Source organism: Pseudophryne corroboree, chromosome 3 (genome assembly GCF_028390025.1).
Source record: "Pseudophryne corroboree isolate aPseCor3 chromosome 3, aPseCor3.hap2, whole genome shotgun sequence".
In the NCBI taxonomy this organism is placed as follows: Eukaryota; Metazoa; Chordata; class Amphibia; order Anura; family Myobatrachidae; genus Pseudophryne; species Pseudophryne corroboree.
Window position 1 is genome coordinate 569,630,398 of NC_086446.1, and position 72,089 is coordinate 569,702,486.

General features: G+C 46.5%; 1 protein-coding gene across 1 annotated transcript; it reads left to right on the plus strand.

Annotated features, from left to right (window-relative positions):
• Window positions 1-25,435: 25,435 nt before the first annotated feature.
• On the plus strand, window positions 25,436-26,846 carry LOC135058027 (uncharacterized). The gene is made up of 2 exons (XM_063963680.1): window positions 25,436-25,843; window positions 25,923-26,846. Exons 1-2 carry the CDS (start codon window positions 25,436-25,438, stop codon window positions 26,499-26,501), a joined length of 987 nt encoding a protein of 328 aa, XP_063819750.1. The 3' UTR covers window positions 26,502-26,846.
• Window positions 26,847-72,089: the final 45,243 nt, after the last annotated feature.

The following is a 72,089-nucleotide window of genomic DNA, read 5'->3' on the forward strand; positions in this document are numbered from 1 at the left end:
AGACTCATATGCCCCTACTAGAGCTTGAACATTGGATACCCCTCCTAGGGCTGTAGACACAGACGCCCCTCCTTGGGCTGTAGACACAGACGCCCCTCCTTGGGCTGAGTAAAGAGCATCATCATTCCAGGAAAGTTTGGACGCTAGGATCTGGTACTGTACCAGATATTTACCGACTGTTCGTGTCCCCTGACGTAGCCGGAGGATATCAGAGGAGGCAGAGGTCACACGACCTGGTTCATCAAAGATGCGCCTGAAGGTTGCCACAAAATCTGCATATGAAGAGAGCAGGGCATCAGACTTCTCCCATAGAGGTGATACCCAATCGAGGGCGGAGCCACTGAGGAGGGAGATGATGTAAGCAACCCTGGTGCGGTCAGTTGGGAAACTGCCAGGCTGTAACTTAAAATATATCTCACACTGATTTAGGAAACCCCGACAGGCTTTTGGGGAACCATCAAACTTGGCAGGTGTCGGTAAATGGAGACAAGGAGCAGAAACGGGAATGGTGGGTGGGGATACCACCAAAGGTACTGCAGTCGGCACACTGGACGCCCCTGAACCACGGAGGGTTACTTGTATTCCATCCAGCCGAGAGGAGAGGTCCTGGAGACAGCGGATCACATGGCCCTGTGCAGTCTCCTGACGTTCAAGGCAGGCTGCAAGTTCTTGCATCGGCCTGGTCGCTTGGACCTGGTCTCCGGCCGGATCCATTAGGTCAGTGCTTACTGTCACAACTGAGGGCTGGTGCTGACCAGGGGGAAGCCTCAGTTGTAGGGGCAGAGGTATATGTGTACCTGGGAGGCAGTACAGGGTTCTTGGACATGCAGGGAACCTTTAGAACAAATGCCCGAAGGCGTGACCACGACAACAAGGGAAAGTTCAAAGGTTTTATTAAACACAGTTCAGAGGAATACTGATGACTTGGTACTGGTAATAGGAAACACAGTTCAGAGAAATACTTGGGATCGATGACGGAACACCGATGGTGACTTGGAATCGATGACGGAACACCGATGGTTACTTTGGGATCGTTGGTAAGCTTTGAGTGAAGCTGGGGTTCGCAGATAGAAATGCACTATTGTACTTAGAAGCACAGGTGAAGCATGAAGTGATGCTGGAGATCGCTGGAGAATGGCTGCTGGGAAGCCGGAGTTCAGACACAGGTGAATCAGGGTAGACTGTAGAGGGTTAATCACTGGAGTGTCGGGTTACACTGCAGAGTATAATCACCAGGGAGTCAGACTGTACTGCAGAGAAAGTCCATGGGAGAACTGCACACTGGAATCACTGAAGACAATTGAAGCACTGACCTCTTTCCACCCCAGGAACAGGATATTTATACCTGCTGGGAAGCAGGGATTGGCTGGCTGATTAACCAGAGACCAGAGTGCAGCTGCTGTGTAATCAGGCTGAGAGCAGAGTGCAGCTGATAGGCTGAAAGGTAACATGTGATTAGGAAAACATGGCTGAGCCCATGGTAGCTTTTGGAGGGAAAGATTGTTTGTAACTTGAATGTGAGCTTTAACCATGAAGCTGCCAGAATCACAGTAAAGAGATTTGAGACAATGAGATGCAGCGTGCTGCACACAGACAGTGCAGATGGAATCCAGGCTTGGAACACTGGGACAGTCTCAGGAGGCATTTGGAAGGTAAATACTGATAAGGAATTACCTAGATCGTGACATTGGGGTGCTACTGTTCAAATAACATTACACTGGCCCTGTATGTTGTAAACATTCAGGGGTGCAGTTGTTAAAAATTAAAAGCAAACTGCTGTATGCTGTAAAATACAGGGGTGCTGCTGGCCCTGTATGTTGTAAAAATTCAGAGGTGCATTTGTAAAAAATTTAAAGCACACTGCTCCTGTATGATGTGAAATATAGGGGTGCTGATGTCTTAATAACATTACACTGGCCCTGCCTGCAATAAAAGTTAGGGTGCAGTTAAAAATTAAAAACACAATGCTCCTGTATGCTGTAAAATATTGGGGTGCTACTGTTCAAATAACATTACACTGGCCCTGTATGTTGTATAAATTCAGGGGTGCAGTTGTTAAAAATTAAAAGCACACTGCTGTATAATGTAAAATACAGGGGTGCTGCTGGCCATGTATGTTGTAAAAATTCAGAGGTGCAGTTGTTAAAAATTAAAAGCACACTGCTCTTGTTTGCTGTAAAATATAGTGGTGTTGCTTTTCAAATAACATTATACTGGCCCTGTACAGATGGGTCCTCAGTTACCTTGGCTGTTTCTGCGCCTAGATGGAGGTTTAGTCACGCCTAGGTGATAGCTTAGGTTGCTGAGTTTAATCACGGACAGGCGCGTTGAGGCATGACTAGAAACTCAGCATGCAATACACATCTCCACCACTGGGTGCCTAATGCTCCACTAATCCAGTACTTTAGCTTGAATAGTGGCGGATTGATCTATAGTACAAGCTCTGGCAAATGATCAGTGACGACTGTGATGTTAATATACAGTCCTGTACTGCATACTGTACACACAGATGGTGACCAATGGCCAGACGGAGAGCGTTAAAAAAAATAGTTTATACAGACGCAAACATGTTAAAACACTTGTGTATGCAGACGCAACTAATGTGTGAAAGGAATAATGTAGCTCATTGACTTTAAAGTATGTACAGTGCACTAAATGAGCGTCCGAGTCCCCTAACGGCATAAACGAACACCAATGGGAAGGAATCACTGCTTGCATTACTTTTACACATGAACTTGTGTATCTTCCATGCAGTGACGTGGGCTAGTGGTGAAGGCTCCCGCCACCCACGCTGAGAGTCCCGGGTTTGATTCCCAAAGTGTCTATCTATATTTTTTCCCCCCTGACATTCACTTTATGAATTTTTTTTTCCAGTGTAATCCATTGTAATACATTCAATGGAAGGGTGCACACAGGTTTCACATAAATCAGGGTACATCTGCATGAGTGTCTGATTCCGCTATCTAAAATACACATCGGTAATGAGCACCCGTAGGCATACCAATAAATATAAATGAGTGTATCCTGACGCAATTAACTGCTCAAACAACACAGTACTGTAGCTCATCGGCGATAGAGAATCTGTGTTGTACTTTATGAGAAGAGATCACTGCTACTGTACCATTTGCACATCTATCAAAGCAACTGCAGTTCTCTGATTATCATAAATTATACAGTATTGTGTTGTACATTTATTGTAACCTGATCTCCCTCCCTGTCTACTGTATGAACTGTGCAGGCTCCATGGGGGGAATGAGGAAGTGGGATGGGGGTAGGGGGAGGTGGTGGCTTAGTACCATGTTCTGCAATATGAGAATTCAAGTCCCTTAACGGCATAAAGGGGAGGGGGAACAGTGAGGGGGGAGGTGGGGATTAACCAGCGGAGTTCAGAGTCGCTGACGTAAATATTAATTGACTGTTGAGACCCCAAAAAAGAAACCAATAAATCAATAAATAAAAATAATGTGTGCAAAGCAATGGTCCATTGACGTTTGGTTTATGTGAGCTATGAATTTAATTTAATTAAAATTGGCTTAAAGCTTAATATATCCGGTTCTGAAGGTCCAATTGGCTCATAATTGGATTGGTATGGAAGGAGAGACTATAAATCCAAACTGCGCTTACAAATTACGGTGACAGCCTGTGTAACACAAAAAAGCCTTCACCAAGACTCTTAGTATACCACATAAAACAAAATGCGTGAAAACACTAGTGATGAGCGGGTTCGGATCCTCGGGATCCGAACCCGCCCGAACTTAACCTTTTTTTTCACGGGTCCGAGCAACTCGGATCCTCCCGCCTTGCTCGGTTAACCAGAGAGCGCCCGAACGTCATCATCCCGCGGTCGGATTCTCACGAGATTCGTATTCTATATAAGGAGCCGCGCGTCGTCGCCATTTTTCACTCCTGCATTGGAGATGATCGTGAGAGGACGTGGCTGGCGTCCTCTCAGTTTCTATGTTCATTGGGCTGCAAATTGTGCTGCAAATATCTGTGCTCAGTGTGCTGCAAATATCTGTGCTCAGTGTGCTGCAAGTGCAATTATCTACGTTCTCTGCCTGAAAAATGCTCCATATCTGACTGTGCTCAGTGTGCTGCAAATATCTGTGCTCAGTGTGCTAATTGCTTTATTGTGGGGACTGGGGACCAGCAGTATTATATAGTAGGAGGACAGTGCAGAGTTTTGCTGACCAGTGACCAGTGACCACCAGTATTATACTTTCTCTGCCTGAAAAACGCTCCATATCTGTGCTGCATTGTAGTATATAGTAGGAGGACAGTGCAGAATTTTGCTGACCACCAGTATAACTATATATATATATATAGCAGTACGGTACAGTAGTCCACTGCTCTACCTACCTCTGTGTCGTCAAGTATACTATCCATCCATACCTGTGGTGCATTTCAGTTTTGCACAGTTTGCTGACCACCAGTATATACTATATAGCAGTACGGTACAGAAGGCCACTGCTCTACCTACCTCTGTGTCGTCAAGTATACTATCCATCCATACCTGTGGTGCATTTCAGTTTTGCACAGTTTGCTGACGACCAGTATATACTATATAGCAGTACGGTACAGTAGGCCACTGCTCTACCTAACTCTGTGTCGTCAAGTATACTATCCATCCATACCTGTGGTGCATTTCAGTTTTGCACAGTTTGCTGACCACCAGTATATAATATATAGCAGTACGGTACAGTAGGCCACTGCTCTACCTACCTCTGTGTCGTCAAGTATACTATCCATCCATACCTGTGGTGCATTTCAGTTTTGCACAGTTTGCTGTCCACCAGTATATAATATATAGCAGTACGGTACAGTAGGCCACTGCTCTACCTACCTCTGTGTCGTCAAGTATACTATCCATCCATACCTGTGGTGCATTTCAGTTTTGCACAGTTTGTTGTCCACCAGTATATAATATAAAGTATTACGGTACAGTAGGCCACTGCTCTACCTACCTCTGTGTCGTCAAGTATACTATCCATCCATACCTGTGGTGCATTTCAGTTTTGCACAGTTTGCTGTCCACCAGTATATAATATATAGCAGTACGGTACAGTAGGCCACTGCTCTACCTACCTCTGTGTCGTCAAGTATACTATCCATCCATACCTGTGGTGCATTTCAGTTTTGCACAGTTTGTTGTCCACCAGTATATAATATAAAGTATTACGGTACAGTAGGCCACTGCTCTACCTACCTCTGTGTCGTCAAGTATACTATCCATCCATACCTGTGGTGCATTTCAGTTTTGCACAGTTTGCTGTCCACCAGTATATAATATATAGCAGTACGGTACAGTAGGCCACTGCTCTACCTACCTCTGTGTCATCAAGTATACTATCCATCCATACCTGTGGTGCATTTCAGTTGTGCGCAGTATATATAGTAGTAGGCCATTGCTATTGATATATTACTGGCATATAATTCCACACATTAAAAAATGGAGAACAAAAATGTGTAGGGTAAAATAGGGAAAAATCAAGATCCACTTCCACCTCGTGCTGAAGCTGCTGCCACTAGTCATGGCCGAGACGATGAAATGCCATCAACGTCGTCTGCCAAGGCCGATGCCCAATGTCATAGTAGAGAGCATGTAAAATCCAAAAAAAAAGCTCAGTAAAATGACCCAAAAATCTAAATCAAAATCGTCTGAGGAGAAGCGTAAACTTGCCAATGTGCCATTTACGACACAAAGTGTTCAAGGCTAGTGGTTCAGCTTCACCTGAGGATGGAAGCACTCATCCTCCTGCTAGAAAACTTAAAAGAGTTAAGATGGCAAATGCACAGCAAAGAATTGTGCGTTCTTCTAAATCACAAATCCCCAAGGAGAGTCCAATTGTGTCGGTTGCGATGCTTAACCTTCCCAACACTGGACAGGAAGAGGTTGCGCCTTCCACCATTTGCACGCCCCCTGCAAGTGCTGGAAGGAGCACCCGCAGTCCAGTTCCTGATAGTCAAATTGAAGATGTCACTGTTGAAGTACACCAGGATGAGGATATGGGTGTTGCTGGCGCTGGGGAGGAAATTGAGGAGGATTCTGATGGTGAGGTGGTTTGTTTAAGTCAGGCACCCGGGGAGACACCTGTTGTCCGTGGGACGAATATGGCCATTGACATGCCTGGTCAAAATACAAAAAAAAATCACCTCTTCGGTGTGGAATTATTTCAACAGAAATGCGGACAACTGGTGTCAAGCCGTGTGTTGCCTTTGTCAAGCTGTAATAAGTAGGGGTAAGGACGTTAACCACCTAGGAACATCCTCCCTTATACGTCACCTGGACCGCATTCATCAGAAGTCAGTGACAAGTTCAAAAACTTTGGATGACAGCGGAAGCAGTCCACTGACAACTAAATCCCTTCCTCTTGTAACCAAGCTCCTGCAAACCTCACCACCAACTCCCTCAGTGTCAATTTCCTCCTTAGACAGGAAAGCTAATAGTCCTGCATGCCATGTCACTGGCAAGTCTGACGAGTCCTCTCCTGCCTGGGATTCCTCCGATGCATCCTTGAGTGTAACGCCTACTGCTGCTGGCGCTGCTGTTGTTGTTGCTGGGAGTCGATGGTCATCCAAGAGGGGAAGTCGGAAGACCACTTGCACTACTTCCAGTAAGCAATTGACTGTCCAACAGTCCTTTGCGAGGAAGATGAAATATCACAGCAGTCATCCTGCTGCAAAGCGGATAACTCAGGCCTTGGCAGCCTGGGTGGTGAGAAACGTGTTTCCGGTATCCACCGTTAATTCACAGGGTACTAGAGACTTGAGTATAATCAATTCCTCCGTGGAGACATTCACCAGCAGCAATTGCCTCCAGAAAGTACACAGGGACCTGAGATGGTGGATTCCAGTGGGGACGAATTAATAATCTGTGAGGAGGGGGATGTACACAGCGAAAGGGGTGAGGAATCGGACGATGAGGAGGAGGTGGACATCTTGCCTCTGTAGAGCCAGTTTGTGCAAGGAGAAATTGATTGCTTCTTTTTTGGGGGGGCCAAAACCAACAGTCATTTCAGTCACAGTCGTGTGGCAGACCCTGTCGCTGAAATGATGGGTTTGTTAAAGTGTGCATGTCCTGTTTATACAACATAAGGGTGAGTGGGAGGGCCCAAGGACAATTCCATCTTGCACCTCTTTTTTCTGTCATTTTTCTTTGCATCATGTGCTGTTTGGGGACTATTTTTTTGAAGTGCCATCCTGCCTGACACTGCAGTGCCACTCCTAGATGGGCCAGGTGTTTGTGTCGGCCACTTGTGTCGCTTAGCTTAGCCATCCAGCGACCTTGGTGCACCTCTTTTTTTCTTTGCATCATGTGCTGTTTGGGGACAATTTTTTAAATCTGCCATCCTGTCTGACACTGCAATGCCACTCCTAGATGGGCCAGTTGTTTGTGTCGGCCACTTGGGTCGCTTAGCTTAGTCACACAGCTACCTCATTGCGCCTCTTTTTCTCTTTGCATCATGTGCTGTTTTGGGGACTATTTTTTTGAATTGCCATCTTGTCTGACACTGCAGTGCCACTCCTAGATGGGCCAGGTGTTTGTGTCGGCCACTAGGGTCGCTTAGCTTAGTCATCCAGCGACCTTGGTGCAAATTTTAGGACTAAAAATAATATTGTGAGGTGTGAGGCGTTCAGAATAGACTTAAAATGGGTGGAAATTATGGTTATTGAGGTTAATAATACTATGGGATCAAAATGACCCCCAAATTCTATGATTTAAGCTGTTTTTGAGGGTTTTTTGTAAAAAAACACCCGAATCCGACAAAAAAATTTCAGGGAGGTTTTGCCAAAACGCGTCCGAATCCAAAACACAGCCGCGGAACCAAATCCAAATCCAAAACACAAAACCCGAAAAATTTCCGGTGCACATCACTAGAAAACACGTGGCGCTACCGTAACCAAAAACACCTACACTTAGCAAGAGTGAGAATTGCGTACATCAGAATGGAAAAGACGTACTGAACTCTTTTCAATTTTAAAACATATTGATAATTCCTACAATAGATACAAAAACCTATGGTGCAATAAAGGATGATATCCTGTATAGAAAGTTCTTTTATTGGTTCCACTCACATAGAAAGGCATAAATTGGGCATATCATCCTCATAGAAATGTACTTCATTCACCAGGAGGGGTGTTCATCAGGTACTTGAAACTTAAAAAAAATAAGAATTTACTTACCGATAATTCTATTTCTCGTAGTCCGTAGTGGATGCTGGGCACTCCGTAAGGACCATGGGGAATAGCGGCTCCGCAGGAGACTGGGCACAAAAGTAAAGCTTTAGGACTACCTGGTGTGCACTTGCTCCTCCCCCTATGACCCTCCTCCAAGCCTCAGTTAGGATACTGTGCCCGGACGAGCGTACACAATAAGGAACGATTTTGAATCCCGGGTAAGACTCATACCAGCCACACCAATCACACCGTACAACCTGTGATCTGAACCCAGTTAACAGCATGATAACAGAGGAGCCTCTGAAAAGATGGCTCACAACAATTATAACCCGATTTTTGTAACAATAACTATGTACAAGTATTGCAGACAATCCGCACTTGGGATGGGCGCCCAGCATCCACTACGGACTACGAGAAATAGAATTATCGGTAAGTAAATTCTTATTTTCTCTGACGTCCTAGTGGATGCTGGGAACTCCGTAAGGACCATGGGGATTATACCAAAGCTCCCAAACGGGCGGGAGAGTGCGGATGACTCTGCAGCACCGAATGAGAGAACTCCTGGTCCTCCTCAGCCAGGGTATCAAATTTGTAGAATTTAGCAAACGTGTTTTCCCCTGACCAAGTAGCTGCTCGGCAAAGTTGTAAAGCCGAGACCCCTCGGGCAGCCGCCCAAGATGAGCCCACCTTCCTTGTGGAATGGGCTTTTACAGATTTTGGCTGTGGCAGGCCTGCCACAGAATGTGCAAGCTGAATTGTACTACAAATCCAACGAGCAATAGTCTGCTTAGAAGCAGGAGCACCCAGCTTGTTGGGTGCATACAGGATAAACAGCGAGTCAGATTTTCTGACTCCAGCCGTCCTGGAAACATATATTTTCAGGGCCCTGACTACGTCCAGCAACTTGGAGTCCCCCAAGTCCCTAGTAGCCGCAGGTACCACAATAGGCTGGTTCAAGTGAACCGCTGAAACCACCTTAGGGAGAAATTGAGGACGAGTCCTCAATTCCGCCCTGTCTGAATGGAAGATCAGATAAGGGCTTTTACAGGATAAAGCCCGCCAATTTTGACACGCGCCTGGCCGAGGCCAGGGCCAACCACATGACCACTTTCCATGTGAGATATTTTAACTCCACAGATTCAAGTGGTTCAACCAATGTGACTTTAGGAACCCCAAAACTACATTGAGATCCCCAAGGTGCCACTGGAGGCACAAAAGGAGGCTGTATATGCAGTACCCCTTTTACAAACGTCTGAACTTCAGGAACTGAAGCTAGTTCTTTCTGGAAGAAATTTGACAGGGCCGAAATTTGAACCTTAATGGACCCCAATTTTAGGCCCATAGACACTCCTGTTTACAGGAAATGCAGGAATCGACCTAGTTGAAATTCCTCCATCGGGGCCTTACTGGCCTCGCACCACGCAACATATTTTCGCCAAATGCGGTGATAATGCTTTGCGGTTACATCCTTCCTGGCTTGATCAGGGTAGGGATGACTTCATCCGGAATGCCTTTTTCCTTCAGGATCCGGCGGTCAACCGCCCTGCCGTCAAACGCAGCCGCGGTAAGTCTTGGAATAGACAGGGTCCTTGCTGGAGCAGGTCCCTTCTTAGAGATAGAGGCCACGGGTCCGCCGTGAGCATCTCTTAAGTTCCGGGTACCAAGTCCTTCTTGGCCAATCCGGAGCCACGAGTATAGTTCTTACTCCCCTCCGTCTTATAATTCTCAGTACTTTTGGTATGAGAGGAAGAGGAGGGAACACATACACTGACTGGTACCCCCACGGTGTTACCAGAGCGTCCACAGCCATTGCCTGAGGGTCCCTTGACCTGGCGCAATACCTGTCCCATTTTTTGTTTAGGTGGGACGCCATCATGTCCACCTTTGGTTTTTCCCAATGGTTTACAATCATGTGGAAGACTTCTGGGTGAAGTCCCCACTCTCCCGGGTGGAGGTCGTGCCTGCTGAGGAAGTCTGCTTCCCAGTTGTCCACTCCCGGAATGAACACTGCTGACAATGCTATCACATGATTTTCCGCCCAGCGAAAAATCCTTGCAGCTTCTGCCATTGCCCTCCTGCTTCTTGTGCCGCCCTGTCTGTTTACGTGGGCGACCGCCGTGATGTTTTCCGACTGGATCAGCACCGGCTGACCTTGAAGCAGAGGTCTTGCTTGGCTTAGGGCATTGTAAATGGCCCTTAGCTCCAAAATATTTATGTCTCCAGGCTTGACCACACGCCCTGGAAATTTCTTCCCTGTGTGACTGCTCCCCAGCCTCGCAGGCTGGCATCCGTGGTCACCAGGACCCAGTCCTGAATGCCAAATCTGCGGCCCTCTAGAAGATGAGCACTCTGCAACCACCACAGGAGAGACACCCTTGTCTTTGGTGACAGGGTTATCCGCTGATGCATCTGAAGATGCGATCCGGACCATTTGTCCAGCAGGTCCCACTGGAAAGTTCTTGCGTGGAATCTGCCGAATGGAATTGCTTCGTAGGAAGCCACCATTTTTCCCAGGACCCTTGTGCACTGATGCACTGACACTTGGCCTGGTTTTAGGAGGTTTCTGACTAGTTTGGATAACTCCCTGGCTTTCTCCTCCGGGAGAAAACACCTTTTTCTGGACTGTGTCCAGGATCACCCCTAGGAATAGCAGGCGTGTCGTCGGGATCAGCTGCGATTTTGGAATATTGAGAATCCCACCGTGCTGCCGCAGCACTATCTGAGATAGTGCTACCCCGACTTCCAACTGTTCTCTGGATCTTGCCCTTATCAGGAGATCGTCCAAGTAAGGGATAACTAACACTCCCTTCTTTCGAAGGAGTATCATCATTTCGGCCATTACCTTGGTAAAGACCCGGGGTGCCGTGGACAATCCAAACGTCAGCGTCTGAAACTGATAGTGACAGTTCTGTACCACAAACCTGAGGTACCCTTGGAGAAGGGTAAATTGGGACATGTAGGTAAGCATCTTTGATGTCCAGAGAGACCATATAGTCCCCTTCTTCCAGGTTTGCAATCACTGCTCTGAGTGACTCCATCTTGAATTTGAACCTTTGTATGTAAGTGTTCAAGGATTTTAGATTTAAAATTGGTCTCACCGAGCCGTCCGGCTTCGGTACCACAAATAGTGTGGAATAGTACCCCTTTCCCTGTTGCAGGAGGGGTACCTTGATTATCACCTGCTGGGAATACAGCCTGTGAATGGCTTGCAATACCACCTCCCTGTCTGAGGGAGACGTCGGTAAAGCAGACTTTATGAAACGGCGAGGGGGAGACGTCTCAAATTTCTTGAGACGGGCCCCCACCGTGCCTGAGTCCGCTTGTAAAGCCCCAGCGTCATGCTGAGGACTTTGCGGAGGCGGGAGAGGGCTTTTGTTCCTGGGAACTGGCTGTTTGCTGCAGCCTTTTTCCTCTCCCTCTGCCACGGGGCAGAAATGAGGCGCCTTTTGCCCGCTTGCCCTTATGGGGCCGAAAGGACTGCGCCTGATAATACGGCGTCTTCTTAGGTTGAGAAGCTACCTGGGGTAAAAAATGTGGATTTTCCAGCAGTTGCCGTGGCTACCAGGTCTGATAGACCTACCCCAAATAACTCCTCCCCCTTATAAGGCAATACTTCCATGTGCCTTTTAGAATCCGCATCACCTGACCACTGCCGCGTCCATAAACCTCTTCTTGCAGAAATGGACAGCGCGCTAACTCTTGATGCCAGTCGGCAAATATCCCTCTGTGCATCACGTATATATAAAAAATGCATCTTTCAAATGCTCTATAGTCAGTAATATACTGTCCCTATCTAGGGTATCAATATTTTCAGTCAGGGAATCCGACCACGCCAGGCCCGCACTGCACATCCAAGCTGAGGCGATTGCTGGTCGCAGTATAACACCCGTGTGAGTGTATATACATTTTAGGATATTCTCCAGCTTTCTATCGGCAGGTTCCTTTAGGGCGGCCGTATCAGGAGAGGGTAGTGCTACTTGTTTAGACAAGCGTGTGAGCGCTTTATCCACCCTAGGGGGTGTTTCCCAACGTGCCCTATCCTCTGGCGGGAAAGGGTACGATGCCAATAACCTTTTAGGAATTATCAGTTTTTTATCGGGGGAAACCCACGCCTCATCACACACTTCATTTAATTCCTCGGATACAGGAAAAACTACAGGCAGTTTTTTCTCACCAAACATTGGCCCTCATTCCGAGTTGTTCGCTCGGTATTTTTCATCGCATCGCAGTGAAAATCCGCTTAGTACGCATGCGCAATGTTCGCACTGCGACTGCGCCAAGTAACTTTACTATGAAGAAAGTATTTTTACTCACGGCTTTTTCTTCGCTCCGGCGATCGTAATGTGATTGACAGGAAATGGGTGTTACTGGGCGGAAACACGGCGTTTCAGGGGCGTGTGGCTGAAAACGCTACCGTTTCCGGAAAAAACGCAGGAGTGGCCGGAGAAACGGTGGGAGTGCCTGGGCGAACGCTGGGTGTGTTTGTGACGTCAACCAGGAACGACAAGCACTGAAATGATCGCACAGGCAGAGTAAGTCTGGAGCTACTCTGAAACTGCTAAGTAGTTAGTAATCGCATTATTGCGAATACATCGGTCGCAATTTTAAGAAGCTAAGATTCACTCCCAGTAGGCGGCGGCTTAGCGTGTGTAACTCTGCTAAATTCGCCTTGCGACCGATCAACTCGGAATGAGGGCCATAATACCCTTTTTAGTGGTACTTGTATTATCAGAGATATGCAATACATTTTTCATTGCTTCAATCATGTAACGTGTGGCCCTAGTGGAAGTCACGTTTGTCTCCTCATCATCGACACTGGAGTCAGTATCCGTGTCTGTGTCTGCCATTTGAGGTAACGGGCGTTTTAAAGCCCCTGATGGCGTTTGAGACCCCTGGACAGGCACAAGCTGAGTAGCCGGCTGTCTCATGTCGTCAACTGTCTGTTGTAAAGAGCTGACACTGTCACGCAATTCCTTCCATAAGGTCATCCACTCAGGTGTCGACTCCCTAGGGGGTGACAACTCTATAATAGGCAATTGCTCCGCCTCCATCTCATTTTCCTCCTCAAACATGTCGACACCATCGTACCGACACACCGCACACACACAGGGAATGCTCTGATAGAGGACAGGACCCCACTAGCCCTTTGGGGAGACAGAGGGAGAGTATGCCAGCACACACCAGAGCGCTATATATAGACAGGAATACCACTATAAAATGTGCTTTTCCCTTTATAGCTGCTGTTAGTATCAAAACTGCGCCAAATTAGTGCCCCCCTCTCTTTTTTACCCTTTTCTGTAGTGCAGGACTGCAGGGGAGAGTCAGGGCGTCTAGTGTTCACTCTAGGAGTGAAAAGGGGCAGGGCGCCGGACTCAGGGGGGCACATGTCCGCGCGCACGTCCGAAATGGGGGCGCTGTCACGCAAATTAGGGGGCGTGGTCACGCCTCCGTCATTTTAGGGGGCGGGGCGGCCCACAGACGCTACTATAGAGAGCGTCTGTGGCCGCCGACGTCACTGTTGGGGGCGTGCCCAGCACCTCCGTCGGTGCTGGGCTTCCCCCAGCCCTCTCCCAATGCGTGAATGGATGCCGCGTGCATGCACACGGCATCTATACACGCCGGGAGGACAGGGAGCGGGCGGCTGTTCTAGCAGGGCGCTGCAAAAGGGGCAGGGCGGGTTTTGCCTGTTAAAAAACGGGCAGGGCGCGGCGCCCTGCTAAAACAGCCTAGAGTGAACACTAAGACGTCCTTCCAGCAGAGCTGTGATGGAAAATGGCGCCCGTGTGCTGAGGAGATAGGCTCCGCCCCCTTCTCGGCGGCCTTTTCTCCCGCTTTTTGGTGAGTTCTGGCAGGGGTTAAAATACATCCATATAGCCCTGGGGGTTATATGTGGTGTATTTATGCCAGCCAAGGTGTTTACATTGCTGCTCAGGGCGCCCCCCCCCCTAGCGCCCTGCACCCTCAGTGACCGAAGTGTGAAGTGTGCCTGAGTAACAATGGCGCACAGCTGCAGTGCTGTGCGCTACCTTGTTGAAGACTGATGTCTTCTGCCGCCGATTTTTCCGGACCTCTTCTTGCTTCTGGCTCTGTAAGGGGGCCGGCGGCGCGGCTCTGGGACCGAGCTCCGAGGCTGGGCCTGTGTTCGGTCCCTCTGGAGCTAATGGTGTCCAGTAGCCTAAGAAGCCCAATCCACTCTGCACGCAGGTGAGTTCGCTTCTTCTCCCCTTAGTCCCTCGATGCAGTGAGCCTGTTGCCAGCAGGTCTCACTGAACATAAAAAAACTAAAACTAAACTTTTCACTAAGCAGCTCAGGAGAGCCACCTAGTGTGCACCCTTCTCGTTCGGGCACAAAAATCTAACTGAGGCTTGGAGGAGGGTCATAGGGGGAGGATCCAGTGCACACCAGGTAGTTCTAAAGCTTTACTTTTGTGCCCAGTCTCCTGCGGAGCCGCTATTCCCCATGGTCCTTACGGAGTTCCCAGCATCCACTAGGACGTCAGAGAAATATATGGTGCAATACTGACTGGATAAAAGACAAATTTAATACCAAATGCACTCACATATAACAAGACATAAAAAGCTGGTGTGTGTCCAGCTTGGTGTCCTGCAATTAGATGAACCAGGAATGCCTCTGCGTCCAGACTGAAAAGGCCAGGATAATGGTCCAAAACCCGGGTAATAAGGACCAAAACACTAGGCAGACAGGGGTACCCAGGTCACACAGCAGTCCAACTCCAAGCGGCAAAGATCCAAATGCTTGAACGCGTTTTCAGTCTGTCGACCTTCCTCAGAAGCATAGGACCCATAACAAACAAACCCCCCTTAAATACCCTCCAAATGAGGGCATTACAGCCACCTGCGGCGACCACATCAGGACCGGATTCGCGTCACCAGAAGTCACTTCTGGTGACGCGAATCCGGTCCTGACACAGACACATCACGACTTCCTGTTTGTGTTCCACAGGTCTGGGACGCAAGTAGTTCTCTTCTTTGTAGTTGCTTCGCTGTCATCATACACAGAGTTTTCCATAGCAAAAAACCTCCTTGAAGCATCCATTTTGTTCATAGCTCCGCCCTCCATTTTCACGCATTTTATTTTATATCGAAGGGGATATGATTGACTACTGGAAGATACCAACCACAAGTTTCTGTGACCCCCACAAGGCTCATGGCAAGTGTCGGAACCCATGGTGGGTCTGAATTAACGGGTCTATTATAGTCTATGGGAAAATGGGTCCACTTTGTGTCCTGATATCTCTGGTTCTTGGTGTCCCAGAGACTCAGGACCAGTACCATACAAAAGAGGAGACTCTTGGCTTTCGGGGCAGACCAACCACTAGTTTATGTGACACCGCAAAGGGAAACTGCAAGCAACCGTGTGTCGGGTCCCCACCAGTTGTCCACCCAGCTTGCACGGGATGTGGGCTTTCTGGCTAGATAGAAAATACTGTACAGAGATACACTGTTGTTTGGCATCCAGGAACTTAGGGAGGAGCTTTTATCTCTCCCCATTATACTTATAAAGATATCACTTGCCGCTGTAGCCATTACAGCAGAGTACGTTACAAGCTGTTCGTGCTATTTAGTACTCAAATGCAAAATGCTGTACAGAGATACTAAGCACAGTGATTTGGCATCCAGGAACTAAGGGAGGAGGTTTTTCTCTCTCCATTATACTTAGAAAGATAACACTTGTCGCTGTACGTTACTATTTAGTACTCAATTACAAAATACTGTACAGAGACGCTAAGCACAGTGATTTGGCATCCAGGAACTTAGGGAGGAGCTTTTATCTTTCTCCATTATACTGAATACTACGGGATTTGGATGCTCACATATCCCTAACATCAATAGACCATACTGTATCTGTAACACGTTCGTTTGCATCTGTATATGCTGTACTATTTGCGTCTGCACTGTATATACTTTTATATACTGTATGACATACTGTAGCATAATGTAGCGTAATGAGACGCACCAGTAAAGTAGTTCTTACGCTGTAGTTCAGTATTGTATTTTAATGGAGACCACACGCATGCGCATTGGTGATTTTAAAAAGCGACATCTGGTGGATGATTTCAGGTATTACACTCAAATGTAACGCCAAATGCTCTGTGCGCCTCCCTACGACTAGGCGCGCCTCCTTGTACCCAGGCACGCTGCATATGCCCAATCGTGACTAATGCCTAAGCAAGCCAAGATAATGGAGGACCCATCTGTATGTTATAAAAATTCAGGGGTGCAGTTGTTAAAAATTAAAAGCCCGCTGCTGTATGCTGTAAAATATAGGGGTGCTGCTGGCCTTGTATGTTGTAAAAATTCAGAGGTGCAGTTGTTAAAAATTAAAAGCACACTGCTCTTGTTTGCTGTAATATATAGGAGTGTTGCTGTTCAAATAACATTACACTGGCCCTGTATGTTGTCAAAATTCAGAGGTGCAGTTGATAAAAATTAAAAGCACACTGCTGTATACTGTAACATATAGGGGTGCTGCTGGCTTGTATGTTGTAAAAATTCAGAGGTGCAGTAGTTAAAAATAAAAAACATACTGCTCTTGTATGCTGTAAAATATAGGGGTGTTGCTGTTCAAATAACATTACACTAGCCCTGTATGTTGTAAAAATTCAGGGGTGCAGCGAAAATCAATGTACACTGGCCCTGTCTTGTATGCTGTAGTGATTCTAGGGTGCAGTGAAAATCAATGTACACTAGCCCTGTCTTGTATGCTGTAATTACTCTAGGGTGCAGTGAAAATCAATGTACACTGGCCCTGTCTTGTATGCTGTAATTATTCTAGGGTACAGTGAAAATCAATGTACACTGGCCCTGTCTTGTATGCTGTAATTATTCTAGGGTGCAGTGAAAATCAATGTACACCAGCCCTGTCTTTTATGATGTAAAATTACAGGGGTGTTGTGAAAATACTGGGGTGCTGGCACTGTCTGCGGTTTCAATGTCTAGGCCTGACCTTCACTACACTGTATGGGAAGAGGAGGCTCCTACCACCATTTGTACGCCCTCTGCAAGTGCTGGGAGGAGCACCGCCAGTCCAGTTGCTGATATTGAGATTGGGGATGTCACTGTAGAAGTACACCAGGATGAGGAGTATATGGGTGTAGCTGGTGCTGCGGAGGAAGCTGACGATGAGGATTCTGATGGTGATGTGGTTTGTTTAATAAGGCACCAGTGGAGACAGTTGTTGGCCATGGGATGAAAAAGCCCATTGTCATGCCTGTGCAAAATACCAATAAAGCCACCTCTTCAGTGTGGAATTATTTCTCCACAAATCCGGAAAACAGGTGTCAAGCCATCTGTTGCCTTTGTCAATCCATAATAAGTAGGGGTAAGAACGTTAACCACCTAGGAACATCCTCCCTTATACGTCACCTGCAGCGCATTCATCATAAGTTGTCAAGTTCAGAAACTTTCGGTAATAGCGTAAGCAGTCCACTGATACCTAAATGATTTGGTTTTGTTTGAATATTATTTCTCTGTGAGGATGAGGATGTAAACACTGAAGGGGGATCTGAGGATGAGGACGACATCTTGCCACTGTAGAGCCAGTTTGTGGAAGAAGAGAGTAATTGCTTCTTTTTTGGTGGGGGCCCAAACAAACCAATCATTTCAGCCACAGTCGTGTCGCTGAAATGATTGGTTTGTTAAAGTGTGCATGTCCTGTTTATACAACATAATGGTGGGTGGGAGGTCCCAAGGACAATTCCATCTTGCACCTCTTTTTTTCTTTGCATTATGTGCTCTTTGGGGCCTAGTTTTTAAAACTGCCATCCTGTCTGCCACTGCAGTGCCACTCCTAGATGGGCCAGGTGTTTGTGCTGCCCATATGTGTTGCTTAGCTTTGTCATCCAGCGACCTCACTGCTACTCTTTTTTTTTCTTTGCATTATGTGCTTTTTGGGGCCTAGGGCCTAATTCAGAGTTGATCGCAGCCAAATTTGTTAGCAGTTGGGAAAACCATGTGAACTGACAGTGGCGCACCCAGGGGGGGTTTCCGAGCACCCAGAAACCCCCCTCCACCAAAAACAATGTTTTTTTTTTTTTTTTTGCTGCATGAGTATTATTAATGGCTGTCTATCGTCCTCTGCAGCCTGCTGTCATCCTGGTGGCACTTGTAAGTACTTAATAAAAGTTTACTTTATTTTAATTATAGTACATACTGTATATATCCATGTGCATGCATATATATACACATGTATATACATATACATACATACATACATACATACATACAAACACACACACACATATGATATATATACATGTGTATATATACGTGTACTCTGTGTGTGTGTGTGTGTGTGTGTGTGTGTGTGTGTGTGTGTGTGTGTATATATATATATATATATATATATCCAATGAATCCACACTCACTGCTGCAAATTACATCATGGACGGTGCTCCATAAAGGGCTCACAAATAGTCCAAAATATATCCAAGAAGAGTACAGGCACTCACCACTTCCTTGATGATAATGAATTTATTATACCTCACAGGTGTATCTCACATAGAGATGAACAACAGCATGTCAGCAAAAATGTCGACGTTTCGGCTCCACCCGAGCCTTTGTCAAGACAGACAAAATCACATCAGGTTAACACCCAGCAGCCTGATGTGATTTTGTCTGTCTTGACAAAGGCTCGGATGGATCCGAAACGTCGACATTTTTGCTGACATGCTGTCGTTCCTCTCTATCTGAGATACACCTGTGAGGTATAATAAATTCATTATCATCAAGGAAGTGGTGAGTGCCTGTACTCTTCTTGGATATATATGTGTGTGTGTGTGTGTGTGTGTGTGTGTGTGTGTGTGTGTGTGTGTGTGTGTGTGTGTGTGTGTGTGTGTGTGTATGCATGTTTAATATGCTATGTATATCTGTATGTATGTATATATATATATATGTGTATATACGGTGTATATATATATATATATATATGTGTGTAGATATGTGTGTATGTATATATATATATATATATATATATACACACAGACATACTAGTTTTACGGACCCAGCATATACTGGGTCACCTCAGTCCCCACCCCCGTGATTGGCTCCACCCAGTTCTGGAAACCCCCCCATGCAAATCCTGCATTTGCCACTGACTGAAGGGGGGGGGGGGAGCATAGATAACATGTGCAGAGAGAGTTAGATTTGGGTGTGGTGTGTTCAAACTGAAATCTAAATTGCAGTGTAAAAATAAAGCAGCGAGTATTTACCCTGCACAGCAACAAAATAACTCACCCAAATCTAACTCACTCTGCACACGTTATATCTGCCTCCCCTGCAGTGCACATGGGCCCTCATTCCGAGTTGTTCGCTCGTTCTTTTTCATCGCATCGCAGTGAAAATCCGCTTAGTACGCATGCGCAATGTTCGCACTGCGACTGCGCCAAGTAACTTTACTATGAAGAAAGTATTTTTACTCACGGCTTTTTCTTCGCTCCGGCGATCGTAATGTGATTGACAGGAAATGGGTGTTACTGGGCGGAAACACGGCGTTTCAGGGGCGTGTGGCTGAAAACGCTACCGTTTCCGGAAAAAACGCAGGAGTGGCCGGAGAAACGGTGGGAGTGCCTGGGCGAACGCTGGGTGTGTTTGTGACGTCAACCAGGAACGACAAGCACTGAAATGATCGCACAGGCAGAGTAAGTCTGGAGCTACTCTGAAACTGCTAAGTAGTTAGTAATCGCAATATTGCGAATACATCGGTCGCAATTTTAAGAAGCTAAGATTCACTCCCAGTAGGCGGCGGCTTAGCGTGTGTAACTCTGCTAAATTCGCCTTGCGACCGATCAACTCGGAATGAGGGCCATGGTTTTGCCCAACTGCTAACAAATTTGCTGCTGCGATCAACTCTGAATTAGCCCCTTAGTTTTTAAAACTGCCATCCTGTCTGCCACTGCAGTGCCACTCCTAGACGGGCCAGGTGTTTGTGCCACACATGTGTCACTTAGCTTAGTCATCCAGCCACCTCTGTGCAACGTTTTGGTCTACAAACAATATTGAGAGGTGTGAGGTGTTCAGAATAGACCTGGAAATGAGTGGAAATTAATGGTATTGAGGTTAATAATACCATAGGATCAAAATTACCCCCAAATTCTATGATTTTAGCTGTTTTTATGTTTTGTTTTTTTCATAAATCATCCAGATCCAAAACCAAAACCAAAACCCGAAAGGGTGGTTTTCGCATAACCAATCCAGATCCAAAACACGATCGGGGATCCATATCCAAAACACAAAACCCGAAAACTGTCCGCCGCACATCTCTAATTAACATTCTGCATAAGTTGTGTGTATACTGAATAGTGGGCCTGCTTTACATCATACTTGCCTACTTTTGAAAAAGCATTTCAGGGAGATTGTGAAAGTAACACCTATCAGCGCAGACGTGTACTGCTACATCTGAGAGGCCTGTCATGAAAATGACTTAGGGTGTGTACACACGGTACGATTTTTTCTTCCGATTCTGACTATATGGGCCCTCATTCCGAGTCGTTCGCTCGGTATTTTTCATCGCATCGCAATGAAAATCCGCTTAGTACGCATGCGCAATATTCGCACTGCGACTGCGCCAAGTAATTTAACAATGAAGATAGTATTTTTACTCACGGCTTTTTCATCGCTCCGGCGATCGTAATGTGATTGACAGGAAATGGGTGTTACTGGGCGGAAACACGGCGTTTTATGGGCGTGTGGATGAAAACGCTACCGTTTCCGGAAAAAACGCAGGAGTGGCTGGAGAAACGGGGGAGTGTCTGGGCGAACGCTGGGTGTGTTTGTGACGTCAAACCAGGAACGACAAGCACTGAACTGATCGCACAGGCAGAGTAAGGTTGAAGTTACTCAGAAACTGCAAAGTAGTGTGTAATCGCAATATTGCGAATACATCGGTCGCAATTTTAAGAAGCTAAGATACACTCCCAGTAGGCGTAGGCTTAGCCTGTGTAACTCTGCTAAATTCGCCTTGCGACCGATCAACTCGGAATGAGGGCCATAGTCAGAATCGGAAGAAAAGATAGTGCAGATCGCAAGGTGAAAGTCACCTTGCGATCCTTATCCGATCCCGATGCGCGTCCCCGCCAGGTCGGCATCGCAAGAAAAGATAGACCGAGCTGGCAAGTCAATCCTTGCTAGATCGGTGTCCTATCTAGTTCATATCGCAAGTGTTTCTAGTACCTTGCGATATGAGCTTGCGATGCCGATCAGCGTCATGTGGCCACTCCCCGCCGGTCCATTCTCTTCACAGCGCGGAGGAAGAAAGAAGCAGCAGCAGCGGCAGCACGTGGAGGAGAAAATCCAAGGAGACGTAAGTATATCCAGCGGGGTTGGGGGGCAGCACTGGGGGGCACCATAGGGGGACATATCTGGCACCGCAGGGGGACATATCTGGCACCGGGGTGGGGACATATCTGGCACCGCAGGGGGACATATCTGGCACCGGGGGGGGGCATATCTGGCACCGGGGGGGGGGACATATCTGGCACCATAGGGGGACATATCTGGCACTGTGGGGCAATGTATACTGGCACTGGGGGGGAGGGCATATCTGGCACTGTGGGGCAATGTAATCTGGCACTGGGGGTCATATCTGGCACTGTGGGGCAATGTAACCTGGCACTGGGGGTCATATCTGGCACTGTGGGGCAAAACTGGCACTGGGGGGGGGGCATATATGGCACTGTGGGACAATGTTTACTGGCACTGGGGGGGGGCATATCTGGCACTGTGGGGCAATGTAACCTGGCACTGAGGGGCATATCTGGCACCGTGGGGCAATGTATACTGGCACTGGGGGGGCATATCTGGCACTGTGGGGCAATGTAACCTGGCACTGAGGGGCATATCTGGCACCGTGGGGCAATGTATACTGGCACTAGGGGGGGCATATCTGGCACTGTGGGGCAATGTAACCTGGCACTGAGGGGCATATCTGGCACCGTGGGGCAATGTATACTGGCACTGGGGGGGCATATCTGGCACTGTGGGGCAATGTAACCTGGCACTGAGGGGCATATCTGGCACCGTGGGGCAATGTATACTGGCACTAGGGGGGGCATATCTGGCACTGTGGGGCAATGTATACTGGCACTGGGGGGGCATATCTGGCACTGTGGGGCAATGTAACCTGGCACTGAGGGGCATATCTGGCACCGTGGGGCAATGTATACTGGCACTGGGGGGGGGCATATCTGGCACTGTGGGGCAATGTATACTGGCACTGGGGGGGCATATCTGGCACTGTGGGGCAATGTAACCTGGCACTGAGGGGCATATCTGGCACCGTGGGGCAATGTATACTGGCACTGGGGGGGCAATGTATCTGGCACTAGGGGGGCACCGTATCTGGCAGTGTGGGGCTTTTTTTCTGGCACTGAGGGGCACCGTATCTGGCACTGGGGGTCATATCTGGCACTGTGGGGCAATGTATACTGGCACTAAGGGGGGCATATCTGGCACTGTGGGGCAACGTAACCTGGCACTGGGGGGGGCATATCTGGCACTGTGGGGCAATGTATACTGGCACTGGGGGGGGGCATATCTGGCACTGTGGGGCAATGTAACCTGGCACTGAGGGGCATATCTGGCACCGTGGGGCAATGTATACTGGCACTGGGGGGGGCATATCTGGCACTGTGGGGCAATGTAACCTGGCACTGAGGGGCATATCTGGCACCGTGGGGCAATGTATACTGGCACTAGGGGGGGCATATCTGGCACTGTGGGGCAATGTAACCTGGCACTGAGGGGCATATCTGGCACCGTGGGGCAATGTATACTGGCACTGGGGGGGCAATGTATCTGGCACTAGGGGGGCACCGTATCTGGCAGTGTGGGGCTTTTTTTCTGGCACTGAGGGGCACCGTATCTGGCACTGGGGGTCATATCTGGCACTGTGGGGCAATGTATACTGGCACTAGGGGGGGCATATCTGGCACTGTGGGGCAACGTAACCTGGCACTGGGGGGGGCATATCTGGCACTGTGGGGCAATGTATACTGGCACTGGGGGGGGGCATATCTGGCACTGTGGGCCAATGTATACTGGCACTGGGGGGGCAATGTATCTGGCACTAGGGGGGCACCGTATCTGGCAGTGTGGGGCTTTTTTTCTGGCACTGAGGGGCACCGTATCTGGCACTATGGGGCAATTTTTCTGGCACTGGGGTGCACCGTATCTGGCACTGGGGGGGCACCGTATCTGGCACTGTGGGGCAATGTATCTGGCACTAGGGGAGCAATGTATCTGGCACTGGGGGGGCTCTCCCACATGCGGCTCTCCCCCCTCCTCCGCCGGCTCCGTCCTCCCACTGACAGGAGCAGCGGCATGGCCCTGCAGTGTATGCGGCTCTCCCCAGCAGCAGCAGGTTAGTCTCTCTCCCTCTCTCTCTCTCTCTCCTGTGGTTGTGTTAAGTTTTTTTTTTTTTTTACAGGTACCCCTACCCTATTGGATTCTACTGGACAAGTGGACGTGACCGGCGTGGGATGTAGGTAAGTAATCTGTCTCTCATTTTTACAGGTACCCTATTGGATTCTACTGGACAAGTGGACGTGACCGGCGTGGGATGTAGGTAAGTATGTGTGAGTGTGTAAGTGTGTTTTAATAAATTTTTACTGTCACGGTGTGCGAGTTGTGTTTTTATTTGGGTATTTTTTGTTGTTGTAGACCTACAGGTACCAGCGACCCCGTTATTTCCCTGCATGCTGGTACTTGAGGTTCTCCAAGTACCAGCAAGCGGGGGAGGCTTGCTGGGCCTTGTAGTTCCACAACAAAAGACAATATTCTCTTCTTTAAACACATGACTATCAGCCTCCCATCCACCGCCCACGGATGGGGGGGACAGCCTCGGGCTTCACCCCTGGTCCTTGGGTGCCTGGAGGGGGGGTGACCCCTTGATTTAAGGGGTCCCCACTCCTCCAGGGAACCCCGGCCAGGGGTGACTAGTTTGGGGGGTAATGCCACGGCCGCAGGGACCTCCATAAATGTGTCCCCCGGCTGTGGCATTATGTCCCTGGCTAGTGGAGCCCGGTGCTGGTTTTAAAAATACGGGGGACCCCTACATCTTTTGTCCCCCATATTTTTGGAACCAGGACCGGACTAAGAGCCCGGTGCTGGTTGTCGAAATACGGGGAACCTCTGTCCATTTTTTTCCCAGTATTTAAACAACCAGGACTGGCTCAAAGAGCCCGAGGCTGGTTATACTTAGGAGGGGGGACCCCACGCATTTTTTTTTTACTTTTTTAACACATTCAGACCCTTCTCCATTAAGTTAATGGAAGCCCTGGACAACAACATTGAATTCATGTCCTCCTCCCACTCCCTTCCCAATCAGTAATTATTATTTATTCTATAAAAATGTACAATATATTACTAGTATGATGAGTCGGCAGGCCTGGAGATGCAAATTAGTGGCAGAGGGCTGGGTGAGTTGATGGTGGGCGCACATCGGCTCATAGGCAGTAGTGGGCATTGGCTCGGCAGCGGTAGGGGTCATCGGCAGGATTCGGTGAACATTATGGCTGTAGTGCCTCACTAGCCACTGACCTCACCGCACGCCACTGGTAAAAAGTGGACTCTTACCTGCCGTGATGTATAAAATGGGGACAATTGCCTGCAGTAATGTATAAAATGGGCATTCTGCCCTGATGTATAAAATGGGGACACGTGCCTGCTATAATGTGTAAAAAGGGGGACACTTGCCTGCAGTAATGTATAAAATGTGGACTCTTGCCTGCCATAATGTGGGGGTTTAATGTATCAAGGGCATTGCGGAGTGTGGCATAATATGGTGCAGGGGGCATTACTGTGTGGGGCTTAAGATGGTTGAATTTTTATTTCCCTATGGTGGGCGTGATCTGTTGGTACACGGTCAAATACTGGGGTTTGAGGTAGTCTTTTCAGATGAGGCACGCCCATTAAAATGAGGCCAGCACATTTAAATAATGAGGACACGCCCCCTTGCCGGGGGGATGCTGGCGACACATTAAGGGATGCATTTTTGGGGTAGATAGATATATATAGAGAGATATATATATATATATATATATATATAGAGATAGATATATATATATATATAGATAGATAGATATAGATAGATATATAGATAGATAGATAGATAGATAGATATAGATATATATATAGATAGATAGATAGATAGATAGATAGATAGATAGTATTTTTAGACTTTTTGTATGTGACGGTTGTATTTTGTCGGCTAATTGTGTTATTTTATTTTCAACCAGCAATGTCATCTGAGGAGTACCGCCAATTCTGGTCAGGATTCATTGATCTGTACCGGCAGAACGAGTGCCTGTGGCGTGTCAGAAGCCCGGACTATGCCAACAGAATCAAGCGGAATCGGGCATATCAGCAGCTTATTGAGTACAGTAGAGGCAAAAACTCTGATGTTGATGTCAATTGGGTGAAGAAAAAAATTTCAAATTTCCGAACAGTGTTCGTGAAGGATCGCAAGAAGGTGCAAGATTCACAGCGATCCGGAGCCGGGACTGATGAGGTCTATAAACCGACGCTGTGGTACTATGACCAAATTCAGTTCATTATAGAGCAAGAGGCGCGGGTAAGGTCACGGGACGCTCTAGATCCAGAGTCTCCAGTTCTTGTCGAAGAGGAGGCCCAGGAGAGTCTGGATCTGGTAAGTACACACACATTTGTTTCATATGCCACCCACCAATTTTGACATAGACCTAATTTTTGTTTTTCTTATATTGCAGGATGCTACCCCGGAGCTGGAGGTGGAGCCTACCACAGGCCAAGGGGCAGAAGTGGAGGAGCCGGTAGCGGAGCCGGTGGCACCCCCACAGGCGCGCCCAGGAAGACCGAGGCGCACGGCAAGGAGGACCACTTCTTCACCCTATAGCACCCCCTCTGGCTCCCAGCAGTTTTTTCAACGCGCTGAGGAGGTTTTGCATAGGCCCCCGGATGCCGAACAACAATTTGGCAATTTTATTGCATCGGAAATGCGCCTGATGACGGATGATCAAAAATTCATCGTCCAACGGTTAGTCAATGAGACTGTCTCACGCGGCAGGCGCCAAACACTGGTGTCGGCGTGTGAGATAGTGCCAACTGACCCTTGGTATCACCCAAATTTGTCCCGTCCCCCCTTCCCAAACAACCCCCCCATGGAGCATGCGCCGGTAAACCCCCCTCAGCAACCGTATTTTTTTCCGTCGGGAGCCACACAGCCCAGCCCCTCCCCCCAATCTAGCACCTCGTCCAGTGGCATGTACTCTGACATGCAGAGTACACAGTCCTCTGTGCTGGGCGACCCACGCTTTTTTCATTTATAATTAGTTTTTTGGACCCGGTTTTTTAGTTTTGTTTGAAAAATCTGCTGGTGACCTTATCCTACGCTCTTGCTCAAAGTGAACTGTATTGAGGTCATTAGTACTGCAGCGTCGGTTTTGTGTCCTCACTGTCCCGGACTACGGATCGTTGTGAAGACTGCACTTCTTGTGTTCCTTCAAGACTGTTTGAAAATTTGATGATGTTCTTCACCCAAGGCAAAATTGCACTGTTTACCTCTACTGTACTCGGATTTGCCCGTTTCCTGTTCTGTTGGCATAGTCCCTGTCCAAAGGCACTCGTTCTCATGGTACAGCTTATGAATCCTGGCCAGAGTTGGCGTTGGCATTTAATATTTTTATAAAGTTTACGAAAAAACAAACTGTGTGGTGTATTTTTAAAAAAATGTAAAGGGGCTTATATTGTGTTATCGGCAGGTAGTAAAAACGCCCTGTAGCATTTTTAGGTGGGGGGGGTGTTTTTTTTTTTTTTGGGGGGGGGGGGGGGGTGGATGGGAGTTGAGTGTTGCTGAGGTGGGGGTGGGGGGGATACTGCCGAAAACCACATCTTTTTTATGTTTTTTTGGGGTCATGTTTTATTAGAGACTAATTCAGACCTGATCGTAGCCCTGCATAATTTTGCAGGTCTACGATCAGGCACACTGACATGCAGGGGGCCGCCATGCACAGGGCTAGTCTGCCCCGCATGTCAGGCCCACATAAGTGCAAAAGCATCATACAGCTGCAATGCTTTTGCACTTCAGTAGTAACTCCCAGCCAGCACAACTTTTGCGTGCTAGGCGGGAGCTACTAGTCGTTGGCCGGGTCACAGCGCCACGCTGCTGCAGCCTGCCCCCCCGCACAGTCTGGCCACGGCTGCGTTGGGCGGACCGCGCCCACAAAACGGCAGCCAAACGCCGCCGTGCCGCCCCCTCCCGCCTCAGCCTGTCAATCAGGCAGAGGTGATCTCAAGGCCACGACAGCTGTCGGCAATTCTGCGTACTTCTGACCTGATCGCTGAGAACTGCAGCAAGCAATCAGGTCAGAATGACCCCCTTACTCAGAAGCATACACAGACCAGTAAGATCCGTGCATGCTTCTGTGTAAAAATGTTAAGTGTTAAAAAAAAAAATTATGTGCAGGTCCCCCCAAAAAACACAACCAGCCTCAGGCTCTTTGAGCCGGTCCTGGTTTCAAAAATATGAGGGAAAAATGGAGTAGGGGTCCCCCATATTTAAACAACCAGCACCGGGCTCTTGGTCCGGTCCTGGTTCCAAAAATACGGGGGACAAAGAGTAGGGGTCCCCCATATTTTTGAAACCAGCACCGGGCTCCACTAGCCAGGGAGGTGATGCCGCAGCCGGGGGACACTTTTATACAGGTCCCTGCGGCCGCAGCATCACACACCCCCAACTAGTCACCCCTGGCCGGGGTTCCCTGGGGGGTTGGGGACCCATTAAATAAAGCCCCCCCCCCACCTCCAGGCACCCAAGGGCCAGAGGTGAAGCCCGAGGCTGTCCCCAGCACCCCTGGGCGGTGGGTGCCGGGCTGATAGTCAAAATTGTGTCAAAAAAGAATATTGTCTTTTGCTGTGGAACTACAAGTCCCAGCAAGCCTCCCCACATGCTGGTACTTGGAGAACCACAAGTACCAGCATGCAGAGAATTAAAAGGCCTGCTGGTACCTATAGTTCCACAACAAAAGAAATACCCCAAGAAAGACAAAACACACACACCGTGAAGGTAAAAGTTTATTGACACACACACCAACACACTCGCACATACTTACCTAGTGTCCCACGCAGCCCCTCGGTCCTCTTGTCCATGTAGAATCCATAGGTTCACTGGAAAAAAATGGCAACAAAAATCAGCCACAGAGCAGAAATGCACTGTTTTAAAAATGGCTGACAGTCGAAAAAGACACTCCCCCCAACCCTGTAATGCCATCCCACTATTATAATGAGATAGTCAAAATCTCACATAAGCCGAAATCTCACATAAGCCAAAATCTCACATAAGCCAAAATCTTAAGCACACAAACACAGATCTCAAAAAGTTAGTCAAAATCTGTCCTATCTGGCCTCCGGGGAGTTCAAGGGAAATCTCAAGAAAAAATAGGACATAGCAAAGATCTCACCGTGTGTACACACCCTTAGGGTGCATACACACGGTGAGATTCGGACTTATCCGATTCTCACCGTGCGACAGGGGGCCGGGTCGGCACTTAGCCAGTATCGCAAGCACATAATAACTGTGCTTGCGATGCTGGCTATGTGCGATTTCAATCCTGACTATCTCTTCTATAGAGATAGTCAGGATTGACTTGCCTGCACAGCCTATTTTTTCTGCCGATGCCGACCGCGCGGGGCCGCGCATCGGCATCGGATCGGGATCGCAAGGTGACTGTCACCTTGCGATCTGCACTATATTTTCTTCCGATTCTGACTATATAGTCAGAATCGGAAGAAAATATCTTACCGTGTGTACACACCTTTACATCCAAATGTAAATGAGCCCCAAAGTTAGTAAGATCTACTTGTTGAAGAAAAGACTCTTATATTTTGCAGGATTTGTTTGTGTATTGTGTTTTACAAGAGGTTCCATATACTGTAAGTGGCCACAAGAAACCTTTAAAATGCATGAAGCCATAGGGATCATTGTGTCTTATAACCAATATAGGGAAATGGCACTGATGATACCATTTTAATGTATGTATTTATGATTTCTTTTTTTTTTTTCAGGGATATTGAGGGACCATTCAGGGAGTCAGGGAGATTGCTACTATTTCAGGGAGTCTCCTGCAGAATGAGGGAGGGTAGGCAACTATGCTTTACATGCAAGAACAAATATATCTTTTAAAGTATGTAATTTAAATAATTTTGAATAATATCAGATTTAAGTCATTGTCAGCTGTTTATTGTTTTTACTTCTACATACTCAGTCAGAAATCCCGGGAGCTCATTTAAGGAAATCTTATGCATCCATCACTGAGACCTCTCAGGATATTGGGTAAGCTACAGCTGGCTTAAAGACGGCATTCTCATATAGCCTTCCTCAAATGAATGGCATTGACAAACATTTTATTGTATCAGGTGCTTTATTGCTCTTTGAGCGGCGAGAGTACATTTATTTGCTGTTCTCCAGGTTATTAGCCGCCTAATTGCCAAAGCTTTGTTTGCCTAAATGGACTGGGATCCCGTCTATCACTCAATACTGGTACGAGTCAGGCCCTCTGAGCGGGATGTATCATGCATTGCATTTTTTAAATAAGAAACATCCCGCCACTTGCCACATGCATAGTGGCATTTATTTTTGATATGTGCAGGTGCAATTGCTATTAAAAATGCTGAGGACAGCGCTACCAGTAAAGAGCTGTGGGGCATATCTGGCAGCATGAGGGCATATCTGGCACTGTGGGGCATATCTGGCACATCTGGCACTGTGGGGCATATCTGGCAGCAAGAGAGCATATCTGGCACTGTGGGGCATATCTGGCACTGTGGGCATATCTGGCAGCATGAGGGCATATTTGGCACTGTGGGGCATATCTGGCAGCATGAGGGCATATCTGGCACTGTGGGGCATATCTGGCACATCTGGCACTGTGGGGCATATCTGGAACATCTGGCACTGTGGGGCATATCTGGCAGCATGAGGGCATATCTGGCACTGTGGGGCATATCTGGCAGCATGAGGGCATATCTGGCACATCTGGCACTGTGGGGCATATCTGGCAGCATGAGGGCATATCTGGCACTGTGGGGCATATCTGGCAGCATGAGGACATATCTGGCACATCTGGCACTGTGGGGCATATCTGGCAGCAAGAGAGCATATCTGGCACTGTGGGGCATATCTGGCAGCATGAGGGCATATCTGGCAGCATGAGGGCATATCTGGCACTGTGGGGCATATCTGGCAGCATGAGGGCATATCTGGCACATCTGGCACTGTGGGGCATATCTGGCAGCAAGAGAGCATATCTGGCACTGTGGGGCATATCTGGCAGCATGAGGGCATATTTGGCACTGTGGGGCATATCTGGCAGCATGAGGGCATATCTGGCACTGTGGGGCATATCTGGCACATCTGGCAGCATGAGGGCATATCTGGAACATCTGGCACTGTGGGGCATATCTGGCAGCATGAGGGCATATCTGGCACTGTGGGGCATATCTGGCAGCATGAGGGCATATCTGGCACATCTGGCACTGTGGGGCATATCTGGCAGCATGTGGGCATATCTGGCACTGTGGGGCATATCTGTCACATATGGCACTGTGGGGCATAGCTGGAAGCATGAGGGCATATCTGGCACTGTGGGGCATATCTGGCACATCTGGCATTGTGGGGCATATCTGGCAGCATGAGGGCATATCTGGCACTGTGGGGCATATCTGGCACATCTGGCATTGTGGGGCATATCTGGCAGCATGAGGGCACATCTGGCACTGTGGGGTATATCTGGCAGCATGAGGACATATCTGGCACTGTGGGGACATATCTGGCAGTATGAGGGCTATGAGGGGTGTGTACGGCTAGAGCTGCATTTCCCACCCTAGGCATATACTCGAGCCAAGAAGTTTTCCCAGGTTTTTGTGGTAAAATTAGGTGCCTCGGCTTATATTCGGGTCGACTTATACTCGAGTATATACAGTAATTTTATATCGGGGGTGGGTGTGAGGTGTAATTTTATGTCGGGGTGGGGATGAGGTGTAATTTTATGTCTGGGGGGTGAGTTGTAATTTTGTCTGGGGGGTGTGAGGTGTAATTTTATGGGTGTGTGGTGTATTTTTATGGAGGTGTAATTTTGTGGGTGTGAGGTGTAATTTTATGTCGGGGGATGTCGGGGGATGAGGTGTAATTTTGTAGGTGTGAGGTGTAATTTTGTGTTAGTGAGTAATGAATACACCTGTGCATCTGCTAGGTGACCTAAATAATGTGAGCTGTGTGGGGTCTTGAGGACCGAGCTTGCTTTACAATTTATTTAGTGAGCGTGCAGAGGATTATATGTCACCTCAGTTTTAATTTCTTAACTACTTATGCTACAGGACTATACTTTCTAAAGTTTTTAATGTGTTATATCCGGCTAATATAACATGCTCTGCCTTTTGTTGGTGTAACTCCATGTACATTACATTTTGAAGTATAAATCCCGCCTCCTTTGGTATTGGCTCCACCCACAGTTCATTTGGTGCCGCCCACATGAGGCCACTTTTATAAATTTTTCCAGGGCCACTTTTGTTTCCCAATCCGCCCCTGCCTATATGCATTTTTAGACCACTCACTGAGCTGGCATGTTTCTCTTTAAAATGTAGTGACAAGGAATGTTTCTCATATTCTTTTTTAATATTCCGAAGATGTTCCGACCGCCTTTCTTTCAGTGGTCTGGATGTACGGCCTGTATACTGAGAGCCACATTTACATTCTATTATGTATTAGTGATGAGCGGGTTCGGTTCCTCGGGATCCGAACCCCCCCGAACTTGACCCTTTTTTGCATGGGTCCGAGCAGACTCGGATCCTCCCGCCTTGCTCGGTTAACCCGAACGAGCCCGAACGTCATCATCCCGCGGTCGGATTCTCGCGAGATTCGTATTCTATATAAGGAGCCGTGCGTCGCCGCCATTTTTCACTCGTGCATTGGAGATGATCGTGAGAGGACGTGGCTGGCGTCCTCTCAGTTTCTATGTTCAGTGTGCTGCAAATATCTGTGCTCAGTGTGCTGCAAATATCTGTGCTCAGTGTGCTGCAAATATCTGTGCTCAGTGTGCTGCAAATATCTACGTTCTCTGCCTGAAAAACACTCCATATCTGTGCTCAGTGTGCTGCAAATATCTGTGCTCAGTGTGCTAATTGCTTTATTGTGGGGACTGGGGAGTATTATATAGTAGGAGGACAGTGCAGAGTTTTGCTGACCAGTGACCACCAGTGTATATCTCTGCCTGAAAAACGCTCCATATCTGTGCTGCATTGTAGTATATAGTAGGAGGACAGTGCAGAATTTTGCTGACCACCAGTATATATATAGCAGTACGGTACAGTAGTCCACTGCTCTACCTCTGTGTCGTCAAGTATACTATCCCATCCATACCTGTGGTGCATTTAAGTTTTGCACAGTATATATATAGTAGGAGGACAGTGCATAATTTTGCTGACCACCAGTATATAATATATAGCAGTACGGTACAGTAGGCCACTGCTCTACCTACCTCTGTGTCGTCAAGTATACTATCCATCCATACCTGTGGTGCATTTCAGTTGTGCGCAGTATATATAGTAGTAGGCCATTGCTATTGATATATTACTGGCATATACTTCCACACATTAAAAAATGGAGAACAAAAATGTGTAGGGTAAAATAGGGAAAGATCAAGATCCACTTCCACCTCATGCTGAAGCTGCTGCCACTAGTCATGGCTGAGACGATGAAATGCCATCAACGTCGTCTGCCAAGGCCGATGCCCAATGTCATAGTAGAGAGCATGTAAAATCCAAAAAAATAAAGCTCACTAAAATTACCCAAAAATCTAAATCAAAATCGTCTGAGGAGAAGCGTAAACTTGCCAATGTGCCATTTACAACACGGAGTGGCAAGGAACGGCTGAGGGCCTGGCCTATGTTCATGGCTAGTGGTTCAGCTTCACATGAGGATGAAAGCACTCATCCTCCTGCTAGAAAACTTAAAAGAGTTAAGATGGCAAAAGCACAGCAAAGAACTGTGCGTTCTTCTAAATCACAAATCCCCAAGGAGAGTCCAACTGTGTCGGTTGCGATGACTGACCTTCCCAACACTGGACGGGAAGAGGTGGCGCCTTCCACCATTTGCACGCCCCCTGCAAGTGCTGGAAGGAGCACCCGCAGTCCAGTTCCTGATAGTCAAATTGAAGATGTCACTGTTGAAGTACACCAGGATGAGGATATGGGTGTTGCTGGCGCTGGGTAGGAAATTGACAAGGAGGATTCTGATGGTGAGGTGGTTTGTTTAAGTCAGGCACCCGGGGAGACACCTGTTGTCCGTGGGACGAATATGGCCATTGACATGCCTGGTCAAAACACAAACAAAAATCACCTCTTCGGTGTGGAATTATTTCAACAGAAATGCGGACAACTGGTGTTAAGCTGTGTGTTGCCTTTGTCAAGCTGTAATAAGTAGGGGTAAGGACATTAACCACCTAGGAACATCCTCCCTTATACGTCACCTGGAGCGCATTCATCAGAAGTCATTGACAAGTTCAAAAACTTTGGGTGACAGCGGAAGCAGTCCACTGCCAACAAAATCCCTTCCTCTTGTAAACAAGCTCCTGCAAACCACACCACCAACTCCCTCAGTGTCAATTTCCTCCTTAGACAGGAAAGCCAATAGTCCTGCAGGCCATGTCACTGTCAAGTCTGACGAGTCCTCTCCTGCCTGGGATTCCTCTGATGCATCCTTGAGTGTAATGCCTACTGCTGCTGGCGCTGCTGTTGTTGCTGCTGGGAGTCAATCGTCATCCCAGAGGGGAAGTCGGAAGACCACTTGTACTACTTCCAGTAAGCAATTGACTGTCCAACAGTCCTTTGCGAGGAAGATGAAATATCACAGCAGTCATCCTGCTGCAAGGCAGATAACTCCGGCCTTGGCAGCCTGGGTGGTGAGAAACGTGTTTCCGGTATCTACCATTAATTCACAGGGAACTAGAGAATTGATTGAGGTAGTGTGTCCCCGTTACCAAATACCATCTAGATTCCATTTCTCAAGGCAGGCGATACCGAAAAGGTACACAGACGTCAGAAAAAGAGTCACCAGTGTCCTAAAAAATGCAGTTGTACCCAATGTCCACTTAACCACGGACATGTGGACAAGTGGAGCAGGGCAGACTCAGGACTATATGACTGTGACAGCCCACTGGGTAGATGTATTGCCTCCCGCAGCAAGAACAGCAGCGGCGGCACCAGTAGCAGCATCTCACAAACGCCAACTCGTTCCTAGGCAGGCTACGCTTTGTATCACCGCTTTCCATAAGAGGCACACAGCTTACAACCTCTTACGGAAACTGAGGAACATCATCGCAGAATGGCTTACCCCAATTGGACTCTCTTGGGGATTTGTGACATCGGACAACGCCACCAATATTGTGCGGGCATTACATGTGGGCAAATTCCAGCACGTCCCATGTTTTGCACATACATTGAATTTGGTGGTGCAGAATTATTTAAAAACGACAGGGGCATGCAAGAGATGCTGTCGGTGGCCCGAAGAATTGCAGGGCCACTTTCGGCATTCAGCCACCGCGTGCCGAAGACTGGAGCACCAGCAAACACTCCTGAACCTGCCCTGCCATCATCTGAAGCAAGAGGTGGTAACGAGGTGGAATTCAACCCTTTATATGCTTCAGAGGATGGAGGAACAGCAAAAGGCCATTCAAGCCTATACAGCTACCTACGATATAGGCAAAGGAGGGGGAATGCACCTGACTCAAGCGCAGTGAAGAATGATTTCAACGTTGTGCAAGGTTCTGCAACCCTTTGAACTTGCCACACGTGAAGTCAGTTCAGACACTGCCAGCCTGAGTCAGGTCATTCCCCTCATCAGGCTTTTGCAGAAGAAGCTGGAGAGATTGAAGGAGGAGCTAAAACAGAGCGATTCCGCTAGGCATGTGGGACTTGTGGATGGAGCCCTTAATTTGCTTAACCAGGATTCACGGGTGGTCAATCTGTTGAAATCAGAGCACTACATTTTGGCCACCGTGCTCGATCCTAGATTTAAAACCTACGTTGGATCTCTCTTTCCGGCAGACACAAGTCTGCAGGGGTTCAAAGACCTGCTGGTGAGAAAATTGTCAAGTCAAGCGGAACGTGACCCGTCAACAGCTCCTTCTTCACATTCTCCCGCAACTGGGGCTGCGAGGAAAAGGCTAAGAATTCCGAGCCCACCCGCTGGCGGTGATGCAGGGCAGTCTGGAGCGAGTGCTGACATCTGGTCCGTACTGAAGGACCTGCCAACGATTACTGACACGTCGTCTACTGTCACTGCATATGGTTCTGTCACCATTGAAAGAATGGTGGAGGATTATATGAGTGACCACATCCAAGTAGGCACGTCAGACAGTCCGTACGTATACTGGCAGGAAAAAGAGACAATTTGGAGGCCCTTGCTCAAACTGGCTTTATTTTACCTAAATTGCACCCCCTCCAGTGTGTACTCCGAAAGAGTGTTTAGTGCAGCCGCTCACCTTGTCAGCAATCGGCGTACAAGGTTACTTCCAGAAAATGTGGAGAATATGATGTTCATCAAAATGAATTATAATCAATTCCTCCGTGGAGACATTCACCATCAATTGCCTCCAGAAAGTACACAGGGACCTGAGATGGTGGATTCCAGTGGGGACGAATTAATAATCTGTGAGGAGGGGGATGTACACTGTGAAAGGGGTGAGGAATCGGACGATGAGGAGGAGGTGGACATCTTGCCTCTGTAGAGCCAGTTTGTGCAAGGAGAGATTGCTTCTTTTTTGGTGGGGGCCCAAACCAGCAGTCATTTCAGTCACAGTTGAGTGGCAGACCCTGTCGCTGAAATGATGGGTTTGTTAAAGTGTGCATGTCCTGTTTATACAACAGAAGGGTAGGTGGGAGGGCCCAAGGACAATTCCATCTTGCACCTCTTTTTTCTTTCATTTTTCTTTGCATCATGTGCTGTTTGGGGACTATTTTTTTGAAGTGCCATCCTGTCTGACACTGCAGTGCCACTCCTAGATGGGCCAGGTGTTTGTGTCGGCCACTTGGGTCGCTTAGCTTAGTCACACAGCTACCTCATTGCGCCTCTTTTTTTCTTTGCATCATGTGCTGTTTGGGGACTATTTTTTGAAGTGCCATCCTGTCTGACACTGCAGTGCCACTCCTAGATGGGCCAGGTGTTTGTGTCGGCCACTTGGGTTGCTTAGCTTAGTCATCCAGCGACCTCGGTGCAAATTTTAGGACTAAAAATAATATTGTGAGGTGTGAAGTGTTCAGAATAGACTGAAAATGAGTGGAAATTATGGTTATTGAGGTTAATAATACTATGGGATCAAAATGACCCTCAAATTCTATGATTTAAGCTGTTTTTGAGGGTTTTTTGTAAAAAAACACCTGAATCCAAAACACACCCGAATCCGACAAAAAAATTTCAGGGAGGTTTTGCCAAAACGCGTCCGAATCCAAAACACGGCCGTGGAACCGAATCCAAAACCAAAACACAAAACCCGAAAAATTTCTGGTGCACATCACTATTATGTATATACAGTTGCTACTATTGCATGTAATTAAGTTAGTGATCTCATATTCGTGTTTTGTTGAGGTAGATTGGTATTTCTCTGTTTTGCTTTCTTGTCCCTGATGATTTCTTCACACCAGGAACAATCCACATGGATGGAAACCTTTAGTTTTAATCCTACTTTCTCTTTTGGGTGGCATTGTGCTTTTCACCACTTTATTCTTCAAATTTGTAGCTTTTTTGTAAATAAACTTTGGTTTATCTGGTATAATTGGTTTTAAAATAGGATCTTTCCTTGGTAAGTGCCAGTGCTTGTGTATTATTTTTTCCACCTGTTTGTACGGGTTCGGTATGATATTCCACCGCACGGGATGCTGAATGTCATTAAACCAACATCGGCATTCCGAGCGGTGGAATGCTGGCTGGGGGTGGGGGTGGGCGAACGCAACTAAGCTCCTTGCGGGGATGCTGCGCTCACCACACTGCGGGCTCATTGGCGAGCTGAAATTAACTTGTCGCGCCTGTCAGCAGCAACTCAGAATAGCAGCTGGCGGGTGCGATTGTGGGCGGCATTTGAATCTGGCCCTGTATCTTAAAGTTTACGTAATACATCTATTGTATATTTTATATACAACTTAAGATTTAGTACTTCTGATTGAAGGTGATGGTCCACATAGTGTGACTGGTTTTAAGTGATAGTCTTAGTCCCTGGCAACACACACTGACGAAAGAAGAGGAATCCATCTTACACAAAGGTTTGCATTTTGCCCCTAGCAATAAACTCAATAAATTTGAGACCTATGTGGATCTGCAAAAGTTTGTGAGAAAAGTATTATTAAAGAAATATTTAATTAATCAGAAGCATCTACAATAGAGAAATTTTTAAACCCAAATCAAATTTTAATCCAACTTTTAATAGAGGATGTTTCATTGAAAGCTTCCAAAAAGCTGTAAGTATGGATCTGGAATAGCTGCAACAGAAATGGGAAAAAAAAACAAAACACAACAATACAAGAAAGGGAGGCATTAAAAGAATCTAGAAAAGAATAAACTAATAACAATAAAGCTGGCGGACAAAGGAAGAAGCATTGTGATCAGACAAATATGAAATGAAAATGCAAAGACAGTTAATGCACAAAGAAACATACAAGATGTTAAGGAACAATCCAAGTGAGTGTATAGAGAGAACATTAAAGAAACTTTTATCGGATTACAAAGAGAATGGTACACTCACAAAGAATAAGGTGAAATACATCCATCAAGAGAATCCCTCACTTCTGGTGTTATATGTGCTACCTAAGGTCCATAAAGACCCCAAGAACCCGCCAGGAAGACCTATTGTGGCGGGGACTGAGTCTATCACTACAAATCTGTCACACTATGTGGACTATCACCTTCAACCAAAAGTACTAAAGCTAAAGTCGTATATAAAAGATTCAACGGATGTATTGAGCAAACTTAAAGATATAGGGCCTAATTCAGTAAGGATAGCATATTCTGCTAATTAGCAGAATTTCCTATCCTTTGGATCGCATGCTGGGAGCCGCCCATCGCTGGGCAAGGCTGCCCAGTATGCTGACCAGAGCCTCCTCCACTTCAACAAGCAGAAATTGCATAGCGGTTGCAATTTCTGCTTGTTAGGAGAAACTGTGGAAGCCTCCTGCCGGTGCAGCTTAGCTGTGGCCACATAAGCTGTGCCTGCAGGAGACTTTCCACCATCTTCCTGATTGCAGTGGCTGCATATGATTTCATGCTGCCACCGTGATCACGCCCCTGACACACACATGTTCGGCTGCCTCTGCCCCTGCCACGCTCCTCTGCCTCCCTGGAAATGGAGCGTTGCCCGCCCCCCTGCCCTGTGACCGCCTCTGGCTTATTGACAGGTAGAGGTGATCACATTTTCTGTGCCCCCCCACAGAAAATGCAGGTGCATGCGCAGGACGGGCGCGGTGTATGCGCCAGCATCTTTTTTTTCCAGAAATTGCGATTGGATCGCTTATTGCGAACCAACCTGAATTAGGCCCATAGAATGGAAGTAGAACTACATGCTGGTGACAGCAGATGTGAGTACACTATATACCATAATAGAACATCAAAAAGGAATTGAGGCAACAAAGTTTTTCTTAGAAAACAGTAACATACTGTAGATCAAATGAAAATAGAATTTATTCTGAAAAGTATAGATTTTATTCTTAATAATAATTTCTTTTGGCACAACAATAAGTTTTATGAACAAAAACTCAGCACAGCTATGGGAACGCATTTCGCACCAGCATATGCAGACCTTTTTATGGGCCTATTGGTAGGAGTAAATTATATGGAGCAATAATAAATACACTAACAACATCAAAATGTGGCAAAGGTACATTGACGATAATTAACTTATCTGGGAAGGTGATGAATTGGATTTAAGTATATTTTGCAATGGCCTCAACAGTAACTCTTTCAATATTAACCTTACCTTTAACATCAGTCAGGACGAGGAGTCCTTTTTAGACTTGGTTTTATCTATAAAAAATAGCAACCTCCAAACCAAAAACTACCAAAAACCTATGGACAGTAATGCATATCTTTCTAAAAAAAAAAAACAACCACCATCCTACATGGCTTAGAAATATTCCGAAAGGCCAGATGACAAGAATACGGAGGAACTGCACGGAAGTGAAGGTTTTTAGGAAACAAGTAGGAGATTTGAAACTCAAATTCCTCTCAAAAGGATACTCAGAGAAAGAATTACATGACCCATTCGAAGAATTTATCTCAATATAAAGAGATACCTTACTTGTACCAAAAAAAGAAAGATATAGATACTGAGGAAAAAGGAGAGAATATTGTAATCCCACTCATCACAACATAACAAATACACAAGCACTGGCACTTATCAAGGAAAGATCCTATTTTAAAACCAATTATCCCAGATAAACCAAAGTGTATTTAAATAAAAGCTATACATTTGAAGAATAAAGTGGTCAAAAGCACAATGCCACCCAAAAGAGAAAGTAGGATTAAAACTAAAGATTTCCACTTGTGTGGATTGTTCCTGGTGTGCAGAAATCATCAGGGACAAGAAAGCAAAACAGAGAAATACCAATCTACCTCAACAAAACGCAAATATGAGATCGCTAACTTAATTACATGCAATAGTAGCAACTGTAGTGTATATACATAACAGAACGTAAATGTGGCTCTCAGTATACAGGCCGTAAATCCAGACCACTGAAAGAAAGGTGATTGGAACATCTTCGGAATATTAAAAAAGAATATGAAAAACATTCCCTGTCACTACATTTTAAAGCGAAACATGCCAGCTCAGTGAATAGTATAAAACAGCATATAGGTATTAAACAAGTGGAAAAACAGTAGCGGAAAAAATTGATAATGATCTTGCGAAAACAGAAATGAAAACTATATTTAAAATGAAAACATTAAATATATGTGGTATCAACGCTGATTTCAAGATGAAATGGTTCCTCTGACCTTCTACAGCCCAGAAAACATAGTTTTATTAGAGTCACCATTTATCGTTAAAATTTCAGCAGAATCAGAATCAGAATCGGCTTTATTGGCCAGGTACACTTGCGTATACTAGAAATTTGTTTTTGGTTTACAGTGCAGCAGCCAGGGGGGAACACGTAGACAAGAGGGGGGAATAAATGCAGTATACATATTAAGTATAAGTACACAGTGTTTGTTCCAATCAGAAGATCGGAGTTGAGTGACTGGACAGCCAGTCCGCCCAGCGATTTGAATTTTAAGAAAGATTTCAACCTATTATTGAAGGGTTTCACCTATTTAATGCACTCTAAAGAGGAAATGACAAACTGCAGGTTTAACCCCCCTTTTTTTTGGATATTTGGATATTTATTTCAAATGTTAAGAGAAATGTTCCTCTTACATGTTATTGTAAAATCTTGTATGAAAACACGTGCTACGGTCCCCGCATTATATAACTGATAAGAACATAGATGAATATACAGAAGGATATCACCGCTGTGCATTCCACAAGAGGTGGAATGTAAACAGCAGAAGTGCCGCTATGCGTTCCACAAGCGGTGGAATGCAAATAGCGGAAATGCGATGCTGCACTTCCGGTTGAAAGCTGATTAACTGAAGTACCCAGAGGGCACTATGTTTAAGGGACATGGGGAATAATAGCCACCACATCAGCACATCATTATGCGGCGGAACTTCCGGAGGACGTACCGGAAGTAGATAAATCTTGTCTGAAATTAAATTTACAATTTTAGACCTTTTAAACATAATAAATTTATTAACACTCTGAGAAAGCAAAACACGGTGATATTTAAAATAGAATGAACATAATCACAGGGATTTTGTGTATAAAGGGGACTAGGATTTATCTAGAACTACTTTGGTCTATGAAAGTGTGAGTACTGCTGGGCTATTGAAAACTTGCTTATACACATTATATGCCCCCACAGTGCCAGATTCACATTATATGGCCCAACAGTGATAGATACACATTATATGACCCCACATTGTCAGATACACATTATATGACCCCACATTGTCAGATACACATAGGGGTATATGCAATTGCGGTCGAATTCCCGAAATTGTCGAAAAACTGGACTTTTTCGCCAAAACAAAAAAAATCGACAATGCAATTGTCCTGGCCCTTGGGTGGCTGGGGGGGGGACCCCTTGATTGAAGGGGTCCCCACTCCCCCAGGATACCCCGGCCAGAGGTGACTAGTTGGGTATTTAATGCCACGGCCGCAGGGCGCTGTATAAAAGTGACCCCCGGCTGTGGCATTATCTGTCCAGCTAGTGGAGCCCGATGCTGGTGTAAAAAATACGGGGGACCCCTACTCTTTTTGTCCCCCGTATTTTTTGCACCAGCACCAGGCGCAGAGCCCGGTGCTGGTTTTAAAAATACGGGGGATCCCCTGTCATTTTTCCCCCCAGATTTTTAGAACCAGGACCGGCTCGAAGAGCCCAAGGCTGGTTATGCTTTGGAGGGGGGACCCCACGCATTTTTTTCGGGATTTTTCCCGTTTTTTTAAAAATCGGATCAAAATCCGTCAAATCGGCCATTTTTCGACAGCGGGACTGTCGAATCCGTTTTTTATTGAATATGGTAAATTTCGGCACCCACTTGCCGGAATTCGACGGTCGAATTGTGTCGAATTAAAAAACGGGCGAAAAATTGCCGCGATTCGCCGCTAATTGCATATACCCCATAATATGCCCAACAGTGCCAGATAAACATAATATGCTCCCACAATGTCAGATACACATAATATGCCCCCACAGTGCCAGACACACATAATATGCTCCCACAGTGCCAGGTACACATAATATGCCCCCACAGTGTCAGATACACATAATATGCTCCCACAGTGTCAGATACACATAATATGCTCCCACAGTGCCAGATACAAATAATATGGCCCCACAGTGTCAGATACATATAATATGCCCGCACAGTGTCAGATACACGTGCTCCCCCACAGTGTCAGATACATGTGCCCACTACAGTGCCAGATACAGGTGCCCCCCCACAGTGCCAGATACACATGCCCCCCACAATGCCAGATACACATGCCCCCCACAGTGCCAGATACACATGCCCCCCACAGTGCAAGATACACATGCCCCCCACAGTGCCAGATAGACGTGCCTACCACAGTGCCAGATACACGTGCCCACCACACTGCCAGTTACACGTGCCCACCACACTGTCAGATACATGTGCCCACCACAGTGCCAGATACACGTGCCCCCTGTAGTGCTGCTCACAGCTGCCAGCCTCATCCTGCTGCTCCCGTCCTGCCACCGCCTCCTCCACCACTGCTCTCTGTGTGAGGGGAGGAGAGCACAGCATGTGACTCTCTTGCCCCTCATTCCCGTCTGAAGCCGCCGGTCCATCAGCCAATCAAAGCTCATGGTCCAGCAGCAGCTTCCGCTGCCAGTCCGCGAGCTCTGATTGGCTGATGGACTAGCGGCTAATTTAAAATTGCGGCCGGAAAGGAGAAATCCAAAGTAAGCAAGTATACGAGCTTGGGATCCCAGTGAGGCCACGCCCAAAAGGCACATGACCACACCCCTTTTCACCGTGAGCGTGACACCCGGTGATGCCACTGTATCTACTTATTACTTGAAAGTTTCAAGCTAAATTCAGTGCGCATAGAATGTAAAGGTGTGGGGTAAAATCCAAGTAGTCAAAGAAAGTTTCTGTGATATATGATGATTTCAAGTGGAAACTAGCAAAGTAGATGTTTATAAGGCTGAAATATCACTTTTTATATAAAGTAATAAGTCTTTTGTGGAATTCTGATTAGTTGATACTTTGCTCTTTGAAATACTATTCCTTCATGACCCTAGAAATGTCTCATTACGTTGTCAGAAAATGCTAACAATGAAGTAATGTAAACACATGCTAGCAATGAAAAGCATTGAGATTTTTTTTCCACTACTTTAAATCATGCTCATCTGGGTGAATGCTGTTTGGCAAGAGAGGTCTGAGGTCATGAGTTAAAAGCATTACTAACTTATTTACCAACTATTATTAGCCATTAAAGCAATGGGCTATGATGGATGTAGCTGTCAGTGGCTGTACAGCTGATCTGATCTTAGTAAAGAATGTATGTAGTACCATTACATAGCCAACACAACATAGTCCAGGTTAATAATCAGATCTTTTTTAAACTTGCATGGTTTTTTTTGTTTTGATTTTTCATTTTTACTGGTTGTGATGATCTATCTAACGAGGTGGGTTTTTATTTTGAGCCAATCTGTATTGACGTTTAATGCCTAACACTCATTCATGAAAGTGTAAATGCTGTTTTACATAGTCATGCGCTTAGTGTTTCAAAAATTAAACTGTGTTTATGGAATTTGGCAGATACTTGTTCCTTGTTAAGTACATATTAGATACGTGCAAAAATAATATTGTGTATTGCTGTAGGTAATTTAAATGGGATAATGGTTTGGGGTGTTGAATGTGGAGTGAGCTACTGCACAGACTCCATATTGCTACTCCTCCAGGAAAGCTTAATTCCCTGTACCAAGATGGTAACTGAGGCCACTACTGAGCTTGTATGGAGCCATCTTGGAACTGTGTTAGAGTGTCATAGTGAGAGACAGTAATCTTCTACTTAGCTCCAGGAAGACCTGTGTGTACCTGCAATATAACCGCTGTTCCAGCATCCTGCACTGCTACCCGGCACCCAGATACAGTCACTCGCTGGTGACCTGTATGACACCCCACTCCGCTCCATCTATCAGTGTGTATGACAGTGAGTATGGCTGTACCTGATTTATCTTCAATTAGCTGGAGTACCCGGCGTAGCCCGGGATTTTAAGAATGTCTGTTCACAAAAATAAATGTAAATATTAAACACACAGTATAAATAACATTGTAGACAGCTGAATACCCGTGCTTCACTATAGGATGAGGATGGTAAATTAGAATGTTAGTTATTCGTTAATTTACGTTGATTGGAGATCTAGTATAAAGGCATATTTTGCTTCCCTGACGCACTTTGTGTAGTGGCCGGACCCCTTTTTGTTCCCCCAAAGTACCCTGCTCTTCCCATTATACAATTCTCAGTCTGTGGCTTCCTGCTGCCTCCATTCTCCTCCTCACATCATGTCAGTGCCCCTGTGAAATTATCAATTTATTTACAATTTCTTATATAGTGCAGCACATTATGTATCTCCTGATATACTCTGTGCTGCTGGGGGACCGTGCTACTTCCACTATATAACTCTCAGTGTGTTGGTTTGTGCAACCTCCTTTCCCCTCCTCACATCATGTCACTGGCCCTGTCACATGCAGCCCTGTCATCACTGACATATCATGCATGTCCTGATATAGTCTGTGCTGCTGGCCCACCCCTAGGGGTGCTAGTGGTGTGTTACCCCCACAGTGTTTGTTCCCAGAGTGTAAGTCATATGTGTAGAAAGTTTGGTGTAAATTGCTCCAGGCATTCCAGAGTTATGCTGTCTGCTGAAAAACTCTGTGATGCTGCCTCACCTCTAGGGGTGCTAGGGGTGTCTTACCCACACAGTGTTTGTTCCCCGCTTGTAAGTCATATGTGTACCAAGTTTGTTGTAAATTGGTCCAGGCATGCAGGAGTTATGCTGTCTTCTGAAATACTCTGTGCTGCTGTGCCACCCCTAGGGGTGCTAGGGGTGTCTAATTCCCATAGAGCTTGTTCCCAGATTTAAAGTCAGATGTGTACCAAGTTTGGTGTAAATTGCTCCAGGCCTTCCATAGTTATGCTATCTGCTGACATACTCTGTGCTGCTGTCCCACCCCTAGGGGTGCTAGTGGTGTCTGACCTCCACAGTGTTTGTTTCCAGAGTGTAAGTCATATGTGTACCAAGTTTGTTGTAAATTGCTGCAGGCATTCCAGAGTTATGCTGTCTGCTGAAATACTCAGTGCTGCTGCCTCACCCTAGGGGTGTCTTCCCTCCACAGTGTTTGTTCCCAGATTGTAAGGCATATGTGTACCAATTTTTGAGTACATTGCTCCAGCAATTCCGGAGGTATGCTGTCTCCTGATATACTCTGTGCTGCTGTCCCACCCCTAGGGGTGCTAGGGATTTCTAATTGTTTTAGTTGCCCCAGCCGTGTTTTAATACTCGTATGTAAAATGCTTGTATGTAAAATTTCATGATCATAGCTTGTAAACTGTGGATTTGTATAGAAAGACAGAAGGACACATTTTTGCTTTTATATACAGTAGTAGATAAACCACTACACTGGTTAAGTAAGTGTGCTGTGTAAAGTTGTAAGGCATCTGCTATTGATACCAAAACTTTGTTTCATCCACAAGTCTGTACACATATAGTTCCAACATGGGGAAGGTGGAATTAAGATGTAGGAGGGCCATACTTACCTACAGTTATGGTCTCCTCTCCAGGTGAAGTCCAGTGAGGAGAAATTGCAGAACACTTCGGGGAGACGGAGCCAGACTGTCTTGGTGTTAAGCCCAGCCCCCAACTTGGCAAAATGCTGCAATTCGCAGATCCGTAGGGAGGAGGTAAGGCTACATGATGCAAATTTGCATCATTTAGCCTGGCCCCCTCTTACAGAGCTGCAAATACCAGGTATAATCTCCTAGGAAGTGGGCGGGATGCAGGAGACTCGTCCACTCTTCCATGGATGTGGGGGACTGTCCAAAAAATTGGCAGTCTCCAGCAACTAGCAGGGGAGTAGGCAAGTATGAGGACGGTGCCATGAATATTCTCTCTTAGAAAAGGACTTGGGGCCTGATTCAGCATGGATCACAAAGGCAAAATCTTTCTTTAACCACTTGCCTGGCATGGTCGCATCAGATGCGACCATGCCTGCAAGTGCTCTATCTGACCTGGTCGCACAGGATGCGACCAGTCAGATAGAGATTGTTAGCAGCGGCAGGGAAGATAAACTTCCCTCCGCTACTGCTGTCAGAGAGACCGGAAGGTCCCTCTGCCTCCCAGTACTCTCCCCCTGTGTCTGCCGTGCTGCCAATCACTGCTGATCGGTCAGCACGGCAGGATCCCCCCCCCCCCCCCCCCTCCAGCGGCTGCAGACAATAGCAGCCGCTGGGGAGTGTAAATGAACCCTGCCAAGCCACCCCCAGACCCCCCCTGCATACATGCAGGCTGTCCCGGCTTTCAAAATGAAAGCCGCGATGTTCCCGATGTTCCGATGGTCGCAATGTTCCCGATCGATGTTTTGGAAAATATATTTTAAAGGGATTTTTTTTTCATTTTTTTAACTAAAATCATGTTTTTCACCTAATTCACTCATAAAAAAACACAACAATTTCGGAGCGGTTTTCGGCGAAATAAATCGTCAGTTAATTGTTAAATGGTTAATGGGCAAAACCATGAGCCGTGCAGGTGGGGCAGATATAACATGTGCAGAGAGAGATAGATTTGGGTGGGGTGTGTTCAAACTGAGTTCTTAATTGCAGTAGCCAGTATTTACCCTGCACAGAAACAAAATAACCCACCCAAATCTAACTGTCTCTGCACGTTACATCTGCCCCACCTGTCCTGCACATCAGCATGGTTTTACCAAGGTGCACAGTTACTTGCTCTTTTTGCTTTACTTCCAAACCAGAATCAGCTCTGTAATGCTCCCACATCCATTGAGGTGGCTGAGATGGAGCCTTGTCTTACTTTCAGTGCCATTTTTATGCAAAATTTCAACAATGTTATTAAAATATTCATACAATCAAAAGGGGCACACTTTCAGGACTTGTATAATAAAGTAAGGGCCTTATTCAGAGATGTTCACATACCAATGGCTTATGTACTGTACATCTAACATAGAAACATAGAATTTAACGGCAGATAAGAACCACTTGGCCCATCTAGTCTGCCCCCCCCTTTTTTTACCATATTTTTATCTCTAACCTTATTTGATCCTTATTTCTTTGTAAGGATATCCTTATGTCTTTCCCATGCATGTTTAAATTGCTCTACTGTCTTAGCCTCTACCACCTCTGATGGGAGGCTATTCCACTTGTCCACTACCCTTTCTGTGAAGTAATTTTTCCGCAAATTTCCCCTGAACCTCCAGTCTCAGTGCATGTCCTCGTGTCCTATTGCTTCTCTTCATTTAGAGAATGTTTCCCTCCTGGACTTTCTTAAAACCCTTGATATATTTGAAAGTTTCTATCATGTCCCCCCTTTCCCTTCTCTGCTCCAAACTATACATATTGAGATTTTTTAGTCTTTCTGGGTATGTTTTGTGATGTAGGCTGTGCACCATTTTAGTTGCCCTTCTCTGTAAGTCTCCAATGTATTAATGTCCTTTTGAAGATATGGCCTCCAGAACTGAATACAGTATTCTAGATGAGGCCGTACCAATGACCTATACAGTGGCATTATTACTTCTTTCTTTCTGCTGCTGATTCCTCTCCCAATGCAGCCAAGCATCTGACTAGCCTTCCTCATTGCATTGTTGCATTGCTTAACTGCCTAAGTTTCTACTATATAACTGCGCAGGACCCATTCTGCTCATGTCATTGGGTGCAGTGCCCCATAAATTGCAAGATGATTGACAGGCTGCGGGTGTTTTGTGGGGAGGAATGGGCGGCAACAGTCTGGGTAATGAAAACGCGGGCGTGTTGGTCCGTTTTCTGGGAGTGTGATCCCATTGACTGTGTCTTCCGATGCAGATTTACTGTCCACGGTTACTGAGCGGAGACGGACATTCTGAGAAGCCTTAGGCTCACTCAGCTGGCTGATGCTGTGACCGTTGGTTGCAATGGTGATCCGATGCTGCATCTGTGCACGCAGCACTCAGATCTGTGATGCTGGCAGCAGGAGTCTTTTGTTTTAAGATGTCTCCTGCATCTTTGGCATATTTTCACATTGCAGCATGCAAATAGCGTTCATCTCTGAATTAGCCCACAGACAGTCCCCTCAGTGCAGATTCATTTGAATAAAGTGTAATAACATTATAGGGAAAAACAGAAACGGTTAATTAAATGATGGAGTTTGTCCGAAATTGCTAGCAAATTAGATTTAAAAGCTGAATTACAAACTACTGTAAGTAGTGGCCACTTTAAATGACTGCAGGAAGGGATGATGGGGGACATAAGAAGCTATAACGTAGCAGATACTTAATTTTTTTAAATAAAAATAAAACAAAAATTGGTAAATAATTTACTTGCCCATTACCCCACCACTGTCCACAGAGCTCTGCAGCAACATACACTATACAGGCACAAATATGATTGGAGCATATGCTCTGTGGCCATTGGACAAGGAGGTGGCTGCCACAGCTAAGGTAAAGCAGCTTCAAAAGTCATTGGGACATCGCCAGGACATCCTTTTCACAATGGCTGTTCCATCTGAACATATTATTAACCACTCAACGTGCTAATATTTTCAACAAAAAAAACGCTCCGAAATTGTCATTTTTTTTTAATTATTGAATTAGGTTTAGAACACCTATTTTAAACATTTGTAACCCAATTTTTATTTTGTACATTCTTTTTTATTTTTTTTTAGCATTATATCTATAAACATCAGTTAAACATTGATGGCCAGAATATAGGTCCACTAATGATCAATAACATCGCAACCATTGGGAACTTACATCTTCTTAGCGGGGGTGGGTGCTTGAGAAAAGCAAGGAAAGGGGGACGTTATTACGTTTCTCCGGCAGCTACTAATGTCTTGGTGGGGAGATGCCACTGGGCTGCCTGATCATCAGTGATCGGTAGCATGGCAGAAACTGTGGGAGGAACCAAAAAGTTAAGGGACCAAGAGGTCCCTCTGTAAGCAGCAGCTTCTTAAAGATTATTTTCCACGTGCCCTCCACAGTGAGCTTTCTGACTGTTGCATCTATGCTACCATGTTAGGGAAAGCCCAGCCTTAGAAGGAAAACTGCAAATCAGCCATTTGACACCTTTTAATAGTAAAGGGGGGCATGGAGTAAACTTGAGGTTCTTGGCACGTTTGGCCAAAAATGCAGGCCAACCTGCCACATCATGGTGACCTCATCAGGTGTGTCCGTAACATCCCTAATACTGACATACTGTATTCATTTATCCAGGTCTTATATATAATAGTGTCATTCTATTATGTAGTACCCATACTAATTGAAACACCTATGGGTAGGTGGGTGGGGTGCTAGTCTAGGTAGAAGGAGTCTCCACCTCCAAGTGTACATACATACACAATTACAGAGTACAGGGAGGGAGGTCTAGACTGCACAGCCTAATTTTAAATGTAAGAGGTGCTACCATGCCTAGACTTGTAGTGCCATGTATGAAAAAAAGAAAATGCACCTGCACACTCTAAACACTAGCAATACTTGTAATCAAAACAATTATAATAAACTCTAGAGATGAGTGGGTTCGGATTTACACAGATCTTTTCACCAAGCTAGCGCAAGTTCAGATTTATCTGGATATATCTTATTGGCTATCCAAAGCAGGTGAAAGCCGATGGCCAATAAGATGCGGTTTTTGAGATCGGAGTAAATTAGAGTAAATCCATATGCATGCGCAAATAATTTTATTAGGGGGTGCACCAACGGAAGGGCGTGTCTAACACTGCCCAGGGACATGTTTAGCATTATTTCACATTCCCTCAGTAAAATCACATGGCTTATCTAATTTCTCCCTAGTTCCTAATACTATCGCTGCTTACACTTCCCCAACATACAGTATCTCTGACCCAGGGGCGGAACTAGAGAGTGGTGGTCCTAGATGCTTATGCATTCCCTCCAACACCCCCACACCCCACCCCTTACACTCCCCAGAACCAACACCCTGATTTTGAGTGGACCACTCTGAAAAGTATAGGAGATTTAGGGGGCCGAACTTTTGAGTTTTAATAAACACAACAAATTTTTATTATGTCACACAGTTTGAGCCAAATTCACATTACGCCACCTGGTATGAATGGAAATTCACATTACGCCACATGGTATGAGCGGAAATTCACATTACACCACACGGTATGAGCGGAAATTCACATTAGACCACATGGTATGAGCAGAAATTCACATTAGGCCACACGGTATGAGTGAAAATTCACATTAGACCAGCCACATGATACGAGCGGAAATTCACATTATGCCACATGGTATGAGAGGAAAATCACATTAGACCACACGGTATGAGCAGAAATTCACATTAGGCCACACAGTATGAGTGGAAATTCACATTAGGCCGGCCACACGATATGAGCGGAAATTCACATTACGCCACATGGTATGAGCCAAATACACATTTCACCACATGGTATGAGCCAAGTACACATTACGCCACCTGATATGAGCAGAAATTCACATTACACCACATGGTATGAGCGCAAATTCACATAACACCACACGGTATGAGCAGAAATTCACATTACACCACACGGTATGAGCGGGAATTCACATTAGACCACATGGTATGAGCAGAAATTCACATTAGGCCACACGGTATGAGTGGAAATTCACATTAGACTGGCCACATGATACGAGCGGAAATTCACATTATGCCACATGGTATGAGCAGAAATTCACATTAGACCACACGGTATGAGCAGAAATTCACATTAGGCCACACAGTATGAGTGGAAATTCACATTAGGCCGGCCACACGATATGAGCGGAAATTCACATTACGCCACATGGTATGAGCCAAATACACATTTCGCCACATGGTATGAGCGGAAATTCACATTACACCACATGGTATGAGCGCAAATTCACATTACACCACATGGTATGAGCCAAATACACATTTCGCCACATGGTTTGAGCGGAAATTCACATTATGCCACATGGTATGAGCAGAGATTAACATTATGCCACACGGTATGAGTGGAAATTCACATTACGCCACATAGTATGAGTAGAAATACACAGTACGCCACACATTATGTCCCCAGCAGTGCCAGATACTCTTAACACCCCATTCAGGAAACTACTGAGTGCTTTTTCTCAGCTACAGAGTATACCCACACTATATATAAAAACAGGCAGTATGTATATTCCCCCTGGCTGGCCCCCTCTCTTTCCCCTGGAACAGGCTCAGCTGCAACACTGCAGTTTACTTACCTAGTCACTAACTGAACTGAGCTGTGACAGTCTGCTGAAGTTGTCCTCCGGGTCTTCGACCCCTCCTGAGAGGAACACTGCGTGGCTGTGGTTGCACACAAAGACACAGAGAGAGAGAGAGAGAGAGAGCGCGCGGTGTGACAAGAAGTCACATCGCGGGGCGGAGCTGGGAGATTTTCACTGCAGTGCACCCAGTTCGGCCGCCAGTCAGTTATATCAGTCTGTTCTGACCACGTGGCGGGCGCAGCTGGGGAAGGAGGAACACGTATGAGCTGCAGCCGATCATTGTGCTGCAGGCGTGGCGTGCCGGACATTACAGGGTGCCTGGTCCTTGTGTGCATGCCTAGGAGTAAAACTGAGTAAATCCGAACTCACTGATGTCTAATAAACTCTACAATTTAACATGGAGCCAAAGTGAGGTTCATAGAACGTTTGGCCAAAAATTCCTACCACATCATGGTGACCTTATCTTTTAAGTGTCCGGCACTTTCCTTATGTCCACTAACAGCCTTCTATATAATTCTGTTAACATAGTTGTCACTTATTTGTGGTCCAGGAAGGTCTCCCCACTTTCTCATCCACTTCTCCCACATCACCAAATTGGCATTTCTAATTTGATCTCTTATTTCTCAGGCATGTGCATTCTTGAAAAATATGCAAGTTTCATGAAACAAATGCGCATTTGCAGACTTGCAACTAAGTGGATTGAGCACTAAGTGATCTGAGGGTGCATAGTGGGTATGTAGGCAGAATTGTGGGCTATTTATAGTTGTGTATACAGAGTGTATACAGAGATCCATCTAATTTGAGAAAGATCTCTTATACCGAGACTAGAGCCGGTGCAAATGTGCGTTGATAGTTATGATGGTTATTTTCACAAGATGATGGAATATGGGTGACCACCCTGCATCTAACTCTGAATCATGACCTTATTAGGTTTATTTATCAAGCTGTGAAAACAGTCGTAGCTCTGGCAAAAGCACCATCATCAGAGATATTTTATATATATATATATATATTAAGCTACTGCCGGCTATGGCTTTGCATTGGAAAGCTGGATATTGCCAACATGGACCGCTGCTGTCCTCCCATCACTGTTTCCCTCTCAGAATGGCGATGAGGAAGGAAAAAAATGTTCTTCTTTGTTTTTTAGTAAAATAAAGCATTTTTTCCATTACTAAATAAAAAAAATGTTCCCTATTTTTTATTTATTTCATTACTTCTGCAGTTGGGAGCCCAAGCCTTGCTTCCTTGCATGGTATGCATATGCATGGACTCACTATACTGGTAAGCAGGAAGAGTTCTCTTACCATGCCAACAAGTGTTGCTGCTGAGCTGTGCATCACTTAGCTGCTCTGGCAAGTGTTTATTCATACACTAGATCATCCCAAAACAGATTTTCTATTGCAGAGAAGCGAGATAGAAAATCTTTATTTTCAGCCTGTAATAATAAATCAAGCCTTTTATCTGACATATTGAGGCAACTTAAATCACATGTCCTAATATACTGCAATGCAATTCTGAGTTCATGTTCTCATTTAATGGGATTTAAATATGTATTTTTGCAGGCTTCCCCTTAAATGACATTTCAGTCATGTTCATTAGTCATCTCTTGATAAGGATCGCATCAAATAATGATCCATGTATACTCTACAGAACATGTTTTGCATCGACACACTGTTCCTGTAAATTATTTAGAAATATTGTCAGCCACAGAATGACTCCTCAATATTATATTTGTGTGTGTGACAGGAGACTAGTAGAGCCTGATTTGGGACGTTGGAGACCCATTGTGGATGGAGGCTGCTCATCTGGCGATCACCATTGAACTAGAAGGAACAGATATTGTGGAAGTCAACTCCGATAAATTTTAGGTATTTTTAAACACAGGCTAATTTTTAAATTGGTGCTACTGACAAGACAATCCTGTTTCGTGTTCAATGGTAAGCAATTGTAATAAGTCAATCATTGTTAACCACTCAGAAGACAGTGAGATGATGCGGAGGAGCCAGAAGATGCTGCTATTAAGAGCAATGCCTAATAGAAGAAGCAAGGGCAAAAGGTGAGCATTGTGGACACAGGCTGTCAGTGAGTGGTGACAGTCCAGAGAGTGCCTGCAGTGGTGGTAGGGAAAATAGCAATACAAAGCCCTCCACTACATCCTTTCTCACCAGAGGAGCAGGTAGGTGTCTGTCTTCCACTAGACCTCCATAATTTGGGTTCCTATTTGGCACTAGGCTCATGGTACATATTTAGGTGTTAGGCCTTGTTGGACCCCCATAAGTTCCACTGGCACAGCGACACCCCATATTGGCATTTGCTCATTGCGCTTTCTATATAGGTTGCTGCATATTTTATAGTAGGCTGGCAGTTACCCACCTTAACAATCACTTTGAAAATCCTGTGAACAGGTTTCACTGATACTTCACACTGATGTGATAGGGAGTAAGGGGTCTATTTCTAAGCCTTGAAAGGAGATAAAGTGGACAGAGATAAACTACCAACCAACCAGCTCCTAACTTTCATTTTTTAAACACAGCCTGTAACATGGCAGTTAGGAGATGATTGGCCGGTACTTTATCTCCACACACTTTATCCCCATCCAAGACTTAGTAAATAGACCCCTAACTCTCTATATATAATCCATATATGTCCACATTAATGGATTTATCTAAAGCTGGGCACACACTAGAGAGATGTGTACCCAGATGACATGCAGGCCGACATATCATACCATGCGTACACATCAGAATGATGTAGTGAAGAACGGAACTCTTCATTACCGTGCATGGCACTGCATGCGATATCATCCGGTTGGCTGTGCAACACTGCCGACCAGACGATATCATATGTGACCGTGGGAGTGTACAGATCGAGCGTACACACTGCCCGATCCAGCTGATATGTTGTTCTGATTCGTCCGGAACTAACATATCAGGCCGAGATCGCTCCAGTGTGTACTCAGCATTAGGCTGTGTATCAGGGATGTGCTGTGTGGTAAATGGCTCAGGAGGCAGATTTACAAACAATATATGAGCCCAGGGGTTCATATGGGTATTATACACAGGTACAGCAGTATTTACTGCTGGAAATGTGGTGAGTTTTGATCAGAGATGTGCGGAAATGATAGACATTGGAGGCACCTGTCATAGACTATTTACTCCAGAGTTTTGACTCTAAAAATAATTAGAATAATGCAAAAAAAAAATATTTCTAATATATTTTTAATTTTTCTTATACTTTATATAGTCAAAACTCTGGTGTATACGTTACTATGACAGGAAAGCCTCTACCTTACCTGCCTCACCTCACTGCACGTCACTGCTGGAAATACACTGCAATGATAAAGCGGCCGACCACCCATTATGCTGACTGATTGGCTGTTTGGTACACACTTACCAATCGTCCGCTTGATGTAATGGTCTGGGCATCACAGCTTGGCAGTCATTTGAATTTGCCCACCCAGCTGTGACGTCAGTGCTGGAGGTCCCTGCAGCCAGTGTACTGGCGTTCTGCAAGATATATTGGCATAGGCTGTGCTACAGGGCTGAAGCGATATGTGTATGAATGACGCTGTTCACACGCTGAGCCCTATATTTGCACAATATTGGATAAGATTGTCGCACCAGGTGTTTTGTGCATTATGGCACAGAGGGATAGGTGTATGATGACATATCTGTACATCAGTGGCGGAACTAGCGAGCGGTGGGCCCAGGTGTGACAAAATGCTTTGCCCCCCCCCCCCCTCCCTCATCCCATCCAAGTCCACCCCCTCACCCCTGGATAGGATCTGGTGAGGGGGACCTGCTCAGGGCCAGAGAAATGGATACCTAGCAACAGTGCCATAACTAGACATTTTAGCACTGTGTGCAAGAAACAGCATCGGAGCCCCAGCCCTACATGCAAAACAGGGGCAGTGCGCGCCGTAGGCACGTGCAAAAAATATAGGGGCATGGCTTCGTGGGGAAGGGGTGTGGCCACAAAATAATACCAATTCATATAACGGTGCACAATAGTCTCCATTATTCAAATTATGCCGCACAGTAGCACCACTACACCAGGTAGAGCCCCTTTTACACCTTATGGTGGACAGATTCCCCTTTTTACACATTACGGCAGACAGCGTCCCCTTTTCACACATTACGGCAGACAGCATACCCTTTTTTACACATTACGGCAGACAGCGTGCCCCTTTTTTACACATTACGGCAGACAGCGTCCACTTTTTACACATTAAGGCAGACAGAGTCCCTTTTTTTACACATTAAGGCAGACAGTGTGCCCTTTTTACACATTATGGCAGACAGCGTCCCCCTTTTTACACATTACGGCAGACAGAGTCCCCTTTTTACACATTACGGCAGACAGCGTGCCCTTTTTACACATAACGGCAGACAGTGTGCCCTTTTTACACATTACGGCAGACAGCGTGCCCTTTTTTACACATTATGGCAGACAGTCCCCCTTTTTACACATTACGGCAGACAGCATGCCTTTTTTACACATTAAGGCAGACAGAGTGCCCTTTTACACATTACGGCAGACAGCGTCCCCTTTTTAGACATTACGGCAGATAGCATCCGCTTTTTACACATTACGGCAGACAGCGTCCCCCTTTTTACACATTACAACACACAGCGTCCCCCTTTTTACACATTACGGCAGACAGCATCCCTTTTTTACACATTATGGAAGAACGTCCCCTTTTTTACACATTACGGCAGACAGCGTCCCCCTTTTTACACATTACGGCAGACAGCATCCCTTTTTTTACACATTACGGCAGACAGCGTCACCTTTTTTACACATTATGGCAGACAGCGTCCCCCTTTTTACACATTACAGCAGACAGCGTGCCCTTTTTACAGATTACGGCAGACAGCGTCCCCCTTTTTACACATTACGGCAGACAGTGCCCCCCTTTTTACACATTAAGGCAGACAAGAAAGAAAGAAAGAAAGAAAGAATTATACTTACTCTCTCCGCTGGCTCAGGCTCCTTGGTGCAGCTTCTGCAGAGATCCCGGGCAGGGGAGGAGGAGGAGGAGGGAGATGGAGGAGGGAGCCGCTGCTGTGAATGCTGGGATGCGCTTCCCAGCATTCACAGCGGCGGAGAGCAGCCTATGGTGAAGCAGAGGGACAGCAGCAGCAGCGCTTCTACCAATTACACAGCGCTGCTGCGGCTCCCTCCTCCACCTCCCTCCTCCTCCTCCCCTGTGCCGCTGCGCTCTTCTCCCCGGCGGGCGGCTGTGTGCTGCGGGCAGCAGTTTGACTCATTACATGCTTTGGGCCCCTGGACAGTGGAAGGCCCCAGTGCAAGGCACTGCCTGCACTGGTGGTAGTTCCGCCACTGCTGTACATACACCCTGGGAATGTGTAAAGTAGTATTGGAGCAAACTGTACCTTGCTTTGTTAATCATTGACTTTTTGTAAGATCACTTACATTATGTAGGAATTGTAGTATTAAATGTTGTTGTGCTATAGGAATTTAGGGTGATATACCCCATGTAGGTGAGAGATTTGTAGTTTAACACTAGGCCAGTTGTTATTTGTAGGGCCAGTATGGTTAGTAATTTACAGTACCTAGGGAAATATTTATTTATTACCAGTTATTCTTACAGCGCATATATATTCCGCAGCACTTTACAGAGAACAATCACATAAGTCTCTGCCCCAGTGGAACTTACACTCTATATTCCCTACCACATGTACACACCACACACACACATGCATGCGCACACACACACACACACACACACACACACAATTACTTTGTATCAAGAGCCAATTATCCTACCAGTATATTTTTGGAGTGTGGGGAAGAAACCAGAGTAACCACAAAAAACCCATGCAGGCACGGGGAGAATCGTGCTCTCTTCCAATCTGTCCTCAACTCCGCAACTAGGCTTATCTTCCTCTCCCACCGCTGCACCTCTGCCACTTCCCTTCAACAAAATCTGCACGGGCTCCCATTCCCCTACAGAATCCTCTTCAAACTCCTCACCCTCACATACAAGGCCATCTCTAATTCCACTGCTCCCTACATCTCCAACCTCCTCTCCATTCAAACTCCCTCCCGTCCAAGGTCAGCCAATGACTGTTGCCACTCCTCTACCCTGTTCACTGCTTCCCATGCTCGAGTTCAAGATTTTGCCTGTGTTGCACCCTTTCAGTGGAACGCGCTCCCCCACTCCATTAGACTCTCCCCGACCTTGCAAAGCTTCAAACGGGAACTGAAAACCCACCTGTTCATCAAAGCATACCCTTCTGATGCATAACCTAATCCTGAGGCTGCTCCTCCATCCCCCTGCCTCATCCCTTGACCATCTCTGCTTTGCTTACATCCTGCCGGCCGGCTACCTCCCGTGTGCTTGCCCCTCATGTCATCTATCTGTCACCCCTTCCCACTAGATTGTTAGTTACTCAGAGCAGGGCCCTCTTCCTCTTGTTGTCAGAGCCCTCTTCTCGACACATTTCACTCACAGCTCTCTCCTACTCAGCAACCATCTTTACCCGCTTTTTCTCCTGCTGGTAAAGGCTCATCTCTATCTATGGCCCAGCAATACTCTTATTACTCCCCCGCTACTTACATCTTCGCTATATTATGTATTGAGAATTGTGGTGCTCTATGTTACCTGTACTCTATTTTTGTTATGTATTTACTGTAATGTTAAGTTTTGTCTCCCTGTACTGTCCTTTGTACGGCGCTGCGAAACACTTGTGGAGCCTTATAAATAAAATTTAATAATAATATACAAATTCCACACAGCTCAGGCTATGGTAGGAATCAAACTCAGGAGTTTGTGGGACCCTCTACTACCTACAGTTATCTGATGCCTGGCTATCTTCATAGACAGTTTTAGTAGGGTCCAGCTTTTTCATTATGTCAAATATCTGCTCCACAGCATGAAAAACTGGATGGCTCCAACAGGAAAGGAAATACTCATTGATGTGTAAAATATGTTAAGATAACCAAAGATATATTAAGGATATTGACTTCCTTTGAACCATAATGTCAATGTCTTCAGCAGATGGAGAAACCAGTTGTAGAAGACAAAAAAAAAAGAAATGCACACAAATGAATAGGCAGGACAGCAGACTGGAAACTAGTCAGATTGATTGCAAGGAACTGTAAGCGATAATGTAACTATCCGCCCTCAGATCCTGGAGTGGCAGGACATAGACGCACAGTTTACAGTCTGCATCCTTTGAACTCTAATCTCACCACTCAGTTGATAGCAGCTGCAACATGATGTATCTGTCAAGAAACAAGCTTTTATCTTTTGATCATGAATTCTCTATGAAAATTAGCCAACTAACCAGTAGTATATTTGCCTTCACTTCCTGCATACCTAATTAGCTGATTTTAGAACACCCAGCATATTCCATTCATGTCAGTTAGCACCAATTCCACTGTGCAGTAATTTGCAAGTGCTCAATGTAATGGAAAGTACTTGTTTTGTTACTATTCATGGTCTATTCAGAAACAGCCAGTGACAATATCCATATGAAGATCCTGTGGTGTTGCCTATTATAGAAAGTGTCAGGTGTATTGAAAGAAACTAGGGAAGAGCGGGTTCGGTTCCCTGAGAACCGAACCCCCCTGAACTTCACGTCCGGCCCGGAACTTCCCGCCAGACTCGGAAACCAGAACGAGGCAAAACGTCACATCCTGCTGTCGGATTCTCACGGGCTTTGGATCCCATATAAATAGCCGCGCGTCACCGCCATTTTTACTCCGGACTTGGAGAGTGAGGGAGACAGAGCTCTGTCTCTCTGTGGGTGGTGGTGTGGGGTTAGTGTGTGCTCTGTTGGGGTGCTGCTGCAGTCACTGTGGTTTATCTTAAAAATTAAAAGCACACTGTTCCTGTATGCTGTGAAATATAGGGGTGCTGTTATCTTAATAACATTACACTGGCCCTGTCTGCCTTAAAAGTTAGGGTGCAGTTAAAAATTAAAAGCACACTGCTGTTAAATATAGGGGTGCTGATGTCTTAATAACATTACACTGGCCCTGTATGTTGTATATATTCAGGAGTGCTGCTGCTGTTAAAATAACATTACAGTACACTGGTCCTGTATGCTGTAAGAATACAGGGGCGCTGTGAAAATAAAGGGGCACTGTTCTGTGTGCTGTAATAATAAAGGGGTGCTGTCCTTTGAAATGGAGAACAACAATTTGGAGGAAAAAATTGTGGAAGATCAGGAACCACTTCCACTTCCTAGTACTAGTGCTAAAGCTGCTGCTGCCTCCAGTCATGACATTGACAATGCAATTCCATCAACGTCGTTTGCTAAGGCCGATGCCCAATGTCATAGAGAGTGTGTAAAATACAAGAAGCAAAAATTAATAATTAGAAAAAAAGAAATGATATGTTGAGAAACGTAAAATTGGCAATATACTGTCACAACTAAGGGCTGGTGTCGGTAACTGGAAGCCTCAGTTGTAGGGGCTGACGGGTACTGGAATTTAGGAGGTGAGAGAGGACTTCTAAACATGCACTAGACAGTAGTACCAGATGCCCGAAGGCGTGACCATGACAACAGGAGATGTCTTTGAGGGTTTTTATTAAATCATAAGAGTCAATAATGTGCAAACAAACAAGAAATGTCACAAGTGAACAATAAGCCCACAACTGGTTAAGACCAGTAATCCAGAATGTGAGTGGGATTGCTGTATATACTTGGGAACCCAGGTGAGGTAAAAGGAGATGCTGGGGATCGCAGGTAAAGCTGTGAATGAAGCTGGGGATCGCAGATAATGCTGAGAATGCAGCTGGGGTTTGCAGGTCAGCTGTGAATGAAGCTGGGGTTCGCAGGTAAACTGTGAATGAAGATGGGGTTCGCATGTAAACTGTGAATGAATCTGGGGTCCGCAGGTAAACTGTGAATGAAGCTGGGGTTCGCAGGTAAACTGTGAATGAAGATGGGGTTTGCAAGACTTGTACTCCACAATATTAGTGAGTACTGACAGGAATGTATACAGAGGACTGCTGGAGAGTGGCTGCTGGAAGCCGGAGTCATACACTCTGCTAGTGCTGGGTGCGGGGACAAGAGAGGCAGGTTGCACCACAGAACACTAGTACAGGAGAGCTGGAACTGCACCACAGAGGGAACCACCACGGAGTCAGGCTATGCAGCAGGAAAGGTCCATAGGAGAGTCCACAGTGAATTGCACACTGGAATCGCTGGAGAGACAATTGAAGCACTGACAACCTTCTGGGTGCTGGAACAGGATATTTATGCCTAATAAATAGCAGGGATTGGCTGACATTTATGCCCTGGCTCCAGCAGCACTGTGGATAGATGAGAATGGTGACATGTGATCCAAGTCCAAAATGGCTGCACCCATAGACGGAGATTGAAGGGGAAAGAAGCACTCTGAAACCATGTGTAATACAACAATGGCGGCGGAGGCCACAGCAGCAGAAACTCCACGCGCCCAGACACGCACAGCGGCCACAGGAATGGAAGCGGCGGCCGGAGCACACAGAGGACGCACATCCAGCAGAGGACCACAGGCGCGGCAGTGACAGCCGCGACAGGACGGAGAGCGCCGCACCACCGCAAGTGCACACACTGAGGAGGCCGCTAAAACCAGCGCTGCAGGCAAAAACCGAAAAAATAACTATAGCCCGGCCCTGGCTCGCTGAGCCAATCTCAGGAGGCACCTAACAGGTAGGAACCGGCATCTAGTTACCCGGATCGTGACAGCACCCCCCTTTAAGAGTGGCCCCAGGACACTTCTTAGGTTTTCGCGGAAATCTGAAATGGAATTTCTGGATCAATTTAGGAGCATGGACATCAGATGCATTTGTCCAGGAACGTTCCTCAGGACCATAGCCCTTCCAATCTATCAGATACTGGAGACGACCATATCTAATGCGAGAATCTAGGATCTTGGCGACCTCATACTCAATACCACGTTGAGTCTGGACTTTGGGAGCAGAGGGAAGCATTGAATAAAAGCAATTCAAAATCACTGGTTTGAGGAGAGAAACATGGAACGTCTTAGGAACTTTCAAAAACGGAGGTAGCTGAAGTTTGTAAGCCACTGGGTTGACGACTTGCTCAATCAGGAAAGGTCCGATATAGTGGGGAGCGAATTTCATAATCAGAACCCTCAGTCGAAGATTCTTCGTGGACAGCCAAGCGCGGTCACCAACTTTAAGGGCAGGGATTGTCCTACGCTTCCTATCCGCAAATCTCTTGTACCTGGAGGATGCTTTCAAAAGAGCTGCACGAACATTCTTCCAGTTATTTGAAAACTGTTGAATCATGATATCAGCTGCAGGCACCGATGTTGCTGGAAGCAGCTGGAACTCAGGAACTTTTGGGTGAAACCCATAATTGGTGAAGAATGGCGTGGATGGAGAATGATACTGATTGTTGTGGCAGAACTCAGCCCATGGGAGAAGTTGAACCCAATCGTCCCGGGAAGAGGATACATAGATACGGAGGAAGGCCTCCAAGTCTTGATTCACCCTCTCAGTTTGCCCATTGGTTTGAGGGTGATAGGCTGTAGAGAATTTCAACTTGACTTGGAGCACTTGACAAAGACTTCGCCAGAACTTGGCCACAAACTGAACACCTCTGTTGTAAATTATCTCCCCAGGGAGACCGTGTAATCTGAAGATTTCTTGAATGAAGACTTGTGCCAACTTGGAAGCTGACGGAAGACCGGTGAGAGGGATGAAGTGAGCCATCTTGGTGATCTGGTCAACTACCACCCAGATGGTATTGAATTTGTTATACACAGGGAGATCCGTGACGAAATCCATCGAGAGTTGAGTCCACGAACGATGAGGAACAGACAAAGGAACCAGTTGCCCAGCGGGTGACTGGCGGGGTACTTTGTCTTGTGCACATTTTGGGCAGGAGGCCACAAATTCAGCAATGTCCTTTTTTAGGGTCGGCCACCAGTATGATCTGGAAACAAATTCTAAGGTCTTGCGTATGCCTGCGTGTCCGGCAAAGCGAGAGGAATGTGGCCAATGCAAGAGCTTCCTTCTGAGAGCTGGCTTCAAGAAACTTTTCCCTGGCGGGGGCATGCCACTGGATCAATGATATAATGCTTGTCAGTAGACTCGGACTCATTTTCTTGCTCCCAGGAGCGGGAAAGGGTATCAGCCTTGCGATTCTGTGACCCTGGACAAAACTGCAATTTAAAGTCAAATCTGGAAAAGAAAAGTGCCCACCTGGCTTGGCGAGGGTTAAGACATTGAGCGCCTTTTAGATACAGGAGATTCTTGTCATCCGTCATAATGGTTATGGTATAAGAAGCTCCTTCCAATAAGTACCTCCACTCTTCTAAAGCGAGCTTGATCACCATAAGTTCTTGATCGCCAATGGCATAGTTACGCTCAGCAGGAGAGAACTTTCGTCAGAAGAAGCCACAAGGATGTAGATGACTATCGTTAGCTCTTTGAGACAGTACTGCGCCCACTCCAACAGAAGAGGCATCCACCTCAAGGATGAAGGGCAAACTGATATCTGGCTGTTTCAAAACCGGAGCAGAGATGAATCTTTGTTTCAATAAATGAAAGGCTTGGGTAGCTTCTTCTGACCATTTGGAAAGATTGGCACTCTTTTTGGTAAGAGTCGTAATAGACACTACAATGGTGGAAAAGTCTCGAAAAAATTTCCTGTAGTAATTGGCAAAGCCTAGGAATCTCTGGATGCCCTTGAGGGTTACAGGAATCGGCCAATCTTGGATCGCTTGAAGCTTCTCGGGGTCCATCTCTAGACCGGAACCGGATACAATATACCACAGGAACGGGATGGATTTAACTTCAAAGATGCACTTTTCCAATTTGCAATACAGATGATTGGTACGAAGATGGGACAAAACTTCTTTCACCCAGAACCGATGTTCCTCCAGATCATTTGCGAAGATTAGGAAATCATCGAGATAAACCATAACATGACGATAAAGGATGTCTTTGAAGATTTAATTCACGAAGTGTTGGAATACCGCTGGAGCATTGCTGAGTCCGAAAGGCATGACGAGGTACTCGTAATGTCCGTCACGGGTGTTAAAAGCGGTCTTCCACTCGTCACCCTTCCGGATTCGGATGAGATTATAAGCACCCCTCAGATCTAATTTAGTGAAGATAGTGGCTCCACTGATGCGGTCAATCAACTCGGTGATTAGCGGCAGAGGGTACCAATTTTTCACTGTGATGTCAATCAAACCCCGGTAGTCAATACAAGGCCGCAGGCCGCCATCTTTCTTCTATACAAAGAAGAAGCCTGCGCCAGCTGGAGAAGAGGAAGGCCGGATGAACCCTTTAGCCAGATTTTCCTTAATATACTCCTCCATGGAGTGGGGCTCAGGCAACGACAAAGGATATGTGCGTCCACGAGGAGGAGTCTTCCCAGGAATCAGATCGATAGGGCAATCCCATTCCCTATGGGGAGGAAGAATATCGGCTGAAGACTTGCTGAATACATCAGTGAAATCCTGATATGGGGGAGGTGGAACATCAGGAGACTTAGAGGAGGATTTGCAAACTGGAAGCACTTTATGTAGACATGTCTTGGAACAGGAAGGACCCCATGCCAGGATGTGGGTTGTCTTCCAATCAACTTGGGGATTATGCAGATGAAGACATGGGAGGCCTAGAACCACTGGATGAGTGGCCCTTGGGATTACCAGGAAGGAAATCAACTCTGTATGCAGAACCCCTACCCTCAGACGGACAGGTAGGGTCTTGGAGGTAATCACCGCATCAGGATATATATAGGAGATGACAGTCTCTCAGTGGGTAGAGACCACTGCTTAACGAACTTCTCAGTAATAATGTTCCCGGCTGCTCCAGAATCCAATAAGGCAATAAGATTCTTGGTACGCTGAGCCACCTGAAGAGAAACTGAGAGGTTGCAGTCACTTGAAGATGGAGAGGAATACATTACTCCTAGCCGACCCTCTCCTTGGCGGGCTAGGATTTTGAGTTTCCTGGACGCTCGGGACAGGCATTAATGAGGTGGGAAGGTGCAGCACAGTATAGGCAAAGGCGATTGGATAGACGTCTTCTGCAATCTGCTGGAGAAAGTCGTGAATGACCTATCTGCATAGGTTCATCTTTGGATGGAGACGGCTGACGAGGAGGAGGAGCAGAAGGAGTCTTATGAACTGTTGACCTGCCTCGCGCCACAGCCCTTTCACGGAACCGTAGGTCAACTTTAGTGCAGAGCGATACAAGCTCATTCAATTTCGCGGGTAAGTCTCTAGTGGCGAGCTCATCCTTAATACGTTCAGACAGGCCTTGCCAGAAAGCTGCGTAGAGGGCTTCCTCATTCAAGGAGACTTCAGATGCCAACGTCTGGAATTGTACTAAATACTGGCCGACAGTTCGTGTCCCCTGATGCAGCTGAAGGATCTCACGAAGCTGACGACACTCGACCTGGCTCATCAAAGATATGTCTGAATGTAGCCACAAAGTCGGAGTAGGTGACAGCAGGGTATCTGATTTTTCCTATAGGGGTGATGCCCAGTCGAGGGCGGAGCCACTGAGTAGAGAGATGATGTATGCAACTTTAGTGCGGTCTGTAGGAAAACTGCTAGGTTGCAACTCAAAGTGGATCTCGCACTGGTTTAGGAAACCCCTGCAGGTTTTTGGGGATCCATCATACTTAGCAGGTGTCGGCAAGTGGAGACGTGGAGAAGAAACGGGTATGGTGGGTGGGGATACCACCGGAGGTACTACTGTTGGCATACTGGACGCCCCTGACCCGCGGAGGGTAGCTTGAATTTCATCCAGTCAGGAGGAGAGGTCCTGGAGACACCGAATAACATGGCCTTGTGCAGCCTCCTGATGTTCAAGACGGGCTGCCAGTTCTTGCATCGGCCTGGTCCCTTGGACTTGGTCTCCGACCGGATCCATTAGGTCAGTGCTTACTGTCACAACTGAGGGCTGGTGTCGGTAACTGGAAGCCTCAGTAGGGGCTGACGGGTACCGGAATTTAGGAGGTGAGAGAGGACTCCTAGACATGTGCTAGACAGTAGTACCAGATGCCCGGAGGCGTGACCACGACAACAGGAGATGTCTTTGAGGGTTTTTATTAAATCATAAGAGTCAATAATGTGCAAACAAACAAGAAATGTCACAAGTGAATAATAAGCCCACAACTGGTTAAGACTAGAGATGTGCACTTGAAATTTTTTGGGTTTTGGGTTTTGGTTTTGGGTTCGGTTCCGCGGCCGTGTTTTGGGTTCGACCGCGTTTTGGCAAAACCTCACCGAATTTTTTTTGTCGGATTCGGGTGTGTTTTGGATTCGGGTGTTTTTTTCAAAAAACCCTAAAAAACAGCTTAAATCATAGAATTTGGGGTCATTTTGATCCCAAAGTATTATTAACCTCAAAAACCATAATTTCCACTCATTTTCAGTCTATTCTGAACACCTCACACCTCACAATATTATTTTTAGTCCTAAAATTTGCACCGAGGTCGCTGGATGACTAAGCTAAGCGACCCAAGTGGCCGACACAAACACCTGGCCCATCTAGGAGTGGCACTGCAGTGTCACGCAGGATGGCCCTTCCAAAAAACACTCCCCAAACAGCACATGATGCAAAGAAAAAAAGAGGCGCAATGAGGTAGCTGTGTGAGTAAGCTAAGCGACCCTAGTGGCCGACACAAACACCTGGCCCATCTAGGAGTGGCACTGCAGTGTCACGCAGGATGGCCCTTCCAAAAAATACTCCCCAAACAGCACATGACGCAAAGAAAAAAAGAGGCGCAATGAGGTAGCTGTGTGAGTAAGCTAAGCGACCCTAGTGGCCGACACAAACACCTGGCCCATCTAGGAGTGTCACTGCAGTGTCACGCAGGATGGCCCTTCCAAAAAACACTCCCCAAACAGCACATGACGCAAAGAAAAATGAAAGAAAAAAGAGGTGCAAGATGGAATTGTCCTTGGGCCCTCCCACCCACCCTTATGTTGTATAAACAGGACATGCACACTTTAACCAACCCATCATTTCAGTGACAGGGTCTGCCACACGACTGTGACTGAAATGACGGGTTGGTTTGGACCCCCACCAAAAAAGAAGCAATTAATCTCTCCTTGCACAAACTGGCTCTACAGAGGCAAGATGTCCACCTCATCATCATCCTCCGATATATCACCGTGTACATCCCCCTCCTCACAGATTATCAATTCGTCCCCACTGGAATCCACCATCTCAGCTCCCTGTGTACTTTGTGGAGGCAATTGCTGCTGGTCAATGTCTCCACGGAGGAATTGATTATAATTCATTTTAATGAACATCATCTTCTCCACATTTTCTGGAAGTAACCTCGTACGCCGATTGCTGACAAGGTGAGCGGCGGCACTAAACACTCTTTCGGAGTACACACTTGTGGGAGGGCAACTTAGGTAGAATAAAGCCAGTTTGTGCAAGGGCCTCCAAATTGCCTCTTTTTCCTGCCAGTATAAGTACGGACTGTCTGACGTGCCTACTTGGATGCGGTCACTCATATAATCCTCCACCATTCTTTCAATGAGGAGAGAATCATATGCAGTGCCAGTAGACGACATGTCCGTAATCGTTGGCAGGTCCTTCAGTCCGGACCAGATGTCAGCATCAGCAGTCGCTCCAGACTGCCCTGCATCACCGCCAGCGGGTGGGCTCGGAATTCTGAGCCTTTTCTTCGCACCCCCAGTTGCGGGAGAATGTGAAGGAGGAGATGTTGACAGGTCGCGTTCCGCTTGACTTGACAATTTTCTCACCAGCAGGTCTTTGAACCCCAGCAGACTTGTGTCTGCCGGAAAGAGAGATCCAAGGTAGGTTTTAAATCTAGGATCGAGCACGGTGGCCAAAATGTAGTGCTCTGATTTCAACAGATTGACCACCCGTGAATCCTTGTTAAGCGAATTAAGGGCTCCATCCACAAGTCCCACATGCCTAGCGGAATCGCTCTGTGTTAGCTCCTCCTTCAATGTCTCCAGCTTCTTCTGCAAAAGCCTGATGAGGGGAATGACCTGACTCAGGCTGGCAGTGTCTGAACTGACTTCACGTGTGGCAAGTTCAAAGGGCAGCAGAACCTTGCACAACGTTGAAATCATTCTCCACTGCGCTTGAGACAGGTGCATTCCACCTCCTATATCGTGCTCAATTGTATAGGCTTGAATGGCCTTTTGCTGCTCCTCCAACCTCTGAAGCATATATAGGGTTGAATTCCACCTCGTTACCACTTCTTGCTTCAGATGATGGCAGGGCAGGTTCAGGCGTTTTTGGTGGTGCTCCAGTCTTCTGTACGTGGTGCCTGTACGCCGAAAGTGTCCCGCAATTCTTCTGGCCACCGACAGCATCTCTTGCATGCCACTCTCGTTTTTTAAATAATTCTGCACCACCAAATTCAAGGTATGTGCAAAACATGGGACGTGCTGGAATTTGCCCATATTTAATGCACACACAATATTGCTGGCGTTGTCCGATGCCACAAATCCACAGGAGAGTCCAATTGGGGTAAGCCATTCCGCGATGATCTTCCTCAGTTGCCGTAAGAGGTTTTCAGCTGTGTGCGTATTCTGGAAAGCGGTGATACAAAGCGTAGCCTGCCTAGGAAAGAGTTGGCGTTTGCGAGATGCTGCTACTGGTGCCGCTGCTGCTGTTCTTGCAGCGGGAGTCCATACATCTACCCAGTGGGCTGTCACAGTCATATAGTCCTGACCCTGCCCTGCTCCACTTGTCCACATGTCCGTGGTTAAGTGGACATTGGGTACAGCTGCATTTTTAGGACACTGGTGACTCTTTTTCTGAGGTCTGTGTACATTTTCGGTATCGCCTGCCTAGAGAAATGGAACCTAGATGGTATTTGGTACCGGGGACACAGTACCTCCAACAAGTCTCTAGTTGGCTCTGCAGTAATGATGGATACCGGAACCACGTTTCTCACCACCCAGGATGCCAAGGCCTCAGTTATCCGCTTTGCAGCAGGATGACTGCTGTGATATTTCATCTTCCTCGCAAAGGACTGTTGGACAGTCAATTGCTTGGTGGAAGTAGTAAAAGTGGTCTTACGACTTCCCCTCTGGGATGACCATCGACTCCCAGCAGCAACAACAGCAGCGCCAGCAGCAGTAGGCATTACACGCAAGGATGCATCGGAGGAATCCCAGGCAGGAGAGGACTCGTCAGAATTGCCAGTGACATGGCCTGCAGGACTATTGGCATTCCTGGGGAAGGAGGAAATTGACACTGAGGGAGTGGGTGGGGTGGTTTGCGTGAGCTTGATTACAAGAGGAAGGGATTTACTGGTCAGTGGACTGCTTCCGCTGTCGCCCAAAGTTTTTGAACTTGTCACTGACTTATTATGAATGCGCTGCAGGTGACGTATAAGGGAGGATGTTCCGAGGTGGTTAACGTCCTTACCCCTACTTATTATAGCTTGACAAAGGCAACACACGGCTTGACAAATGTTGTCCGCATTTCTGTTGAAATACTTCCACATCGAAGAGCTGATTTTTTTGGTATTTTCACCAGGCATGTCAATGGCCATATTCCTCCCACGGACAACAGGTGTCTCCCCGGGTGCCTGACTTAAACAAACCACCTCACCATCAGAATCCTCCTTGTCAATTTCCTCCCCAGCGCCAGCAACACCCATATCCTCCTCATCCTGGTGTACTTCAACACTGACATCTTCAATCTGACTATCAGGAACTGGACTGCGGGTGCTCCTTCCAGCACTTGCAGGGGGCGTGCAAATGGTGGAAGGCGCATGCTCTTCACGTCCAGTGTTGGGAAGGTCAGGCATCGCAACCGACAAAATTGGACTCTCCTTGTGGATTTGGGATTTCGAAGAACGCACAGTTCTTTGCTGTGCTTTTGCCAGCTTGAGTTTTTTCATTTTTCTAGCGAGAGGCTGAGTGCTTCCATCCTCATGTGAAGCTGAACCACTAGCCATGAACATAGGCCAGGGCCTCAGCCGTTCCTTGCCACTCCGTGTGGTAAATGGCATATTGGCAAGTTTACGCTTCTCCGACGACAATTTTATTTTAGATTTTTGAGTCCTTTTTTTACTGATATTTGGTGTTTTGGATTTTACATGCTCTGTACTATGACATTGGGCATCGGCCTTGGCAGACGACGTTGATGGAATTTCATCGTCTCGGCCATGACTAGTGGCAGCAGCTTCAGCACGAGGTGGAAGTCGATCTTGATCTTTCCCTATTTTTGGAACCTCAACATTTTTGTTCTCCATATTTTAATAGGCACAACTAAAAGGCACCTCAGGTAAACAATGGAGATGGATGGATACTAGTATACTTATGGATGGACGAGCGACTGCCGACACAGAGGTAGCTACAGCCGTGGACTACCGTACTGTGTCTGCTGCTAATATAGACTGGATGATAATGAGATAAAAATAAAATATATATATATATCACACTAGTACTGCAGCCGGACAGGTATATATATTATGTAATGACGGACCTGCTGGACACTGTCTGTCAGCACTGCAGACTCCTAAAGTAAGCTACTAGTATCAAGAAGATAGAAAAAAAAAACCACGGGTAGGTGGTATACAATTATGGATGGACGAGCGACTGCCGACACAGAGGTAGCTACAGCCGTGGACTACCGTACTGTGTCTGCTGCTAATATAGACTGGATGATAATGAGATAAAATTAAAATATATATATATATATCACACTAGTACTGCAGCCGGACAGGTATATATATTATGTAATGACGGACCTGCTGGACACTGTCTGTCAGCACTGCAGACTCCTAAAGTAAGCTACTAGTATAAAGAAGATAGAAAAAAAAAACCACGGGTAGGTGGTATACAATTATGGATGGACGAGCGACTGCCGACACAGAGGTAGCTACAGCCGTGGACTACCGTACTGTGTCTGCTGCTAATATAGACTGGATGATAATGAGATAAAATTAAAATATATATATATATCACACTAGTACTGCAGCCGGACAGGTATATATTATGTAATGACGGACCTGCTGGACACTGTCTGCAGAATGCGTTTATAAAAACACCACACGACGAGTGTTTAACTTTTTCAGGCAGACAATCACAATATACTGGTGGTCAGCAGACAATCACAATATACTGGTGGTCAGTGGTCACTGGTCAGTCACACTGTGTCACGATCCGGGTATCTGGACGCCATTTCTTACCCATCAGATGCCTCCTAAGGCTGGCTCAGCGCTCCAGGACCGGATCCCATCTGTTATCCTAATGTTCACATTCCTGCATCCTCTCCTGTCTCTCTGAGACGCTGTCACAGTAACGCCTTATTACATCTGGCATGGCGTCTCCCGCGGCCTCCGCCGCCGTCCCTGAGCTTCTGCATGCAGAGTGTCAGAGTGGCGATTACGTCAGCCGCGGCCTCCGCTGTGTCCGCGTGGTTGGATGTGCACTTGTCAGCCTGGCGTCTCCTGTCTCCAGTGGCCGGCGCCGCCATTACTGTTTTCATTACCACATGGATTACAAACCAAACTTCCCTCCAAGTGTCTGCATGGGCGCAGCCATCTTGGATTCTGTCAGCTGATCATTTCCTCCAATCTGTTGTCAGTATTATTAATCTGCATAATTGCCTAGCCAATCCCTTCCTTGCTGCAGGTATAAATACACTGTGCCTGAGCAAGGAAGGCGTCAGTGCTTTGGTTGTCAAACCTAGTTCCTGTTTGTCTCTCTCCTGTGATTGTCTTCCAGGTTCCAGCTCCTGTCTCAAGACTTCCACCATAGAGACCCGCACCAGCATTCCACCTGCGGTGTAGCCTGACTCTCCAATCCATTGTGGATTCATCTGTTTCCAGTTACAACATTACCTGCTTCCAGCCCAGCTTCCAGCAGAGTACAGCTTTTCTTAAAGGGCCGGTGTCCTTTCTACACTTTACCACTCTCCACCGGTATTATTATTTCTCCGCTCTCAAGTTCTACATTTCAGCTCATATTTCATCGCTCCCAAGTTCATTTATTATTTAACTGGTTCCAGCCAGTATCCACTCCGTGCTAACAACAGTCTGGTTCCAGCCAGTATCCACAGCAGCCGTTTTATCTTCAGCAACCCAGCTTTTCTTGGAACACCAGCTGGTACAATCCTGGGTTATCTCCATTGCTACAGTCGGGCCTAGTAAGGACTTTCCATCTAGAAGATTATAAGAACTATCTCACACTACCAGTGCCCTGTGGCTCCTGCCATCCTGTAGTACCCAGGAACTGTATTTATTCTTTGCTGACTTTTACGTTTTCTTTTACTGCTGCTGTGTTGCGGAGTTGTCATAATAAACATCATTGACTTTTATCTAAGTTGTCGTGGTCACGCCTTCGGGCAGTTATTATTCATGTTACTTACATGTCCAGGGGTCTGATACAACCTCCCAGGTTCCGGTACATCTCAGCCCCTACAACTGAGGCTGCCTCCCATCAGCTCAGGCCCTCAGTTGTGACAGTAAGCACTGACCTAATGAATCCAGCCGGAGACCAGGATCAAGCGGCCAGGCCGATGCAAGAACTGGCAGCCCGACTAGAACATCAGGAGGCTGCACAGGGCCACATCATCCGCTGTCTCCAGGATTTCTCTACTCGGCTGGATGGGATTCAGACAACTCTCCGTGGATCAGGCGCGTCTGGTGCGTCAACCACAGTGACTCCAGCTATAACCCCACCCACCTTACCCATTTCTGCTCCACGTCTTCATCTTCCAACGCCAGCAAAATTTGACGGATCTCCAAGATTCTGCAGGGGATTTCTCAACCAGTGTGAGATTCAGTTTGAGCTACAACCTAGCAATTTTCCCAGTGACCGTACAAAAATTGCCTACATTATTTCTCTTCTCAGTGGCTCAGCCCTTGAT

Excerpts from the sequence above, each read along its gene's own strand:
- LOC135058027 (XM_063963680.1), top strand. The coding sequence starts at position 25,436 with ATGTCATCTGAGGAGTACCGCCAATTCTGGTCAGGATTCATTGATCTG. Across the intron at positions 25,844-25,922 it reads CCCAGGAGAGTCTGGATCTG|GATGCTACCCCGGAGCTGGA; the intron begins GTAAGTACACAC and ends CTTATATTGCAG.